This window comes from Diplotaxodon limnothrissa, linkage group LG13 (genome assembly GCF_057381915.1).
Source record: "Diplotaxodon limnothrissa isolate DT_005_m linkage group LG13, D_limnothrissa_male_GT1.1, whole genome shotgun sequence".
NCBI lineage: Eukaryota > Metazoa > Chordata > Actinopteri > Cichliformes > Cichlidae > Diplotaxodon > Diplotaxodon limnothrissa.
In genome coordinates this window covers 3,205,584-3,277,672 of record NC_140608.1, presented here as the reverse complement: position 1 = coordinate 3,277,672, position 72,089 = coordinate 3,205,584, and the positions used below count along the sequence as shown (strand labels likewise).

The window sequence follows — 72,089 nt, the reverse complement described above, 5'->3', positions numbered from 1 at the left end:
GATGGTCTCGCAAACTCTTTTGGAGGGGCAGCGTTGTTTTACCTTGGCCTCACTATGGTGAGTTGCACTCTTGTGTTTGTCTATCTTTTTTTCTTCTCCTAAGGATAACCTGTTTTACTTACCATGAAGGATATCATCAGCTGCCGTCTTATTTGGCAGGTTGGTCAGCTTAGAAAATTAACCAGAGACACTGGAGTTGCCTTGATATTGCTCATCACAGCCAAACTGTAAGTGAAGCCTGAATGGAATAGTGTGAGCGTAATTGGTTTAAGGTGGCCTGAGCTAGTGGGTTTTTGTATTTGACCATATTTTGCATGGTACATATTTTTGTGTTAGTTGCCATTATTTTGTATATAATATGTAATGCAAGATACACTCTGTCTTCAAAAATACGGAAATGCATCTTTCTAAAATGGCAACAAGCCTTTAAGCTTCACCAAGAACTCTTAAAGAAAATGAACAAAATATGAAGTACAGAAGTGTTTTTAATAGTCAGTTTGGTTTTTGGTTGATTACACAGCTCCATGAGTATATTTTTGTCTGTCTCTCTCAATGTCATCCTTTCAGCTTGATAATGCCGCTGGTCTGTAAAGACATGGTGGATATTCTGGACACTGGAGTGAACAGCACGAGTGCCAATCACACAAGTTTGTCCAACTTTGCTTTCTTATATGGAGTTTTCCCAACAGCCCCCAGTGTGGCCATCTATGCTGGACACTATAACATGGAGTTAGAAGTGGTATGTTCTCTTAATGTAACAATCATACTTTAAAAAGCTGTATGAAAGGAATATTACTTTTTGTTGTTGTTGTTGAAACACAAAGAGAAGAGGACTCCCTTGTGACTAAAATGTTCCATCTTTCATGCTACTGGTAATGATGGCATGGAAACCCACATGGTCGACACTTAGCCAGGTATTTTAAACTTGGTTTTTACATTCTCTCACCCCCAAATCCTGTTTGTTTGGGTTTTTTTAGGTAACGTCAGGGATGGTAATCAGTACATTCTTGTCGGCACCAATCATGTATGTGTCCGCCTGGCTATTAACAATCCCTTTAATGGACCCAACCCCCTTGGTTACAGAGCTTGAAAATGTAAGCTTCAACATCAGCATTGTCAGCCTTATAGCTCTGGTAAGTGCCTTTGAATTCACCCCAGTGCTCTGGTTGTATCAGTGGGACAGGGAAGAATTTTAAAATGATAAAGAAGAAGCACAGAAATGCTTTAACAACACCTAGAGCTTAAGCACAGGAAGTTGTGGATGATAGCTGGTGTCATGATTGATTTTCCAAATATAGACATATCAAATGATCGAGTATGATTATCTTCATTCAGGTGTGGACCATAGCGGTGATGCTGCTCAGCAGGAAATTTAACAAACTCCCTCACCTATTTGCGCTAAATCTATTCCTGGCCCAGGTCAGTCTTATTTCGAAAACATTTTTTAAAATGAGATTTCAGTGTTTAATTCAATTGATTCATTCATGAAATGTTAATTGAGAACCTTGTATAGGTACATGTTGTACCTTAAACTCTGTACTTTTCTCTATAGTTCCTAGTGTGTGTCAGTATGATCCTGTGGAATTTCTTGGTGAAACAAGAGGACAACCTGCTCGGCAAAATTCTCACCTTCACTTTGCTCTATGGGTCTCTTTACAGTACATACATTTGGACAGGTAAGTGAATACCTGTAAGTGGTTACACCTGTTTTATGAATGAAATACCCCAAAAGTCAAATGATTTGTGTTTAGCTGGTAGATGTTGGTGATTGTATTTGAATGTTTTGTTCTCTTTTTCAGGTTTAATCCCTCTCTGTCTGGCTCTGACTAACAGAGATGATCTGCTGAGACTCCGACCAGGAGTATTCATGATTTTGGGTTGGGGGTAGGCCACCACAGAGAAATGAATAAGGATATTTTAATTGACAATAGAATAAGAGAATGAAACATTTTAAAACTTTTACTGATTGAAATGTGACTTTCTTTTTCTTTGTGGAGACAATAAAAGAAGATCATATCAGAGAATATGATCTAAAGTCTAAGTAATAACAAAATTATTCAACCTTTCTCCACGCACAGGGTTCCTTTCCTAATGGTTGGTGGTCTTCTCATATCAGGAGAGAGGAGTGATACGATAGACTCTGCCTTCTTCTATGGCAGAGCCCAGGTTGGAACAATACCTGCTGTAACTCTACATTACACTTTCTAAAGAGTCGTTCTGAACTCTTTGTTTATTTTTGTCCAGTCTTTTTCCTTTTTTTTTTCAGCTCAAGACTTTTTATTTTAAGTTCAGGTTTAATGCTGTATGTGGAGAAAACGCACTGAAATTCTTTTACCAAATTAAAGTAATATTTATAAAAAGCACACTTCAGGAATTCTAGAACAAGGTTTGTTTGGGAAGTTTAATTCATAATCTCATCAATTCTCCTCCAGATAATCAGCACTGCAGTAATTCTTGCGGTCAGCCTGGTTCTCGGTGCAATATCTTTGATGGGTCTCAGCCAGGGAGACTGGGAGCAGAGCGGCTACCAAGCCCTGAGCAGAGCTACTGTAACTGGTATCAATGATGAGGTGAGGGTCCCTGGTGGCCTGGAGGATTCACACCAACAGCAAGAGCAGACACAGATGTCAAATTCACCTGCCTGTGGTATCAACTCGGGTAACTCCATTCTTTCACTTTGTCTTTAGTTTATTCTAACTTAAACATAATCTGAGTCTGAATCTCTGTTATCTGTTGTCATTGAGTTTGTAACCAGATGATGTGCAGTAAATATGTTCATTCATTCTGTTCTGTTGCTGTGCAGACCTCCACGGTTTCTCTCCTCTCCAGCCCATACCTGATATGATAGCCAGTACACAGAGGGACCACACGAACAGCACAGGTAATAAACATACATTTCACCTCACCATTCACCGTTCAGAGTAAATTGTGACGTTTCATTAGTTTTATTATGAATTCTGTTATTTTAATTCTAACAATAAGTAAATGACACAAATTTAAATGTTTGTCTTCTGTGGTTGATTATTATGCATTTTTATAACTAAACCAAGTGTATAGCCAACAGTAGTCTGTATAATCCAATAAAGATGGTTTACAACCATAAAGTTGGCTTTGTCATCTTTACTTGGAATTCTCTTCCTCTCTAGGCCACATTGGGGCGCTGTGTGATGGGCATCAGCAAAGTACTTCCTCCTCTGAGCAGCCGCTGAATCTTCCACCACCCGGGCTTCAAACCACAGACGATAAACAGACTGTGAGACATGTTCTGCTCTGTCTGCTGCTCATAGTCAGCCTGCTAGCAGTAAGGATGAAACACTCTTTATGATTATGTGTGAGAAAATGTGTGAATGGACTGATGCTGTTGTCATCCACATTTAAATCACCATTTATATGGACATTACAAGTGTATGAAAATTGCCTTCAAACAGTGTTATCAGTTAGATGAATGAGACCTTTAAATATAATAAATCCTTTGTAGTGTTGTCTTTATCTACTTATCTATCTTGTTTATGATATAAACATCTGGATTAATATAAAAGCTGTTAATAATTAGTAACCTTATGCTACGTTGGATTACCTGTTTGTAAAAATGGAAAGTTGTAATGCATGCCATAACAATGTCCTGGTGCCTGATTGGTGAATGTTTCTGCCTAAATGAAGAACCTGTCCAGCTGTCTGTGGTGGTTGTTCAACAAAGATCCAGGAAGGCTCTACCTTGAACTACAGTTCTTCTGTGCTGTGGCTAACTATGGACAGGTATCTCATACATCAGCTTATTGTATATATGAAGTGTTGCGAGTAAAAAAAAATACTATGTTCAGTTGTATCTACTACATTTTGTTTTCTTTTTTCCCCCAGGGCTTTTTGTCCTTTGGGATTTTTGGTCTGGACAGACACCTAATCATCTTGCCTTTTAAGAAGAGGTGATCTGAGACTTCATTGTGGTTTCTAAATTAATTTGTGATCAAATAAATAAAACAATACTAGAACAAGTTTTTTTTGTCTGCATTTTCTTTAGATTGCTTAGCCTGTGGCAGGGCAGGGACATTGATGATTTGAGTCCCTCGGGTGTACCAGAGGAGGTCAGGCTCACCTGTACTCAGTTTGTCCGCTACCACAAAGACCAGTGTGTACAAGACATAGTACACACACGCAGGTATGAGTACTTGTTTGCATGTATTTGTGTGGGGTTTTCTTTAAGGACATTTGTGTGTGTTACATAGTACAGTTTGTGTATATGATTTGTTTTTAAATCACCCCTCACATCATCTTATAGAATTTATTCCCTCTAAGCAAAATATTTTTGAAGTAAACACGGAAAAAAAATTATTAGAGATCTCCGTTTTTGAGTTTGAATTCTCTCTCTCTCTTTTTTTTTTTAAATCGTGTTCTTGTTCAATTCTGAGCATGTCCAAATAATTACTTCTGATTTTCCAGTTTGTCTCTGAATCCTCTTTGCATGTTGCATCAGTTTATGGGTTTCCCTCTACATAAGAATGTTATTTTTCTTAAAATCAAGTCTAACCATTTTAATTTTATACTCTGCCGTGCCTGTTTTAAAATACTGAAGATCAAATTTAGTCACCCTACTACAAAACTAAAACTTTTTTTTTTTTTACAAGTCCTGGGTGCTATCGTTCTAACACAAAATAATTTATATTATCTCTATACCTTCTTTATGCCTTATAATCCTTCCTTTGCTTTCTCTTTTATTCCTTTCATGTACCCTTCCTTTCTTTTGCCTGCCCATTCCCTCTTCTTTTCTTCACCATCACCATCATCATCATAGTGGCTCAGGGGAGAGTGTGAACACTTCGACAGGTGAATCCTTCCTCTGATACTAACAGGTTTGGAGGAGGACTGGAGGATGAAAATGAAGTTCTGAGACATTCCTCAGCCCATGAACCCCTTTACCTAAACACAAATTCTAGTGATCAGGGTCAGCTAAACGATCACTCACAGATTCTTAACCGAAACCACAATCCAGATAAATCCAGCAGCCAGTGTTTGCTTCCGAGTCAACCCCACCTAGAGCCCGAGAATGAATTGCAAGCGCATATTTCCAACCCTGATGCACCAGGAACCTCCCTTGACCACGAACCCACCAATTCTCAGCATGGTAATGCTTCAAGCCCTCCCCAGTTTCATCAGTATCCCCAGTCCCATCTTGAAAATGTGTTCCGAGGCAGTGACTTAGTAGATTGGCTGGTGGAACGAGGCCTCAGCGCTGGACGAGCCGAGGCACAGCTGTATGGTGCCCGTCTTCAGCGGGGAGGAGTGTTGACAGGTCAGCACAGCTTCAAGGATGAACCCAACTTTCTTTATCACTTCACGCAGCCAAGACGGGAGGAAGAGTAGGAGGGATCAAGATGATGAAAGTGATGAACAAAGCTTTCGGCATACCAAGCGACGGCCACCATAGCTGAGTGCCAAAGCAGAAGTGCCTTATGGTGCAGCTGCTTCAAAGGCCACTTAAGGTTGAATCTGGATCATATGAGACACTCATTTGCCCACCAGAATTGGGTTATTTGTCCTTGTATATTCAGGGTGGTTCCCAGTTGAATATCAACTTATTAGCTAATCGGGAGAGAGGTTGCGCTTGCAGTTGCTTTAGAACAGGGGTGGGGAACTCCAGACCTCAAGGGCCTGGAGGTTTCAGATGTGTCCTTGATCCAACACAGCTGACTCAAATGGCTAAATTACCTCTTCAACATGTCTTGAAGTTCTCCAGAGGCCTGATAAGGAACTAATAATTTGATTCAGGTATGTTGACCCAGGGTGAGATCTAAAAGCTGCAGGACATCGTCCCCTGAGGTCTGGATTCCCCACCCCTGTATTAGAAGGAACTTAAACAAGGAAATTGATGGTTGGGGTTAAAAAGTTAAAAAGGCGAAACGATCACTTCCGACTGTTACTTGCCTCCTTTTGGTTGTGGAAAGAGCCCTTTGGAATTTTATTATGGCTATTATATTATTCTATTTTATTTTCATCGATTATTTTGCTCTCAGTTTTCTCACTGGAATCACTCTGAGATGTAAACAGTACAGAATCAGTCCCAATTGTAGCAGGTAAAAGTTTTATTTCCTTGATTGCTTTCTGGATATATTTTTCAAAGAAATTAACTTAAATGACCATGCTTAAATAAATAATATTTAAGATAAGCATGCACGTGGTGAGAAGACCAGAAAAGCCGTCAGTAAACTACTCAGTGACAGCCTGTGACATTTCTATCAAAGAACAATGTCATATTTTCTTTCAGGGGATATCAAAGCGTCCAGAATCTGCCTGTTAGTTCAGTTATCATTTTGCACGCTGTGTCTTTTTTAAAAGCTCCAGTCTATGCTGACTGCTTGCATGACTCAGCAGTATGGACTTCTCCTCAGCAATGAGCTGTTTGCACTAACTGAATAAATACATTCTTCCCTTTTTGTTTTTTTTTTTTTTTTTTTAAATTATGCAACTCACTGGATAGCTGTCTCTTGGTGATGCTGCAGAGGAAGTTTGTTTTCTTTGCAACTGTAATTGTGTTGCAGCTGTTTAGTTTTAAATATTTGTTCAGGACTGATTTTGAATTCACTCATCCATGGTGGAGCACCACCTCATACGGGCTTAATTTGAGAATTCAGCCAAAATTCCTCTCATGTTCTTTGCCTTTGAGCCCAACCTACACAACAGAAGACAAAAGCACGTACAGTAGTTATTGGAATGACAAATCTGTCCATTTGAATGAAAGACAGGTAAAGCCAGAGGGCTCACGTTGTCACAGATACAGTCCTGTTTTTGTTTCAAATGGCTTATCTTTCTTTACAAACCACTGCTAAACTGTTTACATCTGTAAGAAAGTTCTACTACTCTGTCCATTTAAAAAGATCCTGTTCAAAATGTGTCGAGTCTACGGTAGCAAAGTCTGCGGTCACTGTAGACGGTTACGTCTTTTCATTGGCCCGGAGTCTACGGTGAACGTAGACACTCTACGCTCTGGTCCAATAGGAGTGCTGAATCCCACTGTAGACTAGCCAACATCTAATGTATTACCCCCATTTCTAGTCTTTTCAGTGGCGACACTAGAAATTTGTGTTATAAATCCAGATGCCCCTGCATGTCGTCAGCAGGCCGGGTGTTGTGAGCACAAGAAAACGATTAGAATAAAATGTGGTGAAGTTTGTTTAGATGATAGGGTCCAGCTGTAAATCAGAGGAATAAGAAAGGATTTGTGAATGTGTGTGCGTGTTTTAGGCTGGTTTAGCTATAAGCCTGAGTGTGTGTGTGTAATTTGTAACTGTAATGTAAAAGTGGGGGTCTGCCTGTCATAAAAGGAAATAGGAAGCCACAGTTGGGAGATGCTAGGAATGTATGGAACAGAAACAGGAAAGAGAGAAGAAGTTTGTTACCCTTCTTCCCGAGGTGCAGAGAGGGTACGGCATACCTCCACACATCCTGTTTTATAGGGGCCTGAGCATTTGTGTCACACACACACACATCAGCTATGTGTATCCATATATGGTAAATTAGGAAAGTTGTATTGGATGCTGTAAATGACCATTAGGGGTGCGGCTACCAAGTATAAATGTAAGGATCTGCATGACTGCCCCTAATTAATGTCTAATTATTGGGGGGGTCATACCCCCCTATCCCCCCCTGGAAATTGCGGCCCTGATGGTCACCGTAGACCTTGCGCTACCCTAGACTTGACTTCTCTGTGAATAGTGAATACAATCCCAGTAGTGCTCCAGACCTAGTGTGTTTCCTTTGCGTTTGGAAATCGAAGATGTGCAATTGAAAGTGGTCAAACTGGGATGTTCAAGGAGTGTCATCCTCAGGTGACATTAAAGCAGGCTTGAGCCGAATTGAAAAAAAAAAAAATTAAATGGTTGTTGGATGCAATTTTATTATTATTACTTTTTAAGTGGGCAGAGTTACAAAACTGTGTGGTTGCACTTTCGTAAATGCCTGTTACGTTGTTGCTGTTTTACACTATTGCTACTATGAAGTTTACAGTGTGTTGGCGAAGTTATAAAAGGTGGATGGAAATATATGCATGTTTAAAAAATGTCAGGGACACAGATCATGTTAATGTCAAACTAATGTTTGCTGTGATTTATTTTTTTTTGTTGACCTACTAATGTATTTGGTCCCCATGCATATATTTCCATCTTTTGATCCTCTGCCAACAAACACCATACTGGTTCATGCAATCAACATCAGGTCCTTGTGTTTATGATGTTTGATAAAAATGTGATTCACCTTTTTTTAAAGAGTGCCTGCCTCAGTTAACATGAAGGTGTGTGTGTGTCTTTGTGTTTGCATGAACAAAAATGTCTGAGTGTGTATGCGCGTGTTGCAAAGCACTGAGATAAAGTAAGACATTTTAATGTCGGTCAGCAGGTTCAGTGTAACAGTGGATGTTTTTAGTGTGTTGCTTTAAGTTAGTCGGGGTCAGTGACTGTAACAGAAGGCATAAATAAAAAATGTTTGCATCTAAATTCGTTTTTACTTCATCACTAAACTCGATTATTGATTCTAATTGGAAATTCACAAGTAAAACAAAGTAAAAAACATTTTAGATTTTTATTACATTACATACAACCATAGAATATAAAATGATGGATAACTCCACCATGATGTCCCATTTTGAAGCGTGTAGATGAGCCTGTAATTTCATCACTAGGCCACTTCCCATAGGCTCCCACAGTACTGAAAATCTTTTTTGCCCCATGATGGGCATTAAATAGAAGGTTTAAGTCAAAAACATTGGCTTCACTTTTCAGATTTGTAAGCTAAATCCATCATTTCTGCTGTCTATGGCTAAAACATGATGGAGGGGGGAAGAAAAGATTTTTGATCAAACAAGAGGAAAATAAAAATCCTCTTCCACCCACACAAAAAGCCCTTTAAAAATAAAGGCAGCATACTTAGCAACTCCCCAGCCCCCCATAAATGTGTAATTTCACGCTGCTGATAAAAAAACAAACAAACTTGAATTTATTTATTTATATCATGTAGCTTTGACAAAATTACAGATAAAAATAAGTTAGGCACTTTGGGTGTTTTTCACATTCACAAATCAGGGAAAGCAGGAAAAGTTCACACACTGGGAGGCTACATTATAAAATGTGATACTCTAAATCCTAAACTGTAGTATATTGTTGAATATCAAAAAACAGTACATATACATATACTCAAACAATTATCCTGAAATGAGGTTGATCATGAAATGCCTCTAAAATACACACCAGACAATTCAGATTTCTGTAAGTAAGGTTTGTCATTTTCTCAGTTAAGGTTATTTGTTGCCCCTCTGTTGCACCTAACATTTGTTTTTGTGTGTTTTCTTTCATGATATAAATAAAAAGCTAGATTTTAAGACTCCTTTCTAAAGACTTTCTTCTCTCAAACATTGACTTAATAAATAAAGAACAATTCCAGTCAAATGTAAAGTGCAACACCACACGTGTTAATAGGAGCACATTATACGATTTTCTCATGTCTGTAGTTTAAATATTTAAAAATGACACAATAAAAGGCTGGAAAGCTGATTTTAACTCTTCACTGAATGAATTGAGTGATTTAAGTGTTTTTCTACAAGTGATTATAATGTCTCTCTTAAAAAACAACAACAAAAAAAACAAGCTAGTTCATTACTGTAAATGAGTCCAGAAAAGCTCCACATTTCTGCAACATTTAGAGCATGTTGCTCTAAATTATCTTTGTTGAAACCACCATGAAACCTCACACCTCTCATGTCAGTGAAAAACAGCTTCATTAAGACACATGTGTAAATGCTTCAGGAAATACAGGTACAAAACATTTTAAAGTCCAAATATATTTTCTCCATGAAGCTTCTTTAACAGCAATGACTACCAAATTAGTTACTAAATAAACATATGTAAGAGAAATGTTAGTCTAGCTGCTCTCTTCTTTATGAATAAAATAAAGAACATTGTTAAACTAATATCTGTAAAGAGATCCAGTCCAGTGTCCATGTAATATGTTAAAGTTATTAGAAAAATAGTTACGTAGGACTTTCAGTCTAAATCTACCTTACATATTTTGTGTGTATTTTCCACCATGACAGATCCAGATCAGAGAGACAAACCCTGAATAGCAGCCAATGGAAACTTAGGGGGAAAAAAAGTCATTTTAAGGCACTAAATTTGATTATATTTTTGAAAGAACACCAAAATGTTGTATATCAGACACCCTTCAGTTTGCCCAGAAATGAAACTCACAGTATGACAAACATACTCATAATCATCATAAAAGCCATATCCATAAGAACTACTGAGACTGCACGGTCCGTTTCAATTATGTTTTGTTTGTTTTAGGATTTAGATTGGGATCTGTAGATGGGGAAGTTCAAAAAGTTTCTCAGGGTCATTACGCAGGGTTAAAGAAAATGACATGAAACAAGGCACTGTCGAAAAAATAAAAACCTGCAACTATTTTTAAGGTAAAATATTTTGTAAATAGATTGTTTTACCTTCTCACATGCTCTAATGTGCAGCTTTTCTTCATAATATCTGATTAATAATCTGAACATTTCTAGATTTTGGACTGCTTAGCCTTATAAAAATGCCAGTCCTGTCCTGTTTAATTAAGACAATAGGTGCAGATCATTACAGCGTATGTATTTAAACAATACGTTTATTGTTTTAGGGCATTTAATTGCCTCTGTATTGCTGTAACAAAGGAGCCCAAGACATTTCCAGCCCCATCTCAGAAAACTTACCCCAAACCTTTAGGGAACCTTCAGTATTAAAACTTGGTGTAACATGATCAGAAGCCAAGTTCAGAACAGATCGTACTGTAGGTATGATAACTCTCTGGCGTGACCTTACAGAAATCTGGAGTCACCAAAAGGTCACATGCCAACCAGCGGTCAGTTTTTCCTCACCTCACTTCTTCTCACATTAAGTTACATTTAGGTCTTCTTTTACCTCACACTCCGTCATCGCCTCTTCCGTTCCTGCTTGATATCAGTCTCACTGATTCCGTTGCTATCCATGCCATCCACTGTGAGGCGACCTTTGCTGTAGTGTTTAATCAGTGCTCCGGGTAAGAGGGCCACGAGGGCGATGGCGAGGAGCTGAGCCAGCGTCCCCCAGGAGAATATGTCATCCAGTGAGGAGATCTCTGAGAGGATGGCTCCGGTGCGAACACATATGAAGTTGTAGGGGATCAAACCTGAAAGCGAGAGAGTGGTGGCTGACTGATCAGTACTTGTTTTGTAGGTTTTTTTAGTCTGCATGTTTCATGTTTGAAACTATGGTCTCACCTATGAACACGGAGAAAAAGAAAATATGCATAGGGATGTTGAGAACAGGACAGGTGATGTTAAGGAACCAGTTAGGAGTCATAGGGAAGAAACGAAGGAAAAGGAGGAAAAAGAACAAACTGCTGCGGTTTTCCTCCACCTGACGGAGGGAGGAGAATGGGTGAGGAGAGAAGAAGATAAAAGGAAATGTGAGAAAATTAAAACCTAGACAGCAAATGATAAAAAAGACATAGAGAGGAAACTGTAATTGGTTTGTCCTTCACTGAATAAATGATTTGCTGCGTAGTATAAAGTGAGAGAATAGGTGAGAAGGGGATTTAAAACATGCCTACCTTCCTCTGCAGCAGGGCCACCTTCTCAGGGAAGAGGTACACCACATACTGCTTTCCAAATGCTGCAGATAGCAGGAAGCAGAACGTGGAGCCTGTGGTGGCGAGCATGCAGGCCAATACCAGACCCTCCCAGGGCCCGAATATTGCACCAGCTAACATGTTCTGAGGAAGAAAAGCAGTCTCTGTTTAAAAGAAATTTGCACGTAGGAATAAGATATTTATCGGAAATCAACAAGACACAGGATTAGTTCGGATCATTGGTTTGCATTACTGTGTGTCTCACCAGAAAGGAGGAGCCAGGTATGGCAAAAGACTGTTTGTACAGGTATGCGCTACAGAAGAGCAACAGAACATAGGCGTAGTGTTGTCTTTTGTAAAACTTGAGCATCTCTGCGAGCTCCTGTAGCTCGACCAGGTCAGATGGGAACTTTAGCCTAGATGGAACAAACACAAGAATGCTGTGTGCATGGAAATACAGTATAAAAGGCAAAAACAGAGTATGTACTATTCTAACAAGTTGTGAGCTTTTTTTTGGTTTGACTACCTTTATTTTTTCAAAATGATTAAAAAAATAAATTGGTATTGATTTTTACCATTGTCTGCTCACATGTGATGCTACTTCGCTACCTGAGTACTGTGAACAATAAATGATCTGATACGTTTTAAATCACCTTCATCATCTTATTTTCTGCTTTGTGGTAATTAAAAATAAATGGAAAAATACAGTGACAGACAGCACGTACATGGCAGTATATAAGTAATCTGGATTTTATATGAGAGCCTGAAATTAAACCCCATTTACTTCTACTGCATTGGTTCAGTGGTTGAACTACAGCACCCATAGGCAAAAATGTCAGCATGACTATGATGCAATTGTTTTTTTGAGTTGTATATATAGTATTTTTTAAATTTGATAAAAAAAAAAAACACACACACACACAAAGTGTAAGAGAAGTGTGTCTATCTGTGCGCATGTGTGCACCAAAGCGAATCAGAGGGTAACAGGATATATCTGATTGAAGGACAGAAATAGTGTTGCTGCCTGTAGACTTGCGCAGAGGGTAGGAAGACACTTCTCAAAGCTCACATGCACACACAATAAAATCCCCCCAGTTGAAACTCAAGATGCCGGCTTCCTCTGCCAGCTGCTCTGGCATTCAGTGTTCCTTGTTCCCACTGGTCAGTGGACGAATATTCTGTTCTGTCATTGGTCCACAAGTTGATGATGCATGAGGGTTCAGATACATGAAACTGCATGAGTGTATGTACTGTATTCAAGCAGCTACAAGTGTCATCATGGGCACTTTTAAATTTTGCTAATACACAACCTTATGCAAAACACTCTGTATCTGCGCACACACACAACATTCATATATAGCTTTCCACTAGCTTGATATTAATATGAAGCCGGACTGTATTAGGCTGACTGTAATCTCCAGCATTAGAAGATGTGACTGGGGCTGATATATAACTATTAATTAATTTCTTGTTTCTTTCAGTGATAAATTTGGTTACAGGTTCTCACTTATTCTCATTATTCAGCCTGAACCTCTGATACAAGGAAGGATGGATCCACGCTTTCATGTTGATCACTCCAAATTCGGACCACAGCAGAAATTGAGATTTATCAGACCAATTAACATTTTCTTCAGTGTTTTTCGAGTCACTTTTGGTGAGCTTATGTGAAGTCTATCCTCCGTTTCTTGTTCTTAGCTGAGAGCAGTGCCACCCGGTGTGGTCTTCTGCTGCTGTAGCCCATGTACTTTAAAGTTTGATGTTTTGTTCATTCAGAGATGCTATTCTGCATACCTTGGTTGTAATGAGTAGTTACTTGCTTACCTATCAGCTCAATGCAGTCTGTTCATTCTCGCCTGACCGCAACAGGACATTTTCATCTAGAGAGCTGTCACTGGATATTATCTCTTGTGAGGGTGGTCAGGTGGAAAAACCCCAGTGGATCGGCAGTTTTTGAAATACTTATATCAGCCCATCTGGCACCAGCAACCATACCAACCATGTCAAAGTCACTTAAACCACCTTTCTACCCCATTGTGATGCTCAGTTTGTTCAGATTAAAGTCATTTGTAATAAAAACAATAACTCAGAAATTCTAAGATTAAAGTTACAGACTCAGAAGAAAGCAACTAAGATTTTGTAAGGAATGGCATAACCTTCCTGTGCAAGCATCTGATCACATCTCCATCTTCCATGTATCGTACCTGCAGTGGATGACCCTGAAGTTAAAATGATACTTTACAACACAAAAAAGTAAGTGCGTCTGGACTTTCAAAATCCACTGCTGTATACTGGAGCTAAACAAAATGGGGAAAAAATTATGTACTGATGTTGATGGGGTGATAGTTTGTTTAGCTGCACATCCTCACTAATGTCTTTATGGAGCATTCTCTGTGTATGTAGAGTAGTGGAGTAGATATAACATTGCAGAGGCTGTGCGATATGACCAAAATCTCATATCCCGATATAAGAATTCTATCGTCCCGATAATGATATAAATCACAAAAATTTAACATTTTCTGTAAATTCTGTGAATCTCGTGCAGCTCGACTTGCGGGAAGTGTTTCCTGCTGCGCGTCATGTAGCTGGAGTCGAGTGTTTTAACAGAGGCATGAAACTATACATTTTTAGACATAAGTTGTAACGGCCACCGTTTTCTTTGTGAGTATTTATTACACGGCGTGCTGCGGGGAAAAGCCTGTTCTAACGTTTGAGTCTAAGGTTTATTTTTTAGCACCTGGCGGCTCTTTTTTACTTCTCATCAGACAACACTACTTCTCATCCGTAAATAAAAATAGAAATTTTTATTGAAAACGTCACCTCACCAGATCCACTCACGCTATGCTTTTACTTTATAAGTAACAAAATATGGGTAATATCATTTTACTGGGAGTGCACCCTTTCTCTCTCCAACACACACACATACACACTCAAGGATCCTACTCTTGGCTTCAGAGTGCATTGGTCTGCGTTATTCTATCATCTCTAGACAACCTCACACTTGACCGTCTGGCACATTACAACATATCAGTTTCATAACTCTCTCTCTCTCGCTCTCTCTCTCACACACACACACACACACACACACACACACACACACACACACACTGAGACACACATATAGAAAATAAATCACTTCAAAACACTAATACACACACACATACACACTTAGAAGTGAGTTAATCGGTCCAGTATAGCTTGGGTCCAGTATGTACTTGAGGAGACATGATGTAAATATCAAGCAGATAATATTTTAGTGCAACAATAACAATAATAATAATAAATTATTAATGTGATACTTATTGTAGATGTGATACTTTAAAAACAAATATCCTTTATTTTAGGCATATATAATTTTAGACCTTCATATCTTTAGATGAGTTCACATCATGTTCCAACTAATTCAATGATGGGAAGGTTATATGTCACTACTGCTTTGGTTTCCAAGATGGGGGGAGGCCAGGGAATCCCCAAGGAATTTTAAGACAGACTTTAGGGGTGTCATAAAACAAATGTATCCAGGAATTATTTTATTTCACTTTCCTCCTGACTAAAAATGTCTCAGATAAAAGCGTGTAAGTAAAAAAAGAAAAAGATTTCTCTGCACTAAAGCCACAACTCACAACCTTCTCTCAACCAAGATTTTCTGCTTATGAAGAGTATTAGCACCGTGCTTTGGTGAAAAATGCCTGCAGTCCAAATTCAGATTATAGGCAGATAGATTTTAAAGAATGGAGTACCATAAGTACCAGCTTTGTCAAAGACACCCAATAATACTGATAATAAGGAACAGGTTAATGTAATACTGCTATGATAATTGACTTACCTGCATATCCATCAGTAACACCAAGTGGCTCTAATAACTGAAAGTAATATTTTTGCCCAAACTTGAATTCTGCATGTAAAGTATGTAAAGTTTCCTTACCTGTACTCCTGGACCTCCTCGTGCTCCCCCTGGGAGCCAGGCTGGAGCTGCTTGGGTCCCGGGGGAAGATGCGTGGACAGCAGGTAGAGGTAGACACTTGCCGCCCCGACAACTGCAGCCAGTCCCGTTAAGGAGCGCATGTTGCTCCCTACAGAAACTCCGTGATCACCGGATAAAACTCCGCTGACAACTCGGGCTGAATTTAAGCAAAGGGGAAAACCGCCGATGAGATAAAGTCGACGTGCTGCGGTTCAGTTGGACGGCAGCGAAAAAAGTGGGTGTCGCTTACCGAGAACCAGGCTACGGTGACGGCTGACATTCTGGCCGGTGTTCGGCACACGGATCACATGGCAGCCGGGCAAACTTTCTTTAGACTGATGGAAAAGAAGCTTTGTGCCCACAGTTTCTCCCCCAACACGTCTTATTTAAAATAACACCAAAAATTCATCCCAACAGGTCGTAATAATCAGGATGAGTTAATGGTCGGTATATATCTACAGTTGCACTTATGCGACCAGCCACCAGGGGGCGCTAAAGTCCACGATGAGTTCAGAGTAAGATGATACGATCTGATATTGTGCAATGGTAGTATTTATAGAGCAGGATCCTAACTGTGTATCATTCAGATTTAAACGCTAGGTTATAACAGTAATAATAATAATAGTTGTTATTCATACATATATAAATACAATAAAGACACTTAAAGCAGTCACACTGGCAACATTTTAAAGCATATATATATATATATATATATATATATAATATACCTTTTTTTCATCTTTACAATGCAAAAGTTTTGTTCTTGCAAGTCTCTGTTTAGTGGATTTATATTCTTCTGCAAGGTCCTATGCATTTTATATATTATAAAAGGTAGCAATACTGCAGGAAGGTTTGATCAACCTAATTAAGGTTAAAGTTCTTCATTTGTTTTCCATAGCATACATGTGAGTTCTCTGAGGTAAAGATCAAAAACAAAGTAACGTACCTTTTATTTTACTAATTATTTACCATATAAGAAAATGTATTCTTATAATAATCTAAATTAGAGCATTGTAAATTAGGAATTAAAGATATCAGATTATCCTTTTAAATCCAAGTTGAACTTTATTATTTTTCTGTATATAATATAACACAAAATATTTACATTAGCATTATTTGTATGATTGCCATGTTTGTTTATTCAGCATGCCTTGGGTGGGAGCCACATTTATAAGAAGCTTTTGAAAACCTCTCTTTTCTGTCATGGATCATCAGGTTTCCCTGCAATAAAAAAAACAAAAGATCATTAAGTCACAAACACTACTTCCACACCAAGTACAACCAACATATACTCTGAGAAAGGTTTAGTCTGTTATCCTGAACTCTACAACTTTCTGGTTTCATAGTTGTTCGAGGTCTAAGTAAATACATTTCTGGTAAGTTTATGTACAGCACACCTGTCAGTACTTTCAAAATTGTGCTGAGGTGCAACCCTGAGGTACTGCATGTACAGTTTTTTATGGCAACTTCATGGCCATAGTGGTAAAGACTTTAAACACAAACACACTTCTTTTCATATCTTAGTGAGGACATCTACTTGACTTTATGTTTTCCCTAGCCACTTACCATAACCATCACAAGTGAATGGCTAACTCTAACCCTTAGCCTAAACCTAACCATAGCCTAACTGTAACCCTGACACTAAACCACATTTTGAGCCTTAAACATGTCTCCAAACTCGTGGGGCTGGGCATTTTGTCCCCATAAGGGCTGTTGGTCCCCACAAGTATAGTAGCATTCCAATTTTTGGTCCTTACAAAGATATCTAAACATGGTACACACACACACACACACACACACACACACACACACACACACACACACACACACACACACACACACACACACACACAAATGTGAGCAAACACAAAACTATTCTTAGTCAACATACCTCCTGCGCAAGAAAAAAAAAAAAAAAACATACCTCCTGCGTTTTCTGGTATAAATGGCTTCAAAGTTCCATCTCTCTCTAGCTCGTGTAGGGCTATGTAATCTGGAATGACTGTAAGATTGAAACCATCATAAACAAACTTAGTGTTTAGTAAGGGCTGTTTGAGTATTCTCTAAGTCATACACACAGGTCTTACCTTTAGAGTCCTCATTGGGATAAGCAGGCATCACTGTAAGTCCGACCACAAGAACAAGGATCAGGAGCACAATATGAGCTTTCATTTTCTACAGGAGAAATGAGGTTTAGTGTAGTCCTTTGGCTTCAATTCCACATTAAGGGGAGAAAAACAGATTTTTAATAATAGCTCATCTTACCTTTTTATTCACGAGCAGTAGCCTCTCAATGGGTCTTTAAAGTTATAACTGCTGTTTACAGTGTCTCAGACTGACTTATAAACCAGTCCAGCAGGACTTAAGCTAGGTGTGCACATGTCAGAAGCATCTTAAAAATCTACCCAGGTCAGTTTGGGGAAATAAAGTGTTCTAAAAATAAATCACATGTTCCCTGTATTCAAAAGCACAGAGCTTGGCGAACTGAACTAAACTGCTCACACTGATATGAGGTATTTGACTGGGTTAGCAATAAAGAGCACTCAAAGCAAACATACTGACGCTAAATAAAAACAATGATTGTGAAATAAAAGACTTGAAACTAAGCTTCAATTTAAATTTGCACGTATAAGCAAGGCAAATAGGAGTTGAAACTATTCATCTACAGTCACTCTGTTTTAATGTTACAAAAAGTCAAACCCTTTTTAAAGTAATCACGAAAACCTGTGTTTTTGTTACAATGAGATCCACCAAAAGGGCTCCGTATAAACGACTCCTTCTGTAATTCCTAGTATTCTATGTTGCAACTTGTAAACAGTAGATGAACAGATATATCATGACTGCATATTTTTCAGCAGTGTAACTATGTAGCTCTAAAAAAAAAAAGAAATAGAAAAAGTGTGCCATTTGCATGTTGTTTTTCATTTCCCCAGATGACTGCAATTTAGAAACAGAGTAACTTCATATTTATCAAAGATTTTGTTTTGTCAAAGAGCTTGTTTTTCTTAGAGTAAAATGAGACTCCCCTCCTCCGCAGTTCTGTAAAAAAGTCAATACAAACTCAGAAAATCTCCCTGTGACTCTTCAGCTAACCTCTCCAAATATCTTATTGTCAATACTATTATTATCACTTTTGTAACTGCTATTGTTTTTGCAGAATAACATACCAGACAAAAACAAAATGTAGAAGAGAATAGTATGAAGTTAGAAGATGTCAAGGTGTGTGGAGTGTAAGGCTGAGGATTCAAATGCAGAACACAAGAGGTCGACTTCAGCAAAAAGTGAGCCTTTAATATGGTTTATAAGAGAAAGTCTAAAATAGCAGAGAAAAGTCCAGAAAGTAAAGAAACAATAATCCAATAACCACAATGAGTGAGGCTAACAGTATGCTGAGCACAGGGAACAAACACGGGAAATGGAGTAGATGCTGTGAAAAAGTATAAAGGCTGATTAGGGAATGTCCAACAGCAGAGTAAGGACTGGCAAGGACAATCAGGCAGATGAGAGCAACACTACACAGGGCATGAGAGAAACAAATCTTCACTGTAAAATAGGAAAAAATACAATGGGTACTAACACTTAACATGTATGAAAGAACATGAAGACTAACACTTAACACAAAAAGATGTGACAGAGAGAGGAGCAGATAGGGAAATGCTCAGGGAACTTAAACATCTACCAAAAACACGGAAAATAATAACACAAAATCCACAGAATCACAACAGCCACACCGAGGAAAATGTCAGGTTAAAATAACCCATAATTAGCCAACTTTTAAAAATCTGTTTAGAAAAAAATGGATAAATCTAATCACAAGTTTGAATTTGCAAATGTCACACTGATGCAATATTTCAACATTGTAGAGCCTCTAATGTGGGCCTTGCTAGTGTTTGCTCAAAAAACAATTTATTTAGATTATGATTGGTTACACATGTAAACCATCAAAATTGTATTTACTTACAGAGAATGCACCTGCAAAGTAATGCAATCCTAGCTGAACAATTAAGTTAAAGACTGAGACACTTTAACTAAGAAAGAATTCACACAGTTCCTATTAACTGCATTAAATCAGACAAATTTAATGATCTTTCCATTTTACCTTTTGTTTAATCTTATAAAGGTGTGACACATTCCTCCTCTGATACAGAACGTTGTGTAGTTCAGTGTTTCCCAACCGTTCCACCTGATTAGTACTCTAAGCAATCGGCATGAGTAACGGGCAGGATAATTACCTTCTCTTCCTGCTCTAATTAAATGGTTTGCCAACTGCCAGTGAAACAAAGACAAAGAAGCAATTGCGTAATAGTCATGCTGTGAGACGCGTAATAGCAATAGATAAAAATTTTTTTTTTTTTTTAAAAGTAGTCAATCTGACCTGGGTCCTGGAGAAAATTCTGACCCAGATGAAGGCCCTAGCATGAGTAGCGATCAGAAGAAAGCAAAAAAGGTATACTGGGGACAAACCAAGCCAATTCCGCTATACCTAATGCACGGGAAAAAAATATAATATGCTTTTTGTGACATTTTTGTTTGGTGGTGTGCTGTTTTCTAATGTAAAATAAGTGCCGTGGCTCCAAAAGGTCGGGAAACACTGCTGTAGTTAGATAAATGTTCTCACCATTCTGTGTAGACTATTTTGTTCTGCAGCGCCCCCTAGTGGATAAATGTAAAACTGGCTTATCATAATGTCTGATTTTTAAATATTCTTCCGAGACCCAGCATATTCATTCATGGTCATTTGTCATTTTGGTCTTTATAACTTTTGACTTATTGGAGCTACCCTACTAAGTCCTGATGTGCCTAATTGTGGAATTTCCTGGTCTTTCTGATGATATCTCATGTGTTTGGGTGGTCTCTTTCAGTTCCGAAGAGACAGGAAATCACAAAAAAGTTCAACAGGAAGATACTTTTTTCCTCAGTTCTCAGGAGAATATGGTCAAAATACATAATTGGTTTAAATGTGCCTGTCTGAATCTTTGCTAGCCTGGGTGATTCTATCACGTTTGTTATGTGGCTTATACATCTTCTCATAAAACCCATCATTTTTATTTCATATTATTTTTACAAATGATTTTACTCTATACTTTTTCTATAGTATATAGAAGTCAGAAAAATGAAAGAGAGGAAAATAAGTAAACATGAATAGTGCAGAAACTTTGAAATGGCAGACAAAAACGTTTTATTACAACATATGGTAATCCATCAGAGAAAATTACTCTTGACTGAATGCTTAAAATCTTAAAAGCAGTACTGAGATTCTAACGTAATGAAGTAAATGTTGTGAGTGGCTCGTTTCCAGGTGCTAATTTGAGCCAAAAGACAACCAGTGATTAACTAGAACCCTTAAGAACAGCTTGAAACAGTCAAGAAAATGGTATCCTTTAGTAAAATCTGTCATCACAAGGCATTTAACAGGGATTCAGTTACAATAGCATGCTTTTACCTACATCACAAAATCAGTACATCACCAGAGATTTAGCTCAAAGCAGCAGATTGGTTGCCTTGAGATAATTATGGCTACAATGTTCAAGCTAACAGTCTGGGGGCTAATAGGCACATCTTTAACTAAAACACTATGTCACACGTAAAGATAATTTTAAAAAAATTGTCAATTTCTCAAATTAAACTAACATTGAAAAAAAATGTTATTAAAGCTCAGCCTTTAGTGGCTTCCTGCTTCAATAACTGGTGAATGATGATGTTGTCTACAGGTCTTAGTGTCTCCAGGATAGCCCCAATTTTAACTCTAAACACTTCATTCAAACATTTTGTGTATTTGTGACACATATAGTAAATTATATAACATATGTACACAGACACCTGAGGTGATAGATCAGGTTGCCTGGTGACCATAATGCAGGTATATTCATATTTTGTGCACCAACAGTGGCTGTCTGGGTTTTTGTTCCGTTTTGGTTAAGTTAGAAAAGTTTGTGATTTGTTCTGCTTTTATCCAACCGGGCTGTTCAGAGATAACACCCACATTGTAAAAATCCCCCTCTGAACATGTCTATGTCATGGTAACTGTACCATGTTTGTTGTACTTTAAAGAATTTCCCAACTTATTATGTTTCAAACTCAAACACAAAATAAATAATGAACAATTTAGATTTCTTTGGAAACTAATTGCCCTGATGTTTCCCCACATCTCATTAACAGAATGGAGTGTGTAATGATTGCATGGTCCATTTGAAAGAATGGCTGCAGATATATATTAAAATAACAACATTATCTCTCCGTTATTAACTTATTTACCGTTTTAATGCTGACTAATTATTAATTGGCAAAATTGTTCACTACAGATGCTTCCGACTGGCTTTACTTCCCCTTTGCTCAACTCAATTTATGTACAGCTGATGCATTTTAGCTCATATCTATTGCTTTGTTTCTGATTAGGAAATGATGCATAAATGGTGAAACATCGAAAACATTTGTATCTGGATTTACTTTGTTTACACTTTAAGCAGTTTGCTCAGCAACAGTCAGCTCTGATGCATATTAGTGTAAATGACCACCAATACACAGCATTACCAGATCACCCAAACCACCTGCTAATGGGATGCATTTGACCACATATCTGCTGTTGTATAAACTAATTTCCCCTGATGCATCTACAGCAAAATAACAAGGAAATACTGTATCAAGGACACAATGATAATTTTCTTTTGTCTTGTCTTGAACCATTTTGCAATTCTAACACTTGGAACAGTCCATACATGTTTATCACCTTAAACATTTTTAAATAATGCCTGTAAAAGAAGTCTGGTGCCTGTCAGGCAGAATGATGTAATAACCTTTCAAGGGGACCCTTTGATTTACAAGTACCAGCAGAAACTTTGCAGCTGACAGTTACATGTTTAAATGTTGAGATACTGTAGCGGAAACATTTTTTTAGAATCAAATGCGAAAGGCTTTGCATATTACAAAAAATCTTACTGGGTCACTCTGTCTCAAATCATCGTTGTCCTTCAGCTCAGCCATCTTTGACTTTCCTAAAAATATTCATGGTTTGCATATATGCCATGATTGCTATGACATTTTGCTTTCATGCTATGACATTTTGCCCCCAAAACCATCTCACGTTGTCAAAGACCACTATTGACAAAGTAATTTAAATGTTCAAAATTTAATGTAAAATGAAACACACAGAATGCTTTTTGACCTAAAAATGCTATTTTCACTAAACTTCCATGCTGTTTTAAATTTTTCATTGCGTTTAGGATACGTGCCTGAATATTACACTAATGTGTAAATTAATGTTGTTGTTTTTAAAATCTAGAAAGGTATTTAATATCTTAAGGTAAAATTTCACAACAATTATCATACAGAATATATCCAAACTTTGAACATTTCGTCGAAAACAAAGGTGGCTGAAAAGAGAAGTTACTAGAAATTTAATGAGTTAAGATGGAATGACCCAAAAAGTTTCCACATCAGTTTATTTTGTTCATTAGTAATTAGTTTAGTGGCTATCGCAAGCCATGTGTTGCTCACCTGTGTGCAATACAGAGAACATTTGTAACGGTTTAAGCCAAGTGAATTATTTTATGAGAGCAGAACAAGAACAACAACGCAGAAGCATCCCTTATGAGTGAATAATGTAATAAAGTCTACAGTTTACTGTGTTTCTTCTCCGTTGCATCAACCCAACCTCGACAAGAGGAGAGCTCCAAGCTACATTTTGCTGCTGGGATCCAGTTACAGCATTGACATTAAAACCAGAGCCCTTGATTGGAAGAATTATGACAACTTATACAGCTGGACAAGTTGAACTCCTCTCTGGTGATGACAGATTCAAATGACATGCTAGCAATGTTTTCTATAGCATCATCATGGTGCTAAAAGGTAATACAAATATACCTGGAAAAATGGCATGTTGATAATTCCTTGTCCAGGTAGTTCCCCTGTTATACACAGCCATTTCATCACAAACTCCTTCTAATCAAACTACCACAACCAACAAACTAACACTGGGGGTTGCCATAAACCACGCTACTGTCTGCACACACTATAGAGATTGTAAATCAGCAGTGGTGTGCTGGTAGTTGACATGTTCTATATAACATCAGAGCTAAGTACAGTTTTTTCCCAAAACATTTCTAAATACGAAGATATGTGACATCACAGCAAAATAAACTCAGGGATGGTACTGAGTGTGCTTGTGTATACCTTAAACTAGACTACTAAAACCCACATCTATACTGTTCATACTCTTTCTTGTAAAGACAAACTCAATTTCCTGTTGTCTATGACATGATGGATAAATGTAAATGCATTTGTTTGGAAGCGATTCAGACTAAACTCCACACAAGACACACAACTCTTGTATCAGTCCTACTTCAAGGAGACGATAACAGTCAACACATGGCAAAACTAAACTAAACAACATAGAGGAGAGCCATTGAGAGAAGTTGCCATTCCAGGAACTTTGCAGTATAATGCAGTTCTTGAGTTTTATTTTGTCCATAGTCAAACAACAGTAAAATGGTTGAAAGCTGGAGTTTTGACTGCACTGCAGTCAAGCTTCAGCCTCTTCAGGTCTTTGCAACCGTGTGGAAGAAATGCACATCTTTTGGACCATCGTTTGGTGTCACGGCTGCTAATGAAAGCTATTTTCCACACATCCCAAGTGTTTGTTTAATTCACCAAGCCCACAGGTGAGAGAAACAAATTAACTGTCCTATGAGATCTGGTTCGCAGGGAGTTGCTGGGAGTTGCCATCATCCCCCCTCTCTGATTGGTGTTTATAAAGGTCACATGGCATGAGAGGGAGGGGCTGTCCCTGCTCTGGCAGCATTGACTCATAAGGTGGTGCTGCCTCCAGTGGGAAGGAGATGGATGCAAGATGTTGATGCTCCTGCTCTTGCAGTCCCAGTGGGTAGTGGGAGGGAGAAAACCAGGCAGCACTGGCTGAGGTCTCTCCGCAGTGTGGGGAAGGATCTGTAAGGGAGTAGCAAGGCCGTTCATCCTGCTCTGCTCCCCCCTGACAGGGGTCCACCAATGAGTAAGGAGGTGGGTCATCTGTAGGGATGTAGATCTGAGTCGAACCTGGACCGACACACTCATCATAGCTACAGGCAAAAGGACAAAAATGAAAAAGTTAGATAAATTACAGAACATTGATTTTATATCATAACATCAGTTACTAAGTTATGTTCTTCTTTGCCATTTGTGCATGTGGGTGTCTGGAGGTGGTTTTCTTTTCTCTTTATTATTTTTTTAGCTTACTCCAAGTGCAGGCACATAAAATGTATCCTTCCCAACACAGGAAAAATGATAGCAACTGCAAAATAACTCATACTTAAAGGGAGTAATCTGCTCAAACTCTTAATGGGCATTTTGTAAAGAAACATGTCTTTAGCAAATTTACAGTTGTGCTGACAAATGGTTCATGTCAGGTAGTGCGCTTGCTGAACTCTCCCAATGCTTATCTTTTTAATAAGCCGGCTTTTAATCTGCTATTTCATGATAGCTTGATGCCATTGCCTTATTTTCTATGTTCAAATACATCCATCCATAATAGAAATTCACAGGAGAATACCATAGGAGACAAGATGGACCCCTCCCACCATCAGACATGAGCTGTTGCACTGAGACATTCAGTTTCAAATATAAAGACAGTTTTAACTATGCACAATCAAGCAATATCTACAATGTGCTCTATATAAAACCATCTAAAACATACATTTGGAAGATAAATAGGCAAGACACAAAAAAATATAAACCTGCAGAATTCAGCTGTAGTCTAGAAAAGGTTTATGTATCTTTAATGCAAATTTTAAATACAGTTGTTCAGTGTTCTGGTAGGGAAAACCAAAGATGCACACTGTTGGCACTCAGGACTGAGCTGTTAATGAAGCCATAATATTGTTTTGCTTGACTAGTGACTCTATACATGCATAGCTGCAGTTATTAAGTCTTAATGAAAAGTGAGATTAAAGTTCCATGGCTTTTGTCAAAATATTCACTTAAGGTTTATAAGTGGGCTTAATCCATGTAAAGAAAACTGGAAATTCAACCTTAAAATTATGAAAGATTTCTGCAGGTTAGATGGATTATAACTGAATAAAAGACAAACAAAATACAAGCCAATGTAAAACGTTTCTTGTTTGACAGCAACTGCGTCATGTTGATGCTGGAAAGATGCAAAGCATGGGCACAATGACATGACTGGTTCAGCTGCTGTTGTTCTGATCATTGCTCTGCCACTGCAAACCATGAGGAGCCCTAGAATTTTTATTTTATAAAATAGCCCTGTGGAAGTAATGGTAGATGAGAATGGGCCGTAGGAAGAGGTAAATCAGCGTAACTTAATCAGCACAGTGGTTAACAACATCAATACACAGCAGTGCCACACATGTGTGTATGAGTTTCTTTCTTTCTTTTTCAATTTCATTTTAGTTCAATTCAATTTTATTTATACAATACCAAATCACAACAGCAGTTGCCTCAAGGCGCTTCATATTCTACAATAATAGAAAGAAAACGGAGAAAACCCCAACAATCACATGACCTCCTATAAGTAAGCGCTTAAGCGATAGTTTCTTTCACGTTAAATTTGTGTCTTTCTGTGTATAGAAAAAGTGAGTGAGAGCTACTTCCGCCATGATGTGAAGATAACAGCTAATGTTCACTCCAGTTGAACATTAGCTGACGTCATTAGCTGTTTCCGGGTCAAAACTCTTCAGGTCTCAAAGTCAAACAAACACTGCGGCATCACTAAGAGTTAGAAAACTTTTCAAATAATGTAAATATGTAAGAAAATTGTGTATGTTTCTGTTCCGTGTCCTGTGTACTGTTTGTTTGTATATTTGTCTTTTTGGCTGCTGTTACAACCAAATTTCCCCTTGTGGGACAATTAAAGGATTATTCTATTCTATTCTATTCTATTCTATTCTAAATTCTTTCATCTTTAATGACATGATCAGTGTTGCTGCTTTACCAGGTGTAACAATTAAGTTTGACATCCAGGCATCCATAAAAACAGGATTTATTAAGTTTAACAGAATTTGAAGTTAGCAGGGAGTTAGCTTGCTAGTTTCCATCTAAGGTCTATATACCATGCTCTGACTGAGAGATTTCTGAAAAATTAAAACGTACAGCTCTGCTATCTCTTCCGACATAAATGAAGATAGAAAACTAAACAGTGATGTTTGTAGGGTTACTGAAGTTGGGCTTGCTGGTATATAATGATGTGCTACATGGTGGCTAGCTACATGGCTATGGTTAGCATAATATAAACACATGAAGCTGGAAGATGAACACAATCACTTTTTTCCACTTGATAAAAGTTAACATGAGGAGAAATATAATACAAAAAACATAATATAGAAAAATAAAGTTTTCTGCGATGGCTTTAGTTATAATTATTTATTATTAAATATTGTTTATCATTTATCATTTATCATTTATCGTCTTTCTCTTCTCTTTCTCACACCCCCATATAACTCAGGGTTTCAATAAATATATTCATGTGGATTATTTTCACTTGCCTCATGCTAAGAAATCTGACTGTAAACATCAGTGGCATGACAGCACGTTGAGGTGAAAATTGAAGACAGAGGGAAAGTGAGCGCTAGGCACGATGAGGTGTTGTAACACACTCTAAATCCCTGTGTCTCTTGTCTCTGAGGAGCTATATGCTGCTCTGTTCCCACTGTGTCTGTTTCTGCAAACACCTCACACTAGATAATGAATGAGGTGTTTTACACCTTTGTGTGTTCACTAGCATGTGTGTTAGCAGGGTGTGGCAGAATAAATAATAATTCGCCCCCTCTGGGAGACTTGCTGGGAGCTGCACAACTGCTTTTCTGTTTGTTGTTTTGTTTGTTTTTATCTGCTGCTTGTTTCTATTTAAAGTCCAGACATATCATGTAAATGAAATTCAATATCAAGGTATTAATTTATTAATAACTTAAGGATGCTGTTGCTTGGTGGCAAACAAACACATTGACACAATCCTCATGCTACAGTTTGGGAAATCCATGTTTCAACGTTTTTCCTGCATAGGCTGGCTGCTTCTGTCAATTAAGGCTAGGTTTATCTACTAGTTATTTTGCTATTTTATGCAGCTGTATGGAGGTTTGCTTTACAACAAAGCAACCCCCCCAAACTTTCACATGCAACCAATAAGTGAAGCCTGTCAAAAGCAATGGATGAAGTAGTTTGCCACTGATACAAGTGTGAAGAATGTTGCTTTTTCATTTTTCCTATTAACAGTCATGGTTTATTTAAACCCAGATATTTCCCAGACTTCTAACCTTGACCTAAAAGATTTTGTCTTAACATTTGTCACAGTAGAAAAAGAAGTCAAATGCACACGCATGTCAGCAGAAAGGGAGGACCTCTGGCATGTATTCATGCAATGATTATGACGCTCTACAGAGCTGAACACCACACAGCTCTTGCTTACAGCATATGGTCTCTGTGTGTCAGTGCAAGTGTGTGTATTTGTGTGTGTAAAGCCAGCATGTTTCTGCTCTTTACCACTGTGAGAGGTTCTTGCCTGTGGAGTTAAACTGTAGATGGTGCTGCTACTGTGTGTGAATCATACCCAAAACTGATTTGATTTTTACAGCATAAAGCAGAAACAATATGAAACCTCTATATGACATTCAACAAATCAGTTTTCATCATATCAAATTACTCTTAGTGCCAGAAAACAATAATCAGGTGTCTACTTTCATTTTCCTGCTTTTCATCTCTTTACATTACCAGTTTGTGCACAGTGGGAAGATTAGTTTCCTCCTATGAGATGACAAGTGACACTGTGCAGAAATTGCTTTACAGCTTAATAACATGAAAAAACGCTTCCTGTATTTGTCAAACACTTGCAGTTAGTGTCACGCAGCCTGACACAGCAACGGGCAAATTATTGCAAATGCCTCAGCTGCTCCTAAACATGTCATTATTGAATGTTACGTGAAAAGTCACAGATGCAGGCTACTGTTGCTCCATTGTGGTTTACTGCTGTACAACTGGTAAAACACAGGTAACATCTCTGACTGCCTGCCTTTGCAACATGTAATTTACAGTTAATTACATATTATATATCAACAAAGAAGCAAATGTGATTCTAAATTCTCTATAATTCCAAGCTTAAAATACAAATGGATAAACTGTAGTTTTCCATCCATAGGTCATAGTATCCATAAACTGCTGACCAGAAACTAAGATGTTTCCACTGTTGTAGGCAGAACTCTGGATCAGAATCGGCAATCAGACCAGCAGCATATGCTGTGACACTCGAGACCAGACATAATAATGGGCAAACCTCAGCCTAAATTTGAGCAACATGACATAAATATTCCTTTTCACATGCTCACCATAACAGAATTGAAAAAATTATATTAATAGATCAGTGTCTGGACACATGTAAGTGGCAAACACAAAACAAATCAAAAGGAAACAAAGCTGTGACGTTAATGCTTATTTAAATCTTCTCAATACACGATGAGAATGTCACACGTGCCTTCCTACACTATGTGCTCACCAATGCTATTATGCAAATCAAATCAGAAAGAAAGGAATCTGTGTCCATGCGTGTGTGTGTGTGCTTGCTGAGCTTCTCCCTGAGAGGAAGCAGAAGCTTTCAGTCTCCACAGGTGAGGCGCTGATCCGCAAGCGTGACTTTTTTTCTCTACCAGACTTTGTGTGTGTACGTGTGTGTCGGAAGTGTAGCGTTCACAGTCGCAGCAGGTGAGCTGTTGATCTGAGTTCTCTGAGTTTTCCTCAACCATCTGTGGCCTACACACGCAAAAATATGCACGCCCACACACGCTCTGATCATATGACTGCAACTACCTGCTTCTTCACAGGGTACCAAACAATAATTTGCCAGCACTATGGTTACAAAAAAAAGTGTGATTCGAATGTATGGATGTGAGTGTATGTGAGTTTATGCATATGCGTTGGTTGGCTGCTGTCCTGTAGTCCAAGCCAAAAAGTACGTCTCACACGCAGGCGGTCCAGAACATTCTGGTTTCCTGCCAGAGTACTGACGTAGCGCTCTAGCTCCCCTTCCTTTTCCCTGCTCTCCTCTTTGCTTTCTTTCCTTATTCTTGATAGAAAGCTGAGGAGTTCTTCACAGTTATTCTCACATTTCCGCTGTTCAAACTGAAATTCTCTAACTGCGTATGGGCACAATTTGTCGCCCACATTAGGCTCAAGCATCATTTAACACCACCAAACCCTGCTGCTACCAGGTGCATCCCTTCACATATGAGGTTTGACCAAAAACAATAGCAAACTTTACAATTGAAGTCCATATGGGGCATTTTAAACACTGCACAGAGAATAAACTAAAAGGAAAAAAAAAAACCCCAATAACTTAAAAATAACAAGGTCATGTCTTAATTTCTTTTTTATTTCTATTGTCATATGTAACAAAAAAATGCATTTTTGCAAACAGTGTTTGTCAGGGAGACAAAAGGTTAACTCACTTAAAACAATGTGGTTTGTAGTTGTAATACTCTGATAAATATCAGTGGTATTTATTTTGTTTTCATGAGAATAAGTTAAAGAGAAAATAATTGTTCATGGTGAGGTTAAGAGTGGTATAGATATGTGATATAAATGTTTGTATTAAAATGCATAAATGGTGTGTGAAAAAATCAGTTACGTTAAAAAACCATAATTTCATGGAATGTGAATGTCTGTTAAAAGAGAAGAAGTGTAACTTGTTTTGTATGCTACGTCACGAGAGGTCATGACTTGCAGATGACTTCCGGGGGAAAGAGACTCGGGAGGAAGAGAGGAGAAAAAGAAGGATTACTAAAATGGCATAGACGAAGCATGGACTTCGGGACTGCTTATGTCACCAAAGTTGTTCGGCAACAACATATCACCCGTCTGCGGACTTCCCGGTAATCATTCGGAGCGTTTGAGCCGGGCTTCCCGTATCTTTTGGTGCTTGGCTAAGCACGAGGCATGTTTGGCTATGTTGGCTAGCTGGAGCTAGGCTAACGCCATGGTCCTGGCTAACGGAGATTCCGCCAGAGCGGAGAGACGGAGTTGGAGAGTTGTCTCGGGAGAGAGTCGCTAACCGTGGATGATTCGCTGCTATCTAAGGAACCGGAGATTCGTTGCTCGCTGCCGCGAGTGGAGACGGTTGCTACCACAACGAGCGAGTTATTCATCGGAGGAGGTGGAGACATCACGGATACTCGGAGGTATTGTTGTTATTATTAAGAGCTCCAACTAAAGCGCGCCAACAACAAAAATAAACGAAGAGTGCACTCTGGGAAAAGAATAACATTGGACAGGTTAAGGGAAAAAAATACTGAAATCTATCCCCCGGGGGTTTATTGTATGTTTTGTATATGTGTTTTTTTTCATGAAGAAAAAAGGGTTGGATGTGAATTTCCTGCAATTGTTTAATACATTTTCTAACCCTGAGATCCTGTGTTGGGTTTATTGCATGGTGTCTTATCATTTGAGTATTCACATGTATTAGCCTTCATCGGTTAAGTGTATTTCCTTAGCCTCCGCTTGTCTGTGTAGACACGAGAATCATATGAACCCTAGATCTCGTCCCAGTGGCCCCCAGGATTACAGGCCCGTGGCACTGACCTCCCACATCATGAAGACCCTGGAAAGGCTCATCCTGGACCAGCTGCGACCCATAGTAAGACCACATCTGGATCCCCTTCAGTTCGCTTATCAGCCTCGTCTCGGAACAGAGGACGCCATCATCTACCTGCTCAATCGTGTCTACACACATCTGGACCAGCCGGCGAGCACTGTGAGGGTCATGTTTTTTGACTTTTCCAGTGCTTTCAACACCATCAGGCCGACCCTCCTGGGTGATAAGTTAGCAGCGATGCAGGTGGATGCTTCTCTGGTGTCCTGGATTGTTGATTACCTGACAGGAAGACCACAATATGTACGTCTCCCACAGTGTGTGTCTGACAAGGTGATTAGCAACACAGGGGCACCACAGGGGACTGTCCTCTCCCCCTTCCTCTTCACCCTCTACACCACAGACTTCAGCCACTGCACAGAGACCTGCCATCTTCAGAAGTTTTCTGATGACTCTGCGGTGGTTGGATGCATCAGCAGGGATGATGAGACAGAGTACCGGGCTGTGGTCGACTCCTTTGTCACGTGGTGTGAGCAGAATCATCTGCAGCTCAACGTGGCAAAGACCAAGGAACTGATCGTGGACTTCAGGAAGACCAGGAAACACTTGACCCCTGTTTCAATCCAGGGGGTCAGTGTGGACATTGTGGAGGACTATAAATACCTTGGAGTACACATTGACAATAAACTGGACTGGGCTAAAAACACCACAGCACTTTACAGGAAGGGCCAGAGTCGTCTCTATTTTTTGAGGCGACTGAGGTCCTTCAACATCTGCCAGAAAATGCTGAGGATTTTCTATGAGTCTGTGGTGGCCAGTGCGATCCTCTATGCTGTTGCATGCTGGGGGAGCAGGCTGAGGGTCGCAGATGCCAACAGACTTAATAAACTGATCCGTAAGGCCAGCAATGTTGTGGGGATGGAGCTGGACTCCCTCAAGGTGGTGTCGGAGAGGCGGATGCTGTCCAAGATAAAGACAATGTTGGATAACACCTCCCACCCACTCCATGACATGTTGGTCAGTCACAGGAGCACGTTCAGTGAGAGACTGAGATTACCGAAAAGCACCACTGAACGACACAGGAAATCATTCCTGCCTGTGGCCATCTCCCTGTACAACGCATCCACTTAACACACTGTTTGCTGCTACAACTACACATGTTTCTTTTCCAAATATTTATTTATAAGTGACTTATGTATGTATGTATGTATATATATGTATATATTGTACTATTCTTAGTTAGCGTATTGTCTGTCTTGTCTTAATGTTGGTTTAAAATGGAGCACTGTAACAAAAAATAATTTCCCCCAGGGATCAATAAAGTATTCTGATTCTGATTCTGATTCTGATTATTTTTCGAGATGCATCTTTTATCACAGAATGTTTAAGTAGAGTCAAGACTGCACCCGAGGGCATAAGGGGGGAGTCTTGTCACACGAGCCGGTGGTAAAAGTGTTACATTTTTGGGGGCTCGTCCGGGATTGTATGTAATTTGTGTTATGACTGACCTGGTTTTCCGTTATTCACCAAAGAGAGGGAACTAATTTTTTTTTTGAGATTGCTAAGGAAATTATTTTCATTGTCAAGTGTGGTTACATTTATTGTGAGATCTCTTACTGTTTGAGCTAAAAAAGAAAAAAAAGAAAAATGGAAGCTGTTGAAATTGAAGCTTGGTGCAAAAGGAAGCAGTTAGCTTATGGACATGCAGTTGTTTTGAGTGATGTGGACCCCGATGTCACAGATGCAGTTCTGCTATCGGCCTTGAGCCAGGTCAAAGTATTTGGAAAATCCGAGATAGTTGACCGTTGTCTTGATGTAGCTTCTAAGACACAGTTGGTACTGATCAAGACTTCAACTGACTTAAAAAATCAAACCGTACCGGATGTTGTTGGACTTCCTGGGGAGGCGGGTCCATGGCCAGCTCATGTGCTCACTGCTCCTGCAGAAAATGATGAGTTTCAATCTAAGCTAATGTCATTCCTGAATGCGGAAGGTAAAACTCTTACTGACGTTGGTGGCTTACTTCAGCCTTCACCCCTTGATGTGAACACGGCTTTGATACATGCTATCAGTTCCTTAGTGGATAAATGTAACGCCACATCTGTTGATTCTCAGAGCTATCGTAAGCTGCGCATGTTCTCTGGTGTGAAACCTACGCCCAATGGGGAGGAAGAGTATGATGCCTGGGCAGAACAGACAACACATCTGCTAGATGAGTGGCAGTGCAGTGACAACATAAAGAAACAGCGAATAGTGGAAAGTCTGAAAGGTCCAGCTGCAGACATTGTAAGGTTCTTGAGAGTGCAGCAGCCCACTGCAACTTCATATGACTACATGCAGGTTTTGGAGACGGCTTTTGGAACAACTGAGAGTGCGTCCGATCTTCTGGTGAAGTTCAGACATACCTACCAAAATGTGGGCGAAAAGTTGTCTACTTACTTGTTGAGGTTGGATAAACTGCTGCACTGTATTTTCAGAAAAGGAGGCGTGGCACTGTCTGACATGAATTGATTACGGATGGAGCAGGTTGTGAGGGGAGCACTGCAACAAGACATGATTGCACTCCGTCTTCGTATGACTCACAAGCTGCGAGAACCCCCTTCTTTCAGTGAGTTGCTAAAAGAAGTAAGGGAGGAAGAGGACATGCTCCAAAGCAGAAATGATAGCAAGAACCCAGTAATGTCACAGTCTGTAACTCCTGTTTCTAAGTCGGCACCTGAACAAGAAGTTGATCCTGAAGTGGCAAAGCTGAAAAAAGAGATAAGTGTCATGAAAGCTGAGATGCTTAGTCTTAAAGCTGCTACGGTTGCATCACATCCAGACACCCAGATTTCACAACCAGAAGTCCCTGCCAAGCCACCTTATAAAAGAAATGCTACCCCACAAAGGTCTGGCTATCAAGAGGATAAACCTGGAATATTTTGCTACAGATGTGGGGAGGATGGACATTTTAAGAGAGAATGTGAAGGTGAAGAAAACCTACTCAAAGTCAACAAGCGCCTCATTAAACTGACAAAGAAATCGGGAAACTACCGCGGGGTCCAGTAGAGGAACGGCCTGGCATCCCGGTGGTTGTAACACGTTCCACCAAGTGCAGCACCTTAGAGGGAAAAGTGAAAGACACTGTACCTGCAGGCTTAGTGGGCCCTAGCTCTGTAGTGTCGGTACAGATTGAAGGCATCTACTCTAAAGCCATACTCGATTCTGGTTCTCAAGTAACCCTGCTGTACAGATCCTTCTACGACAGATATTTGACACACCTGCCATTGACGTCTATCGACACGTTGGCGATATGGGGTCTCAGTTCCGCCGAGTACCCTTATGATGGCTATTTGTCACTTAGGCTGGAGTTTTTGGAAGCAGATGTAGGTGTGAGTGAGACCATTGATGCACTTGTGTTGGTATGTCCCGACCCAGTTGTGAGAGGTGAAGTTTCCCTGCTTGTTGGCACTAACACACCCACTGTGAGTTGATTGCTTAGCCACTGCAGGGAAAAGGGAGGAGAAAACTTTGTGAGATCCATGCACATTCACCCAGTCTTCAGAAAAGTTTTCAGTGAGATCTCAGTGTTACCACCTGATGCTGACAGTAACCAGAGGGGAACGGTGTGGTTCACCCAAGCCAAACCTGTCACCATACGGCCTGGGGGAGTCGCCCAAGTGGCTGGGGCACCAAAGTTTCATGGAGTGCTGAGCACTCAGACAATCCTTGTAGACTCACCTGATGACCCTGAGAATGAGTCACGGTTTCCCGATGGACTTCTGGTGAGACCAGAGTTGCAGACCTCCACTGGTGTGACGGCCAAAAGAATTACTGTTCTGGTTAGAAACGTGTCAGCACGGGAAATTACCTTGACCAGAGGGACACCAATAGCTCATCTGTTTCCAGTCGACGTCATGTCATCTCTACCTGGGAGGGAAGAGTCTGAAGTCGAGTTCCCTGGGAAGCTGAGCCCCTCTTCTTTCAACTTTGGAGACTCACCAGTTCCTAAGGAGTGGAAGGAAAGGTTGGTGACAGAAATGATGGAGCGGAGTGAAGTTTTCTCTCTGCATGAGTTTGATGTCGGATGCAGTAAGAGCACCCAGCACACTATCAAAACCACAGAGGACAAACCATTTCGGGAGAGGTCTCGTCGGTTGCCGCCTGCTGACGTGGAGGCACTGAGACAGCATCTAGCGCAGCTAAAAACTGCTGGTGTTATTACAGAGTCACGCAGTCCTTATGCCTCACCCATTGTGGTCGTGAGAAAGAAGAATGGGAAAATAAGGATGTGTGTGGATTTTCGGACTCTAAACCGCCGCACCACTCCCGACCAATACACGGTGCCAAGAATTGAAGATGCTTTGGCATGTCTCAGTGGAAGCAAGTGGTTCAGTGTGCTTGACCTTCGGAGTGGATACTATCAAGTGCCCATGGCAGACTCCGACAAGAAAAAGACAGCTTTCATTTTCCCGGCTGGATTCTTCCAATTTGAAAGAATGCCACAGGGAGTGACAGGGGCTCCCGCTACATTTCAGCGGGTAATGGAACAAACTGTTGGAGACATGAACTTGCTTGAGGTGTTGGTCTATCTCGACGATCTCATTGTGTTTGGAGCCACGCTTGAGGAGCATGAGATCCGGTTGCTGAAGGTGCTTGACCGTCTAAAGGACGAAGGACTGAAGCTGTCACTGGATAAATGTCAGTTTTGTCAGCCATCGGTGACTTACGTTGGGCACATATCTCATATCTCAAGACGGGGTGTCTACTGATCCAAAGAAGACTGAAGCTGTAACCGCATGGCCAAGACCCAACACTGTGACTGCGTTACGGTCGTTTCTTGGATTCTGTGGGTACTACCGGCGTTTCGTGAAAGATTACTCCAAGGTAGCTCACCCATTGAACCAACTGTTGTCTGGTTACCCTTCAACTGCAAAGAAGAAAGTAAAGGAGAGACAGGATGGTCCGTACCTTAACCCCGCAGAGCCCTTTGGTGGTCGATGGAGCGGAGAATATGAGGCAGCCTTCGAGGAGCTGAAGCGACGACTTATTCAAGCTCCTGTGTTGGCCTTTGCCGATCCTCAGCTACCTTATGTGCTGCATGTAGACGCTAGCCGGGAGGGGCTAGGAGGAGTGCTGTACCAGGATCAAGGCGAAGGATTGAGACCTGTGGCTTTCGTCAGTCGGAGTTTGACTCCTTCAGAAAAGAATTACCCAGCCCATAAATTGGAATTTTTGGCGCTGAAGTGGGCGGTAGTGGACAGACTGCATGACTATCTGTACGGGACCAAGTTCGAGGTGAGGACAGACAACAACCCTCTGACATATGTGCTAACGTCTGCCAAGCTAGACGCGACGGGTCACCGTTGGCTTGCTGCCCTGTCTACATATGACTTTAGTCTCAAGTACAGAGCAGGAGTCCAAAACATTGACGCTGACGCTCTCTCTCGCCGGCCACAATCGGGGTCGATATCCAAATCTGAGTGGGACGACGTTCCTGCAGCAGGAGTGAGAGCCTTGTGTCAAATGTCTGGGGTGATGAAACATAAAAACCCACGATCCAGAAGAGCCATTGACTCTTTTGGCACTTCTCCACAAGCTATCCCACAAGCTTATTGCAATCTGGCTTCTTTGAGTGTTAAGAATATGCCCTTTGTGAGTCTTGCTGAGTTGTCGACCGCTCAACGGGAAGACCCCGGCATAGGACAAGTGTGGACAGCTCTGAGTAATGGGAATAGTAACCAAGTTGACAAGACCAAGCAACCAACTTGCTCTTTGCTGTTGAGAGAGTGGGACAGGTTAAAGATGCAGAAAGGAGTGATGTATCGCATTGTAACTCCTCCAGGGAAATCCCGCTGTTCTCAGTTGGTACTACCAGAAAAGTATAGAGTCCCTGTACTGAAATCACTGCATGATGACTCAGGTCATTTGGGCCTCGACAAGACATACGGTTTGGTAAGAAACCGGTTCTACTGGCCTCGGATGAAGTCAGAGATTGAAGAGTATTGCAAGTCTTGTGAGAGGTGTATAAAAAGAAAGACTCTACCCAAGAGAGCTGCACCTTTGTCGCATTTGCAAAGTGAGGGACCGTTCGACCTCGTTTGTATGGACTTTTTGTCCATAGAGCCTGATTCGAGCAGCACAGAAAATGTTCTGGTCATTACCGATCACTACACTCGTTATGCTCAAGCTTTTCCAACAAGAGACCAGAGAGCCTCTACGGTTGCAAAGGTGTTGCTGGAGAAGTATTTCGTTCATTACGGACTGCCACGGAGGATGCACAGTGATCAGGGCAGAGATTTTGAAAGTCGCCTTGTCCATGAAGTGTTGAGTTCACTTGGAGTTGAAAAATTAAGAACGACGCCCTATCATCCTCAAGGAGACCCTCAACCCGAGAGGTTTAATAGGACGTTGTTGGACATGTTGGGGACCCTGGAACCGAACAGAAAGAAAAAATGGAGTCAGCACGTCGTTCATTTGGTTCATGCTTATAATTGCACTCCAAATGAAGCTACAGGTTTCTCTCCTTATTTCCTTATGTTTGGGCGTGAAGCTAGGTTACCTGTGGATTTGTGTTTCGAGACTTCTAGTGATGGCACACCACAGAAAACTTACCTCAAGTACGTTTCTGACCTGAGGAAGGAGTTAAAGGCTGCCTATGAACTAGCAGAGTCCGTCGCTGCCAAACAGAATGAGAACAATAAGCAGCGGTATGATAAAAGAATTAGGTTCGCACAGCTGCTACCGGGAGACAGAGTCTTGCTACGAAACCTCGGGTTGCAAGGGAAACATAAACTGGCCGACCGCTGGGCGTCAAAACCATATGTTGTGGAAAGTAAGATGCCGAACCTACCTGTGTTCCGGTTGAAACCCGAAGATGGTGATGGACCAATCAAGATCCTCCATCGGAATCACTTGTTGCCTCTTGGGGAGAGGATATGTCTAGACTCTGCATCCCATACGGATCTCACCCCTACAAGGAGAGTTTTGCAACGGAGGAAACAGAAAGAATGCACAGACAAGCCTGGAAAGGAAAAGACACTATCGCAGAGAACGGCAGATAAAGACTCTGAAAGGGAAGGAGTCACACCCTGGAGCTAGGCTAACGCCACGGTCCTGGCTAACGGAGATTCCGCCGGAGCGGAGAGACGGAGTTGGAGAGTTGTCTCGGGAGAGAGTCGCTAACCGTGGATGATTCGCTGCTATCTAAGGAACCGGAGATTCGTTGCTCGCTGCCGCGAGTGGAGACGGTTGCTACCACAACGAGCGAGTTATTCATCGGAGGAGGTGGAGACATCACGGATACTCGGAGGTATTGTTGTTATTATTAAGAGCTCCAACTAAAGCGCGCCAACAACAAAAATAAACTAAGAGTGCACTCTGGGAAAAGAATAACATTGGACAGGTTAAGGGAAAAAAATACTGAAATCTATCCCCCGGGGGTTTATTGTATGTTTTGTATATGTGTTTTTTTTCATGAAGAAAAAAGGGTTGGATGTGAATTTCCTGCAATTGTTTAATACATTTTCTAACCCTGAGATCCTGTGTTGGGTTTATTGCATGGTGTCTTATCATTTGAGTATTCACATGTATTAGCCTTAATCGGTTAAGTGTATTTCCTTAGCCTCCGCTTGTCTGTGTAGACACGAGAATCATATGAACCCTAGACTGATATTTATTTTTCGAGATGTATCTTTTATCACAGAATGTTTAAGTAGAGTCAAGACTGCACCCGAGGGCATAAGGGGGGAGTCTTGTCACACGAGCCGGTGGTAAAAGTGTTACATAGTGTTTTGATTTTTAAGTTCATATATGTAGATCAGTTCCAAAGAGCCCAAAAACAATCATAATCCAGGAAGCACTACATTTCTTATTTACCTTCTATGTGAACTGAGGAGATGAAGATGGGAATCCTTGATTATGTCACATGCAGCAGTTCTGTGATGCTCATTACATTGCACATGACAATTACTTTGTAACTACATAAGAAAAGAGCAAAAAGCTGGATTTCTTTCCGCAATGTGGTGCCACTGTGTCTAATTATTACTATTATTATTAAATTTCAGTGAGTCATTTCAGTAAATTATCTCTCTGATATCCTCGTTATCCCTGTTGTCTGACAATAATTGTGGAAGTGATAAGATGTAATGTCATCTCAATCACGTATGATACTCCCCGGATAATCATGAAATAGAGTGTACACTTGGTGCCAGCAGAAAGGGAGAACTGTAAGCAATATCCTCTGATAAACCATAAAATAAAATGATATGTTCAGTCGTATGACAATTATTCCCTCTGAGTTATAGACTACAGATCATCCACCCTTGAACAGAGTAAAATGTTTGAACGGTTCTAAAGAACTGTGATGAGAATGAAGCACACACATATGCACTGCAGGGGAGGGATTTATGTGAATTATTAAAGTTGCCAATTAGACCAGCTGACATTTAGATCAAAAACACCATGACACCAGCTTTTAGCAAGTCCATTCTCTCTCTCTCTCTCTCTCTCTCTCTCTCTCTCTCTCTCCCTCTTTCTCACACACATGCACATATTCACAGCCAACCTTGCAATGGGCACCAAAGTTAGCACTGCTCTCTAATAAATGAATTACCACAGAAAAAGGTCAAACCAAGTGGCCAAAGAACAGTGCATGATAGTGTATGAATGGTCACTTATATTTCATACTTGACATTTCACATATATGTCAAAGGAAAGGCTCTTCTTTCTTATTTTGTCAATAGAATGTAGTGTGTAGCTGAGGAAAGGCAAAAAATTCCATTTGACTTGTTTTTTCTTAATATTTTATTTTCAACTTTTGCCAGAAAAAAGGAATTTTCCAAAACCAGAGACCTTCCTGCGCCGTTAAATCTAAGTAATTATCAAATGGTATGCGTAAAAAAACCAAAGCGTCCTTCTGTTTCCAATTTTAACAGGTGTCTAGCAGTATTTTAGTTTCATATTTAGTATACAGACATCACTATGGTACATTTTCATTTACATTTTGTTGTAATAAAGCAATAGATGTATAGTAGAGAGATTGTGTGCAAGTGAGGTGAGATAAGTGACCAGCCTTTTATCTTTTTTTTTTTTTTTTTTTTTTTTTTTTGGCCTGTCCCGTTTGGCTCTTTTGCCATCAGAATTGTTGTCTAAAGGCAAAGAAAGATGCCCAACGGATTTACTTTACCAAACTGACCATCCCAGCCTTGCCGTAATGGTCCATTTGATTCACCTTTTATTGTTTATTTTATTTTCACTTACTGAATACGGGACAGACTTGACTGGGGGAAAGAAGGGGAGAAAGAAAGAGGGAAAGAGAAACAGCTGAGAAGAGGGACGGGGGAGAAGGGCAAAAGACAAAAACCAACAGAACGGGCAGAGAAAAAAAATGCATATATCGATCACCTGGATCACCTGCTGAGAAAGAAAAAAGAAAGCAAGCAGAAGAGAACAAGAGTAATAGAATAAACAACATCACAATGATATATGGGAATATGACAGTAAATACTAAATGTTAAACATTATTGTGCAGCACATAAGATCAACAGAACACAGTGTGCTTTGAGGTAGGAGCCAAAAAGGGTGTAGTTTGTGGGTGTGATCACCCGTGTGTACACCTGTGAGCATGGACGCGCTTGTTTTTTGTTTTTTAAAAGGTTCCTTCATGTAATAATCTGCTAGAGGGTGTGGGGGGGCCACAGCCCCGTCCTCCAGGGCGTGAAGCAGGTGTGGAGGAGATCAAAACTCCAGACATCCAGAGGCCCCCAGAACACAAGAGACCAAGGAAGACCAACAGAGGGGCAGCTGCGCCACTGTCCCGGAAAGAGCTGAGGAGAGTCCCAGATGAGGGCTCACTCAGCAGCCGCGGAGCAGAAGCCAGGGGGAGTTGCAGTGACGCGCCCGTGAGCTCCGCCGGCAGCCAGCTGCGCCTGAGTGACCGAGCCCCAGGCCGAGAGGCCGGGGGCACCCCACCTCCGAAGTGGCCCGAGCGAGCCCCAGGCTCCAGGCCCCGATAAGCGGCCGCCAAGGAGTGAGCCGGTGTGTACCTGGACGCCCATCCCCGGACACAAAGAACCACCAACGCACCGATGTCTGAGGGGGTCCGCCACTGGCAGGGGAAGTGGTGGTAGGGGGAGATAGGCCTCCAAACCTTGGAGGGCCTGAGATGTCCCCAGAGAGGTGGCGCCTGACACCCAACCTGACATATAGACACAGACATACAGGCACACACAGATACAAACATCCATTCCCACCCTCATGCTCTCATATGCACTTACTCCACACTCAACCAACGTGGAGACAGACATAAAGAGACGTTGTACACACGATCACACTCCCCAAGCGTACTCTACAAACCGGGTCTAGGTGCCCCCGCCCCTGGAGGGGGGAACTGCACCCAGACCCAGGTGGTGTTTCCCTTTTCCCTGCGGTGGGGGGAGGCAGACCGCCCCGACTCCGCAGCAGCAGGAAGGCTCCACACTCCAGACCGCAGTCAGACGGCCAACTCCTCCTCCTAGCCCCCCCTGCTCCAGCAGGTCGCAGAGAATGGGGGTGAGAGAAGACTCCAAACCTCCCTCCACCCGCTCATTGTAATGTTGATGCATGTGTGTTCTAAGGTGCATTTAAAACCCAGGAGGGCTTGGAGCTACCTGCCAGAGAGCAGCAGGTAAGCGCATGGTCCCTCCTGCTAGCCCTCAATGTCTACGTGTATTTAAAATTGAGAGGTGGGCAACGATGCCAGGGGTGGGGTGTACACCCTGATGGTACTTTGGACTCCGTGTATCGTGCCCACCCCCAAGATCCTATATGTATGTGTAATGAGAGTGTGAGTAATGTGAATGTCTAAGTTGTGGGATAAAATTGAGGCAGAGGCAGCCAGAAGGGGACAGAGGGGGGGGTAGCCTCCTCTGCACCCTGGTGACATACCCCTACTCCAAGGCCCTGCATGTGTGGGTGGTTGTGGTGGAGCGGGAAGAGGGAGGCAGCTGGAGATGGGGAGGGAAGGAAGGGAGGGGCAAGTGACCCCTCCCTGGGGCCAGCTCCCCCGCTGACCCCAGTAGGCACCCCCATACTCCGCGACCCGCCAGGGAAAGGGGGCCCAGGCCCATCCAGACCGGGCCCAGTGCAGCAGCGCCGCCCGGCCCCACAGAGCCCGGGACAGTCCACCCAACCCCACCACAGAGAAAACTGCACCCACCCCACCATCCACTCATCTTCCAGACTACATAAGACAATAAACACCCAGGCTGAGATCTTCCTCCACCTCTCCTGTATCTCCCCCTCCTGCAGAGGGAGCTCCTGAGGAGAGGAAAGCTCCTGCAAGATGTGACAATCTCCCCCACCAGTTGAAGAGCCCCCCAGGTGGCTCGACGCACCGGCGGCACCCTGCTCCAGGGCTGGGCCCCCATGCACCCACCCGCCCACAACCCCGGCAACACACCAACCAGGACCCAAGCCCCCGAGGCCCGGTCCGGGTCCCAGCCCAGAGACGGAGCGCCCCCAGAACCTCACGCCCATCCCGGACCCACCCAGGGGCAGCCAGGCTACCAGGTCAGTAACCCACGTCCGTCAGCACAGACCCTCCCCTAGCCCCGCTGCACGCAGCCGCGAGGAAACAGTCACCTGAGAGCCAACAGAGCCCCTAACCGGACATGACCGCTACCCCGGGTTGAGCCCCCCAAGGAAGATGCCTCCGGGGAAACTTTAACTCTGAAAAGAGGGTTTTTTATTTGAATACTGACATCTGTTACACAGGCTTTTTAAATTCAAAAAGCACTTACCGTGGTGGGGAGTCAGGATACACACTGTTTATCTGAGACTCTCTGTATGAGTCAAAGTCTAAACCAGGAGGAAAGTCTTCCAAGCAGCTAGACCTCAGTTCACCTGCTGAACCTCCATAAGAAAAACTGTCTTGTCCTGTGGAGACACAAAAATCAACTTCATGCTGTGCTAGAGTCAGACTTTTGTCATCTGGGGACATTCAGTTACTTCAGCGTGATGAACTAAGGTTTATTTGAACCTATTATGTGGTGCTCTTCTACATGGCATCTCATCTCATACTCCAGCTGTGCTTTACAGATCAGCACCGCACCACTGTATTTAGAGCCAACTTTTGCATATTTCAGTCTGGTATCATGTCCTGATCCTCACCGTAATTAACCCCAAACCTAACCAACCAATTTACGTCAATTTAAGCTCGTAGCATGACACTCAAAAAGATTTAAATGTATAGTCATACCTGAAGTCGTGGACATTGTATCAAGTTGCGTATTAACTTAATGTCTTACGATGCTGTATTTACATTCCAATGGGAGTCTGAAAAGCTACCAAAAAGGAAGTTCTAGAATATGTCAAGGTGTGTCACAGACTGACCATAGCTTGCTCGAAGGTGAGGGTTTCGGAGTCGACTGTCTTTGCGCAAGCTGCCGACGATGATGGTGATGCATGAGAGGAAGAGGACTAGACCTATAACGATCCCCGCCACCACCAGCGGAGACACCAGGAGAGATGCCTCCCCTCCTGACTCCCTCTCACTCCGGCAGTCTGGGTACTCCCCATGGCTCTGGTTGGAGCTCACTGTAGGGAAACAGAGAGAGATGGAGATCAGGGTGGAGTGTGTATTTGTGTGATTCAGTGTGTTTAACTACTTTAAAAAATAACTGAGGTTTGAGGGAGTGCACCCTTAAAGTTAAATATTAAACTGTTTGCAAAAAGCCAACAAAAAAAATGAAAAAATGAAAAAAAAAAAAAAACAATAAAACTTGATAGTCAACACTAAAGAAAATGTAAAAAGCAAATTTCCAAGAATTATGAAATGTGGGCTTAATAGTTTTCCATTTCTGTTTTATTAATAAATACTCATAGACATGCAGCAAATGGTACAATTTCCCCACATCTACAAAGACAGTCTTCTAGTGCTATCTGTCCATCTGTACATTAAACATGTATCCAACTTGGTGTTGTGAAGCTGGAGTTGTGAAGCCAGTGTAACCCAATGACACATTTCTCAAAATCAGTCATCACAAGCTGCACTGCTGAAGCACTTTCAGCTGTCATCTCTTGCACTATCCGCCTCCTGAACCGTCAGAAATAGCATCCATCTATTTTGTGAATCAGTGAATCAGTTCAGGGTCAAAGGAACTGGAGCTAATCCCAAATGTCGTGGGGTGAAAAGCAGGGTACACCTTAAACGTGTCACTAGAACATTACAAGGCTAACACTGAAAAAGACATCTACGTATTTATGGCACAGAATCGCCAAGAATCACCAATTAATCCAACATTCATGTCTTTCCATTGTGGGTAGAATCCATAGTTTCCAGATGAAACCATTGTCCTGTACCTATAGGTGTAATGAGCTGCAGCACAGCTGGATGTTACAGTCATGTCAAACATCCCATGGCTTGTAGAACCACCTTAAGCAGCAATCATTTTCCCTATGACTTTATCAGTTTCTCACGTCGCTGTGGAAGAATTTTGACCCACTCTCTTTTACAGTGATGCACTGGTTTATTGAAGTTTTTGACATTCGTTTGTACACAGCTCTCTTAATGTCCTACCAGACCATTTCAATCAGATTGAGGTCTGAACTTTAACTCGACCATTACAACACCTTCTTTTTCAGCCATTTCGTTGTAGATTTGCTGCTTTGCTTGGAGTCATTGTCCTGTTGCCTGATCCAATTTTAGCCAAGCTTTATCTGTCTGACAAATTGCCTCACATTTGACTCCAGAATACTTTGGTATAAAGAGAAGTTCATGGTTGACTCAATGCCCAGGTCCAGCGGCTGAAAAATCAAGGTTTTTACTAAAGTGATGCTGTGCATTACTTTTCGCAAAAGGTCGGCATTAAGTTCTGTGAAACCTCTCTTTGTCACATGACTGTGGGGGCATTTGTTTCTCAGTAACATGTGAGTGCTTTAAATTAGTATAGTCATGTCCTTCCTGCGAAAAGCCCTGATATTACATTATGGAGCATTATCATACATCATCAGCTGTGCATTTATCTGTCTCTTGTGGTAGGCAAAGCATGCTTTACCTACTACATATATGGAAGGCAGAAGCATTTGTAGTTATTCTCCACCACCAGATGACACCATAAGTTAACATACAGTGTTGTTTTCTGAAATTTTGTTCCTCTACATATTTGGATTTACTTGTCCATAAATAAATGAAAAATTGGTCAAAGTTAAGTTTTCTACCCATCATCCATCTGTTGATCAGATATCTGGTTTTATGACCACAACAGTATGCCAGGGGGTCATGTTATGCAACTGTTGTCTTGCCCTGTACACATAGTACTGCCTCCTCATTCTTTCTCCTTCCCTTCGTCTTCCCCCCTCTTTTCCAGCTCTCTCTCCCCGAGGACTTATTCCATTTCAGTGTGTGACAGATAATTAGACCTAGAGTCTAGGCACACAGTCCCTCTCTCTCTCAGTCATCATCATCATTAGATTACAGACCGATCCTGTTCCTCTCCATTTCTGTTTAATGTCTCATCTGTCTGTTTGTTCTGCTTCTCCAGCATCAGCCTGTTTCTCTGTCTGCCTTCTTATCTGTCTTCCTGCCAATCACTTGGAATCAGTCTGTCTACATTCACAATGCAGGTGAAAGAGAAGACTTCTTTATTCTTTTCCTTTATTTTTCTGTTGCAGTTGTTTTGTTCACTCTGCACCAAAAGTGTTCCGATATTGTCAAGCTATTTATTTTGTTGTGGATAATTAATGCCATTTAGATTTATTATTTATGTATCACTGTGTAGTTTAGATGTTATTTCTCCATATTATCGGAGGATGAGCTCATTGATGCTTCTATTAAAGGACCATTGTGCAATTCTATAGCTCACCCACTGTGTGTACTATACCAGTTCCTCAAAATAAAGTATGCATTCTCTGATTTGACCTTAATTATCTTCTTAAATGATGCAATGCTGTTTTTATGTATTGTTAAACATGCTGTAAATGTACTGTATTTATTTATTTAACTGTAGCAACACAGTGGAGATGAATATTTATAGAATCAAAACCTTAAAATTCAATTTACTTTTCATGACTAAATTCATGCTAACACATTCATCATGTTTCTTTTTGTTTCTTTTTGTCTTTAAAAAGGCAGTGATTTAAACAGAAACTGTATTTAATCCATATATTGAAGTTAAATATCAATAGAAAAAAATGGTCCCATGATCCAGTCACGTTTTGTCTAGTTTTTTGTTTTGTTTTGTTTTTTGTGTTGCTGATGATAATGGTTTTAAATAAAAGCAGTCATCCTAATAATCAGTTTCACAGTTTAACAGGCAGGGTAGAAATCCCTGCCTGTAGAAATCCGTGGGATAGAGGCAATTCGAACTGGGCAAGTCCCTTCACCCATCTGCTCCATTTGAGCTCTGCACTGCCTCCTGGGTACGACTCATCGGATCAGAGACTGGACTATTTAAACAGACAACCGATCCAAACTTCCTGTATTGGGGTGTTGGTTCCACAGATCGACACAATATAACAAAAGTTAGAAAATAATGATGATAAATGAATGAAAGTGCCTATCAATTATTTATTCACATAACATGCACATGCAAGAGACAATGTGGATACTGTGCCCAGTAAATCACTTCCTTAAAATTGTTTGTCTGCTTGCCAATCAATTCCACTTGAACTTGCGGTACAATCAGCTGATTTCAGGAAAATAGTGACGCAGTCTACAGCACGGCTATGGACATCACTTTTACTTTTTTTTTTGCACAAAAGGACAAGAGCATGATGGTAAAGTGCAAACTGTGTCCAAGACAGAACTTTGAAACACGCAGACAGCATCCTAACACTAAGCTAGCCAAAACCAGAGTGATGTTAAAGCTGAGTGAACCGATCTTGAACTTCAACAGGTAACAAAAGCAGTGATGAAGAGTCAGGCTACAGCCTCCATTTATACCTGTTCATGTTTCTCAGGAACCCAATGGGAATCAGTAAGAGCACTGATAAGGAGTCAAGTCGATAAGTGATGCTGACAATGGAAATGGAATTGCTAAATTCTTAATTTCAATTAATGCTTGATTTCCATCCTTTGTGCACATATTAATCACAAATTCCTTCTGGAGTTCAATGAGGGACTAAAATATTATTATTATTAATTTAGGTTTGTGTCTTGCTTGTATGTGCATTTGTGTATTTTAAAACATGTTTAAAACAATTTAACTATTATCTGGACTCAGTATTCAACAAATACTGAGGTTATGGAGGTGCATTTGCATGCAATCCTCCTTCAAGCCCACAACTCAAAGGCTGTGTGTGTTGTGCTAAATGAAACAAAGATGAAGGAAGAAAGGATGGAAATCTTGGTTTATATTTATCCACAGCAGAGGCAAAGCTAAAAAACAAACACTAACACAAATCAGAACTACAGCAGCCCACGTTACCAGTTGCCAAATATTTTTGGCAATGCAGCCAAGTAGCCGTGGAGAGATACAACATATAGAACTGCGCATTTAAAGCTTTGCATAGCATTTACACCAAAACAACACAGGAATATTTTGGAGTCACTAGAACTGGAGTCTGGAGACACAGATGGAGACATCCATCTGATGTTTCCTTGCTGTTTCCTTTTAAAAAAATATTTCTGTCTTCAGCTGCAATGAATGTAAAGCAGGAGGAACAATCAAAGTCTCTAAATGATTTACAATCACAATATTATTTTCATTTCAGTCTCTGGGCTTCTCCATTGCTTTTTTCTTTTCTCTTTCTCCCTTGTATGTCTACGTCTATAATTCTGTTGTCAACAGTAATTTGGTTTAACACATTTCCCCGAGAACAGGAAAATGTTCTCTCACCCCAAATGATTCTCAGCGGACCTCTTTACTCTCTTGGTAATGTTTCCTCTCTCTCACACTTCTTTGTCTCCTCTTTCTCTCTCCCCTAACATGATTTTCTCTTCAATTCTCTTCTCATCTCTTCCTCAAAAACTCCATTTTCTCTCATTCTCTCTAGATAGAACTCACAAGGAAATCTATAATTGTATAGATTTAAATTTGCATAACCCTTGCTTCCTTCCTTCCACACATATGCACATAAACATCTACCTTTGTGAGGAGATTCACTGACATAGCCATCACAGCTGAACACCTAACCCTAGTCCTAACCTATAAAATACACTGCACAAAAACACTGCCTTAAGGGGACACTAAATCACAACAAAACAAAAACAAAAAAGTCAGTTAAACTTCAGGAATATCAGTCTCTGCAGTTAGGAACCATAAACAATTGTGAATCCAGTTCACCTGCTTTGACGTATATGAAAGTGACAACGGGTGCACTGGAAAGGCAGCAACAAGCCAATACACCCCACAGGGAATAGTTTTGCAGGTGGTCCATTCAAGTTGCACAGGCAGTCTAGCTCATGGCACATCAGTAGGTGCTGTCACAAGAAAATTCATCTCCCAGCACAGTGTCAAGAATGTGGAGGAGATACCAACAGATAGCCCTTTATACAAGCAGAACTGGGCAGGGCCATAATAGGACATCAATCAAGCAGCAAGACCAGCATTTGCTCCTTTTAAGGAACATGAACAATGCTTACACAATGATCTCTGGCAATCTATTCATGTGCATGTTTCTGACCAAGCTATCAGGAACACACTCCATGATGGTGGTGGTAGACCCCAGGATAACTTAGTGGGACCTGTGCTCGCAGCCCAGCGTCATGCAACTGGCATTCACCAAAGAACACCAGAAATGTCCACTGACGCGCCGTTCTCCTCACTTAGATTGCAAACATCCTAAATTTTGCAACTGTGTCTCTAGAATCTTTCAAACCTGTCACATGTGAACCTTCTCATGTTTGATTCTGACAGGTTGGTCAGAAACATGGACATGAGCCAGTACTCTGCTGAACGTTATTTTGTAGAGCCCTGGCAGTGCTCCTCCTGTTCCTCCTTACACAAAGGAACAGATACCAGTACTGCAAAGGTTGATGCCCTTCAGTGGTCCTGTCCAGTGCTCCTTGTGTGTCTTGATATCGCCTTCATGCTCGAGACTATGCTGGAGGACATGGCAGATCTTCAGCATGTAAGAATTTGTCATCCTGTTTGAGCTGGACTAACTATTGGTTTAAAACTATTTAGACTATTTACAATGTTATCTTTAATGTCAAATATATAAAATAATAATCTAACACATCTGTTCATTTGCATACTTAAATTTCTAATCTGTTTCCACTCACAGTGGCAATCACTTTTGCTTACGCTTCAATAAAATAAAGTTTTATTAATGACAAATAAAGTGTGACTGGTGCACATGTGGGACATATTTGTCGGGGGTCTCCTAAACGTCTCCCGAACAAATGCAGGAGTAGTCAGGAACCATTCAGTGTGTATAGTTTATTCCTCCCAGGTGCACAAAAGATTATTTACAAAGAAAATAAACAACTGACTTAATTCAAAACAAAACAAAAATCTGTATACAAAACACAAGCGGCTGAGCCAGTCTGCATGTTACCCTCAATGTAACATCTCACAGAATGCCCAGGTAGGCCCTGACGGCCCCACTGCCCCTCCCACTAGGCATAATAGTCATCCCTTTATCATTTCTTTCCCCCAAACACTCTTTTTTCCTCAGCATATTTCCAGCTGTATTCCTACAATACATATATATATATATGTATACACACATTTATGGCCACTTCCAGGCAGCCTACAGTGTTTCACAATAACAAAAAACAAAACAAAAACAAAACAAACCAAAATAATGCAGTTCACGTGACCTTTCCAAGGGCGCGCAAACCCACTATTTGAACCCCGGAACACCATACCATCGGCTTGCATAACCACTCGTATGATCGGCGATCACGGAGAGTCTACGCGACCGGCTTTATTAAAGGTGAGTAAAAAAAAAAATATGTTGGCCACCCTCTGTGCCGCTCAAAATATACCTCTTACCCCTTCCTGTTATCTGCCCGGTCGACTAAAAGACGCGCAGCCATGGTAACCCAGCGCTACAAGTGTAGAAACTAACGGTGGTGGTGCGTGTATGCGCTCAGGTCAGCTGTCTGCGGCCCGGGACGGTGTAACTCCGTCACATATTTAACAGCTGGTTCTCTCAATTGGTCTGCAGCTGACATTATTTACAATTCTGTGTATCTTCACAATTAGAGATTATCGTGCTAATTTAAAGACCTCATAATGTACCTGCTGAGTGATAAAAGCTATGTTGTTAAATCCCTGCTATAAGGAAAAATTGCTCTTGGACATTCACGATGCATAGTCATTCATTTGAGCTTGCTCACTGGGATTGGTCAATGCTCTCTTACAATATCTTAGATCATCATATAGCTTCTTACTTCTTATTGAGGAAGAATTTGCTTCATACAGCACCATGGATTTTATTGTCCTATAAGGCAGCTGGGCAAGGCTTTTGTTCTTTCCACTTCCAATATGATTTAAGACAGAAGGAGAACTTAAGTGATACATAGAGTAAAGTAAGAGCGCAGGGAGAAGGCAAGCACAATAATTTTGGAGTGAGGGCGCAGGAAAAGGAAGAGGGAGGGAACCCTTGTAATAAAAGATGATAGTGTTATATTTCACAAAACCCTAAGGGGACTGGATGCACCTGCAGAGATAAGGTACAGAAGGATGAGAGAAATTTTGCTTGTATGTTTGTGTTGGTGATTCTGGGTTAGATGAGCCTTAAAGTGTAAATACTATTTTAAAAAATTACATTTAGATAAATAGGTTATGAAGCTTTGACAACACAAACTTCCACCAAAGCTCACAGGGAGAAGTTTAGTTCATAAACTCAAACTTTGTTAAGAGAAGCTATAAACTTACTATGGTATGGAAAACATGTGGTTTTGTGTTAGAAGGTTTATGCCTATTATCCCCAAAACAAAACATTTGGATGTATTTATTTGTATTTAATCGGATGTATTTATTGGAAGTAAATTAATGCAGACTTTAATTCTAAGAATTTCAAATATACACCAAAAATTATCATAGTAAAATAAAAGCCATGCAAATTCTGACACAATAACCTGAAAAAAGAGAAAATGCAGATTAAAAATATACACTAAAGGTACCGACTCACTCAAGACAAAGCATAAAAGTAAAAACACTTGAGCACCTGTCATTTAACATAAAACATGAAGTAGCACAAAGGACCACTGTGGCGGGGCGTGGTCTGCGATGCCGCTGCAGGCGAGATGGACACGCCTGCGTGGCATCTGCAGTCATGCCTCACCTGCATAAAAAGCTGGTCCTGACTGCCATGATTGTTGTTGTTGGTATGTTGGTAGTTGAACTGGCAGCGGGAGAGCTGCAGCTGTGTGTTTGAACAGCAACCATACGTGTGAAAACTGGTGTTAATAAAGATGGTGAAGAGCACAGGAATGTCATCGGGTCTGCCGTGGTTTGTTACAAGGACTAATAATAAAAATTCCAGACAATTTAAAACAGACAGAGGGAATGAAAAATAAGTAGGAGTCATCACAAAGAACACTTTTCATACAACAGCCACTAAAATTATCTTGAAATTCATTCTGAAGCAGACATGAAGTCAATGCAGAGACTTCATAACTGGTGTAGCCATGTAAACCAGGGTGTCATCAGCATAACTATAGAAAAAAAATGCAAACAATTGTGATGAAATATTGCAGTTAATTTTAAATTGGTTGAGATGTTCAGTGTGATGACTTGCAAGATAATCTGGAGATTAGTACATCACAGTCATAATGGATTTATGACCTCAAAGTTTGACTGGACAGGAGCCAGGCTGACCCACCAATAAAGGGCCTGCTGAACCTCACAACCAAAGAACAACTGAGTATCCAGTATCCAGTTCTTTTTCTTACCCGTGTTATTATTTTATTATTTAATTTGAGTTTTTGATAAAGAAAAAAAATGTTTCTTTCTTTCTTAAATATACACATCCCAAACATGCTTTTCCTGAAAAAAAGCTCTCTGAGCTGTACTTCATTATTGTTTCAACTCTTACCTGGGAGCATAACTGCAAGAAGTAATATTAGTGCCACATTAAAAAGAAATATATTCATAATTCTGAGAATAATCTAGAAAGTTTGAGGTTGAAATCAAAATACTATTCCAGGAAAAAAGAAAAAGAAAAAAGAGAATAAAGTCAAAATGTGGAGATTAAAGTTGTCGTTTTAAGCCAAACAACTGCCTCGACTTCTGTGTGATCTATACCTTGTGTTGATGTATTAGTGAAACAGCTGGATCAGCTGTTATATTATCTCTTGTGATACAACGTACATCCTCTTTATTGCACTGGGGTGTAGCCATTAGTATCATGCCATGCCTCCTGATAACATTTCCTATGGGTAGCATTAGATTTTTCCCATTTCCCATTGTTATTATTTTAAGCTTTTCATTTTCTTACTTTTTGCACTGTACTGTATATATCTACTTTTGTATTGTTTTGACTTTTTTTCAAACTGTTATTTTGATTTTAATGTCAAAATTTTGACTTTAATTTCAAAATGAACTATTTTTTTCCTGAATGTGGCCCTAATGCCCCGTTGTAGTCTGTGTTTATGTATGTGGAAAAACTTGGAATAAACATAGCATTTTAATCAGAAAACAAACAAACAACAAATAAATAAAAGAAAGGTCTGGCATGTACTTTAGAGGTTTTATTAAAGCTGTATTTTAATGGTTATTGGAATTTTTTTTCCAATAAGAATTGTGCTTTGTACATATATGCACACATTCCTGTTTCATATGTCTCATTACTGAAAAAAAACCCAAAACGGATCCTCCAAACAAGCTGTCTAGGGCTTTTGTGCCCGGGCTTCTGTACGTTGATGATTCGGGCATGAATATAAGCATGTATCTAATTTCACAATTAATCCTTGGATATTTATCTGGTGTTAAAGGTCAAACTGCATCTAATAAATGCATGTGTACCTATCCAGACTGGTGACTCACTAAGGGTGTCATAAACTATAAAGGTTAGAAGCTTCTCATATTGACTGCTGTTGTGCATGCTGCATCACTTTATACATTAGCTGCACAAATTATACAGAAGCATCAAGCAGCTGCTCGAATTCAATCTGACAGCTTGTCATTATGTGTTACAGCCACCTTCTCTTCAATATAAAGTATACCATAGCACTGACTCAGTGTACATCCATTGACACTGAGGCAGAAAGAGTTTCTCCTGGAGAAGGGTTTAATAGGAAAAAAGAAAAAACTTAAGAAAAAGAAATCAGCTCAAGCCAATAGTGACAACTCTGTCAGACAACGAGGATCAAAGAAAATATCTTAAGGTATATGACACTGAACTCAAAGTGTAGAAAAAGTTATTTGTGCCTTATTTTACAATAAAGTTTCATTGTGAGGAAGCATGACTGATTCTCAAAAAACTGCTATAGGGCTTATTTGTTGACTCCAAACGACTTAGGAAAATCATGAAAACCTAAAATGGTATTTTATCAACTCAAATCATAAATAAATTACCTTTTATCTTTTCTCTCATCCATCTAAAAAGTTAACATTTTCTTAGTACATCTCAACTGAAAGCATAAATTCATCCTTTATTGTGGGTAGGGTTTTTTTTTTCTTGAGCGACATTGTGTTTTTTACTTGTATTGCTATGTATCACTTTTATTTTATTTATCTCTTTAGTTTCAAATAGTTTTACAGCACTTTGTTTGAAAGCTCTTTATAAATAAAGTTATTATTATTATTATTATTATTATTACTACTACTAATGGAAAAAGTGCTAAAGTGTGCCTCATACGCCAACAGGGAGTGGGTTTTTAAAACTAACAGGGACACCAGTAAGAACACAAAACATAAACATTGCAGAACCGAGAGACGGCGTGCCATGACCCCCGGTGCCATCTTGAACACATACTCGGATCGACTCATCATGGGTTGCCACGACTCTATTCGGATCGACTGGTTTTCCATTACAATCCAGTACTACCTAATGTGCGTGATTTCGTCATAGCAACACTGCAAAGCGGGGTGGGACACTCTCACGACTCATCGAGTGACGCTACTGAACAGCCAACCGGTGGCATGAAGTCTGATGACTTCACATTTTAGTACCTGCTCAGATCACTTGGAACCCCGGCCGAGCAGGTACTAAAAAAGTACCTGGTACCACGTACTATGACCTACTGGAAAACCCTGAAAACCATGGTGAACCGCTGTGACTCAATCCGAGTAGGTACTAATGGAAAAGGGGCTTTTGTGCTCCTTAGTAACCATCTTCTGATGGCTGCTGACAGAAGGATAACATGCCAAATCAGAAAACTCACACTGATGGTCAACCAGATCTCAAGACAATAGAGCACATTTGGAATGTGTTAGAAAAGGAAGCTGGCATCGTGGATGTTCAGCCAACAAATTTGCAGCAACTGTTTGATGCTCTCATGTCAAAAGAGACCACAGTTTCTGGGAAATGGTTCCAAAACCTTTCTGAATCGTTGCCATGAAAAATTTAGGGAATTAGGTATAAGTGGGTCAAATCAAGTGCTAGCAATCTCTAGCTAGTGCTGGATTAGTGATTAGTTATATTGTTATGAAAACAATTATTATATATACAATATTATGACATTTTGTTTTTTTTGTAGGTGTACTGCGATATACATTAACATAACAGCTCTGATGAAATATGATTTGCCCTGTAAAGCCTTAACCATTAAATAATTGCCAGGAAATTATATTTTTTGAAACTATAATATTTACTGAACATTCCAACAAATTTAATTAAAAGAAATAAAATATCAATTTTCATAATTTTGTATCACTTTTACTACATTTGTGCAATTTTTGCTCACAGTCACACTGTGTGTGTCTGATTGGTTAGCTACAATGGTAGATAAAGTTGTGTCGAATAGCAGATGTGTATGTTGTGACTTGAAGAAATGTTTATTCTATGTGAGTAATAGCAGAAACAAAATCTCATCTTCAAAAGAGTATTAAAGTTTGACCACCCTTTGTAATAATTATTTAGAAAAAAAGATTAATCAAGACGCACTATACAGTAAGTCATTAGGAGATGTTTCTCATAACATAGCATGGAGGATTGCTGTAGGCAGTAGAAAGATGAATTGGTTTTGGTGATTTTTCTCTTACCTTTAGTAACATACCAAGTTAGTCCTGTTCATCTAAATATTTGCCTAATTTATATAAATAAATGCATTTCTTGCATATAGTTTTTTTTTTCTTAAATAGGATCAAAGGAAGAGTTTTTTCCAAGGTAACAACACACGATCAAAAAATTGCATAGGAAGTAAGTGAGTTGTTTTTAGGTGACTGATTTTTTTCAAAATCTCTGTATGTCTAGAAAATGTGTTTTAAGTGAGCTCATTCATTAGCTAATGGACAACATTTAGCACATTTGACACTGAGGGGCAATTAAGGCAGTTACACATAACAATCAGTATCAATGCAATTCGTTCAGGATGCTCATTAGGGTGCATTATCATCATTGCAAGTGTCTGACTACACAGCAGGGGTTTCAAGCCAATCAGCCTAAGTGATATTGAAGACATCTCAACCACAATATACGGCCATTTACCTTGTTAGCATGCAGTCAATTAATTAAATGTGCTTTTCAATTTGAAATGGGGACATTTTGACAGCAGTATTATGGATACATTTACAGTTGCACATCTTTTGATTTAAATACTATGACTGATTTTGTGTCATTCAGTATTCTTTAATAGCTGTATGTCTGTTTCTTTTTGACCTCTCCAGTCTTCAGCGTTAAAATAAAATCTTCCATTAGTTTTTTTTTTATGAACCTTTAAAAAAAATCAAAAAACTCTTTGGCATCCAAAAAGGGTTTAATAAATTAAGCGTTTTCTATCATTGAGGAACACATACATCCTTTCCCTCCAATTTTTATGTACATTTCCTGTTCAGGATTCTGTAGTTACAGGCAAATATGCTTTAAATGTTCCTGTTGTTGCTTTTTTGTGGATGGCTATAGCAGAGGTGCTAGAGTGGGGCATCTACAAATCAAAAGGTCAGTGGCTTAATCCCTGACTCCTACAGTCTATGTGTCAAAGCATCTTTGGGCAAGATCCTCAGCAAATTCATCAGTGTGTGTGTCAATGTTTGATAAAAGTAGTTAGGTATAGGTAAGCTGAATGAAAGTGTGTGAATGGGTTAATAGATAGTAGAAGAACTATGAGTGCTCAAATTGAGTAGAAAGATGCAGTACCAGTATACCATTTGACAATATTTTGACTAATTCTATTCTAGAATTTGGGCCTAAGAGCCGGCATTGTTGTGCATCGATCATAGGTAGAGCCTAAGCGCAGCTTAGCGGACCAACATCTAGATGTTGCTGCTCATTATCACCAAGGTCCAGTTTCAAAAATATGTGGAACAATATTTCTGTTGGATATTCTTGCTTGTGCTCTTTTGGGTCTTTCATCCAGCTGCCAAGATAACCAAAGTTGTACCATACAATGAGTTGATGTGAAACTCAGTGTTAAAAACAATGGAAATTACCACTGTCTGTGTTTCTTAAGCTGCTTTTTTGAAAAATGTTTATTCTTTTTTTTCTTTCCCCCTTTGTAGTAAATGACACAGTTGCTTCCTTTTCATGGTCAGGCCAAATTTTTTGCCAATCAGTATTCAACCTGCACAAAGCTTCATCTGTGTCACGCTAAACCCATCTCACTTTTTTGAAGAGTGCATACAAGCACATCTGGTTATGTACGTGCAATTCTTACCTCTCCACAGCTAAACGGACACAAATGCACTACTTTTCCAACCAGACAGCACAGACATACAGGGAGTGCAGCATTATTAGGCAAATGAGTATTTTGTCCACATCATCCTCTTCATGCATGTTGTCTTACTCCAAGCTGTATAGGCTCGAAAGCCTACTACCAATTAAGCATATTAGGTGATGTGCATCTCTGTAATGAGAAGGGGTGTGGTCTAATGATGCACACCCTATATCAGGTGTGCATAATTATTAGGCAACGTCCTTTCCTTTGGCAAAATGGGTCAAAAGAAGGACTTGACAGGCTCAGAAAAGTCAAAAATAGTGAGATATCTTGCAGAGGGATGCAGCAGTCTCAAAATTGCAAAGCTTCTGAAGCGTGATCATCGAACAATCAAGCGTTTCATTCAAAATAGTCAACAGGGTCGCAAGAAGCGTGTGGAAAAACCAAGGCGCAAAATAACTGCCCATGAACTGAGAAAAGTCAAGCGTGCAGCTGCCAAGATGCCACTTGCCACCAGTTTGGCCATATTTCAGAGCTGCAACATCACTGGAGTGCCCAAAAGCACAAGGTGTGCAATACTCAGAGACATGGCCAAGGTAAGAAAGGCTGAAAGACGACCACCACTGAACAAGACACACAAGCTGAAACGTCAAGACTGGGCCAAGAAATATCTCAAGACTGATTTTTCTAAGGTTTTATGGACTGATGAAATGAGAGTGAGTCTTGATGGGCCAGATGGATGGGCCCGTGGCTGGATTGGTAAAGGGCAGAGAGCTCCAGTCCGACTCAGACGCCAGCAAGGTGGAGGTGGAGTACTGGTTTGGGCTGGTATCATCAAAGATGAGCTCGTGGGGCCTTTTCGGGTTGAGGATGGAGTCAAGTTCAACTCCCAGTCCTACTGCCAGTTTCTGGAAGACACCTTCTTCAAGCAGTGGTACAGGAAGAAGTCTGCATCCTTCAAGAAAAACATGATTTTCATGCAGGACAATGCTCCATCACACGCGTCCAAGTACTCCACAGAGTGGCTGGCAAGAAAGGGTATAAAAGAAGTAAAACTAATGACATGGCCACCTTGTTCACCTGATCTGAACCCCACTGAGAACCTGTGGTCCATCATCAAATGTGAGATTTACAAGGAGGGAAAACAGTACACCTCTCTGAACAGTGTCTGGGAGGCTGTGGTTGCTGCTGCACGCAACGTTGATGGTGAACAGATCAAAACACTGACAGAATCCATGGATGGCAGGCTTTTGAGTGTCCTTGCAAAGAAAGGTGGCTATATTGGTCGCTGATTTGTTTTTGTTTTGTTTTTGAATGTCAGAAATGTATATTTGTGAATGTGGAGATGTTATATTGGTGTCACTGGTAAAAATAAATAATTGAAATGGGTATATATTTGTTTTTTGTTAAGTTGCCTAATAATTATGCACAGTAATAGTCACCTGCACACACAGATATCCCCCTAAAATAGCTAAAACTAAAAACAAACTAAAAACTACTTCCTAAAACATTCAGCTTTGATATTAATGAGTTTTTTGGGTTCATTGAGAACATGGTTGTTGTTCAATAATAAAATTATTCCTCAAAAATACAACTTGCCTAATAATTCTGCACTCCCTGTATTGCTGTGGTTATCCACTGTGTCGGTACCGGAAAGCATGAAGACATGTGTTTACTTATTAGGAAGAGGTAGTTCCTCCACTGTTTATTGCTGCTTTATTATGAAACATCTCTCTCTGCACCATCCACACAGAGGGATATTATGGTGTTAATGTAGTTCTCAGTCACAAGACATTGAGGTAACGTTACTTACCTTTGCTTTACGGATAGTCTTTCTCTGAAAAGATGAAAAATTGCCTTTTTCTTTTCAGTAGAGCTCCAACGATTTAATGCCAAGGCACAGTGAACCTGTGTGTGCTAGCTCACAACCTCACAGCTAGTTTTAATTGGTTTCTCTTTGACTCGTTACCTGACTGTGTCTTTAAAACAGCTAGTGCTCAGCAGGACGCTAATGAAACTAAGAACATGTCACTTTGTGCACATATTCTGAATCAGCATGTTTATAATTGTTTTTCTTTCCTTGGCACTGAATCATTGGTGTCATTTAAACATGATACAATCACATTCTTGTAAATTTCTTCTTCACAATGACTGACATTTTGACACATTCTGTAGTGGGTTCATTATTGTATCTAAAGGTATACAAGGGAGACTACTGAGGGTTTATTAGTCTATTAGTTGTATTTTTCATAACCACATTTTTTAAATAATTGCTGGCAGTGTCTGGTCGGGTGATTTGTTTTGTTTGACATGAAGCCAAAAGTGTTTGTGCTCCACACATTATTGTTTAGCTAATTAAAAAAGACTAGAAAGAATAGAAAGTTGGCACTTTACTTCAATATGTCTAACTTACCACTGCTAGGAGAGTCTTGACATGATTTAATGCGCCTTTGTACAGAGTTTTCATGCTTAGCAGGGACTGCGGAGATTTGAGTGTATTTGAAAACCCCTCTGTGTGCATCTAACCCATGCTGGATTTGCATCAGCTAGCACAGACACTAATTAACCTCTCAGCTGGTGTTTTTTTCAAATGCAATGTTACATTTATTTGTTTATCATTACAAAATAAGGAACATTTCCAACCTAATTGTTTTTGGTAGAAGCCTTCAGGGTCTCTCTTACTTTGGCTATGAGCTTTTTTTTTGATGGTTTCTTTCAGTAAGACACTCTTCCAAAGTATTTCATGAAGCTTAAAAACCCCCCAAAACTAGTGACATACACTCACGCAACTACACATCTGCTTGTTAATGCAAGTATTTAATTAGCGCCATGATGTATTTAAGAATGAAGACCTGCTAGATGGGCTTTTCTGAATATTTCACAAACTGGAAATTTGCAAACAACCATCTCTAGGGTTTACATAATTTTATTAGGGATTATTAAAGCATTCTGATTCTGATACAGAGAATGTTCTGAAGAAGAGAAAATACGTCCTTATTACCCATTGAGAAGCGGCTTTATGGGCCAATATGTCTTGTTAAAGTCAGAGGCCAGAGGAGAATAGCCAGAGTGCTTTCAGCAAAAGGATAGGATAGCAAAATTAATTCAAATAACCACTTGTTACAACTAGAGCACAATAGCAACTCTGACTTCATAAAACCTTGAACCTTGAAGCAAATGGGATAAAACAGGACAGGACCTCACCAGAAGTCACACAAGTTAGCTAAGAACAGGAAACTAAAGGTACAATTTACACATGCTCACTAAGTTAGACAATAAAACATTGGAAAAATGATGCTATGTCCGATGAATCTTAATTTCTGATGTGACAATTTCAATGGTAGTGTCAGAATTCAACATAAACAAAGTGAAAGCATGGATCCATCCCGCTTTCACATTTCCTCAGGCTGCTGGTTGTGGTGTAATGTTTTAGGTACACTTGGTCCTCTTAGTATGAACTGAGTATCATTTAAACTCCACAGCTTACATGAGTAGTGTTGCTAACCATGCCCATACCGTCATGATCACAGTGTACCAATCTTCAGGTGGCTGCTTCCAGCAGGATAACACACTGTGCCATCTCGAATGGTTTCTTGAACATGAGAATGACTTCACTGTACTCAAATGGCCTCCAGTCAGCAGATCTTAATCCAATAGAACTCCTTTGGGATGTGTTGGAAATCTGCAAATCAACTGTATGATGCCATCATGTCAATATGGACCAGAATATTTGAGGAATGTTTCCAGCCTCTTGTTGAATGTATGCCACAAACAATTAAGGTACTTCTGGAGGCAAAAGGGGCCCAACCAATAATTGCAAAGTATAACTAATGAAATAGCCATTTTTACACAAAGCTTATGTGTCACACTGTGAAGTTAACCTGCTGCTTCTGATGCTGAACACTTGTGTTCAGCATCAGAAGCAGCAGGTTAACATCCAGTCTGTGAACTTGTCTGGGTGGCAGAAATATTGCACTGCTTGCAGAAACAATATTTTTCCTCCTTTTCTAACATGTGATCAGTCTTGACACTAAAACTATTGCTTTCAGAATGAATCAAGCCAAACATGGCTATTTTATATGGGATATTCAGGAAAAAGAAAAACCTGTACCTGTGAGGTACTGAAAGTAAAGAAAGAGGCTTGCAATGAAAAAATAAAACAAAAGGTAGTTCTATGTTGTCAATGTCCTTCATTTAACTAATTTGCAGATAATAATAATAATAACAATAATAATAATAGTAATAATAATAGTAGTAGTAATAATAATAACATTTACAGTCTTATGAAAAAATGTTGATCCTCTAAATGCAACAGAATTTTTTCAAACAGTGTCAATTTGTGAGTGCTGCAGTCATGACATTAAATGACAGATGTTATCTCTTCACTTGTGCAGTGACTGGAAAAGTTTTAAGCTTCCTACTGCCAGGTCAAAGGACAACAGGAAGCACAAAGAGAACATCTCTCACTCAACCTCCTCTCTTCCTCTCTCTTTCAATGCTGTCTTGCTCTTCTCCTTCCCTTTCGGTCTTTAATCCTTCCTGTTGTTGTATTGAATGAATGCCAGGAAGACTGGCATTGGACGAGGGAGAACATTGTCCATTAAACCATCATGTTCCATTACCAATGGAGCAGGGAATGGAGGAGGAGTTGGAGAAGGAAAAACATTCGCACTGGAAGAAAACAACAGCAAAGTGCCTCGCATGTGCCGAAATATTTTCTTCTAGTTTCGGGTTCGGAGTAACTTCACACCTCACAAAGAAAAGCTAAAGCACTCCTCTTCTCTCTGGATGAGAGTGTCAAGTGTGTTTGGGTGTTGTACTTTCTGCTACATCCAAAGTGATGCTGCTGAGTCCTGGAGTACATCCACTATACCACGGGCAGAATGTCAGCCATGGGTCACAGAAGCTGTTAGTAAAGCTTTCTAATGTTACCAAACTGTATACTGTTATTTCTGAACACAATACTTCAGTGTGTGTCCAAATTAGAGTTCCACTTCAACAATTTGTCATTTTTTTCTGCTTATGCTCAGCCGACCTTGGTTTAAAACACAATTTTCATAAATTATATAACTGTGGATTTTATGTTAGAAGCAGGGTTGGCTGTTCCTCGTGTTTAGTGATCCTTGCTCAAAGGTTTAAAGTATTAAAATACAGCACTACAAAATCATAACAGCCATTAATAAATACTGAAGATTACATAGGGTACACCATTACTTCAGCTTTTTCTGATCGATTGGACAATATAATTAAAAAGCAGTACATTAGGTGAACTATTTGTATTACATAACTATCCCCTGTGTATAAGCTTATTTATTGTGGGCTGGCTGGTTATGTCTGTATTCACAGGTGCAAGAAAGTGAAAAATAATGGTAAAAGTAAGAAAAGAGTAAAAAAGAAAAAACATAAATGCATGCTTTAAGCGACTCAGCAAGATGGATGAGGGTGATGCCTGTTTAAGGCATTTTTCATTTATCATATACTGAGGATTTGTTTCTTTTCACAAAGCTTTATGCAAGCTTTACACACGTCATCCTGATGAACGTCATCAAGATGATGGACAACTACAGTAGTATAAACTGAGTGATGACTTGGCTACACAACGCTGATTCAGCAAAGATGTAAAACAGGCCAATGTCCAATGTCTTATGAACAAGAAACAAGCACAAACAACTCGGCAGGGCTTATTCCTGCAGTGTGAGGAATAGTGATGTTTTAAATCACTTGCCCATGGGCCTGTGATCTATTCATATTAAGCTATTGCCATGCTTATTAGGGTCTATACAACTACTACAACTATTCCCAAGAAAGGTTGTGCAATCATTGGTAAGTATAGATGATCAGATTGCTCTCTGATGTTATCATGTAATATAAATGTAAAACTTCTGAAGTGCAACATTGAAATGTAATAAAATAAAATATATTGTCCACTATCAAGTGAGCTGCCAGGATCTTTTGAAAGCAAACCACAGAACATAACAGAATGTAGGTTAACCAGCTTTAAAAGCTTCATATTCTAGGTACAACTGTGCGTTCATTCTTGATAACGCACAGAAAGCAGTTAGTCACACACATGTTAGTATAACATTTAGATGTGTAATTGGACGAGGTAGTATGTGGGTCACAAAACATGCTGTGTGTGAGAATATGGGTCAGAATACATCATACATCCCCTTAATCGCTCTCTGTCTCTCGCCCTCCCATGTGAGATAGATGACAGAGAGACATATTATCACACCCTGCTGGCCCATATTCCTGCTTTCCCCTCATTTAATCATCAACCTCTTTTCTAATTCATTCATCTGCTACCATCCTTTATTGTTGTGTTAATCGCTTGTTTGGATTGCTTATCTCCATAAACAACTGCTGGCACACTAACCAGATAATTTAGATGATATTATCAATCATGAATTGTAAAAAATAATCTGTCAGAGGATTTAGGTTATCAGTGTAGCATTGTCAAACTAGCCTAAATACTATATCTGCTTTGTTAGCATTTACATGATGAAGAATGAGTCTGAAGCATACCGAGGTTCACACTTGGCATCAAATTAGAATTTTTAATTCTTATTGTATTCTGGCTTACCTATTATTTAATCTAGGAGGAAATAAATACTTACAGCTGTCAAATTAGGTCAATTCCATGCTAATGACGTAAGACTGGTGCCACTCTCTATATTGGTGATAGGCAATTAGCAAAGATTATCCAAACTCCGAAACATAATTTAATTAGCTAATTAATACAGATTATAGCCAAACATAGTTTCTGAAAACAAGGTCATAGTCATGGTGACATCAGCCAGTGGTTTCTAGGCTTCATAACCCTCAAATTTAGTTTTTTGCCTGCTATGTTGTTGGTTTTTAGAGCTAGAAGTTACTGTCTTGGACACAAGAGCAGAATTAGTTAATGTCAGGGTGCAGGTGCTAAAAGACTAATAGAATACTAGTATGTCACTAAGCAAAACTAGAGCACAAACTATAGCTACACACACCGAACTTTAAACCTGATAAAACTTGCAGTTGTTATGAATTGGGGACCATAAGCATACGACAGGTTTTTATAGCTAAAATTAGGGATTTCAACATAAGTGTCTGTGGGGATCTGTGGTTTCTGGTGCTTTCACATTGGCTTCATTTTTCAGTCCTAGAACATGCTGATTGGTTATAACATGCAAATGTGAGTGCTCAAAGGGTTGTTACAAGGTAACTATAGCCAACTATTTGTGTCCATTGGTTGTAGAAGCAAATAGGCTGCCATCGTGCTGAACACAAGCATAATAAGACAGGTGATCTTACACGGCTCCAAACAAATTCCTTCACTGGTCCACTTAGTTAGTTAGTTCAAAGTAAAATGTACTTGCAGCTGTTGGCGGTGTTGATTTGGCAAGAACCAGGAAGGGAAAGTTTTTAATGAGCAGGTGCATCAGAGACCTGGGAGGTTTACGGGGTGTCCTGTGAACTAGTTGTGTCAATGTGCAGAGGAACAGAAATATGTATTAATATTCTTTCATGCACATATGAACCACATAGTCAGACTGTGGTATCTCAGTGGTGTGCACAACACTGAATAAATCCTACCACTGATTGCAGTATATACTTTTTGTGATTGGTCAGTCATCCCTGGAAATCCAGTTTTGATTTATAATAACTGGAAATTATGATTGCTCAGTGAGCAGGATGGAGCCAGTACAGACTGGAAAATGAGCCATAGGAATTCAGGGAGCACTTTATATCCAGCTATGATTGGTACTGTAAATCAAGACAGCAAAAAATAGCATGTTTGTACACACACACACACACACACACACACACACACACACACACACACACACACACACACACACACACACACACACACACACAGACAGTAAACACACCATACTGTCTGCTGTGTGTTCCCATGTGCACCCTTGACCATTTTCACTAAAGTCTTGTGGGAAAATTCACTAAAATAAAGTGTTTTCTCACAAGAGATTGTGAAGCTCAGATGCATTTGTAGATTAAGTGACTAATTTCCTGTCGCTGAGTCCTTCCACAAGTCACAACATAACACCTCCAGTCCCCTTTGCCAAGTGGAAAAAAGCCTTGAGCATAAAGGATAAAGGATAACATTTTACTGTTACCCTTTTTACATTTTAGAGCACTGTCACTTCACACAAAACACCTCAGTTGAACTGGTTAGAGTTTCTGCATGGCTGTTTCTTCTTGAGTGACAGGTGCCTTACCCTATCACACTTGACTGTGAGGTGACAGCTGCACCTGCTTACCCCACTTCTGTTCTCTTGTGGTTCCACATTGTTGCTCTAAGCAGCTGACAAGATGGCAGTACACCCTTACTCGCTTGAGAGTGTCCATCACTGTCTGCTTTCATCCATTTCTGCTGTGTCTCTGAAAAGGCACCCTGGGATGCATGCTGGGGCGAACACCAGCATCACTAAACCTCTTTAGTAAGTAGACCAACTGAAAAAGAAACTTCAGATTTTGAAAGCTGCTGGTGATAAAAACTGAACAAAGAGACATTTTAAGACTGAATACTTTGTGGAACTGTTTCACTACAACTTACTTTTTTTTTTTTAACTTGAAAAGACGCTACATTTCTTTTGTGCATTGCATTTTGGGAGCATTTGTGCTTCAGTAGCACACTCAAAAATGACTCAAAATAACTCTTCTAACAGGAACACATTACAAACTAAAAACCTGTTTAAAGCAAGCGTGTAGTACAGCTAAGATACAAGGTGCAAGAAAGTCAGGTCACGTGGACTAAAACAATTACTTTTTAAAACTCCTGTTCTGCTTATATTACCAGTCATCCATCAGACTTCATGACTTGTATGAAAGCCAAAACACCATGAAGTCAAAAACAACAGCTGTGGCTCAGGAGGCAGAGCCAGTTGGAAGGTCGGTAGTTCGATCTCCAGCTCCTCCAGTCCACATGTCAGTGTCCTTGGGCAACATACCGATCGCCCAAATTGCTCCCAATCCGATTAAACCCCCATGCAGAGTTTGAAACTGTGCATGATAGGCAGAGAATACTTATAAAGCTCTGTCAATGTCTGAATGTGATCAGAGTAGAAATGTACTATGTATATAATAGTTAATGTATCTATGTTTTATTCTTCTTCTTATTTTTATTTGATAAGTTTATCTGATAGAGTAGATTTGAAAATTTGATGTAAGAATTTTGTTATAAAACTTCCAGTTGATATTTTACCTTCATTAGTAACACTGTTGAAACCTGCCAATAATAAACTCTTCGGTTGACTGAAAAAAAGAGGTCATCATTGCGAGTTCCAAAAAATGACTTTTTAACAGTTTTGTGATGACTTTCTTGTTACACAATTATCTCCATAACAACATTATCGCCTTTAAAGCCTGACTGAACAGACAAAAGCTGAGAAATTGTTCTGACATTTTAAAAAGAAAGAAGCAGAGGCAGAAGTGTCCACTGAGAGTTTGACAGGCGGCCACATGCCCAGCTGGGCAATTTTTAGCCTCTGCGAACAACACTCATAAGGTTAGGTGAAAATTCAACTTGGAGTTGTTTGGAAATGGTGTTGAAATCTATAATGTTTTTTCTTTTGCAACTGTATACTATCTATTACATCTAAATCTGTCTGCTTCTCGCAACTTGTACTGTATCTGATATCCTTCACTTATATTGAATTGCAGTAAATGCGTTTCTGTCTTTCTGTCAGGTCACTAAAGTACGATTATACCAAGTCCAGCAAGTGCTGAGTGCACAGGGCCAACTGGAGCAGTCTGATAAATAAAAAACCAAAAAATCTGTAACATCATATCACAGAATTCCATTTCAGACAGACACCTCCCCTTTGAATTAGAAGACTGATGTCTTTCTTTCCCTGACCCTTTTCCCCTCACATGCTGTCTCACTCTCTCTTTGGGTTTCAGTGTGTAAATCCTTGTGTTGCTTTGCCCTTTTAGGTCTTTCTCTTTTTTCCTTCTTTGTCAGAAGTGCTGTGCAGGGGATATAAGCCAGAAAAGGGTGGAGAGGGATAAGATGATAAAAAAAATTTAAGGGAGGGGATGAAAAGCAATGTTTTAAATTGTGTTAAAACAGCACCTGCACCCCCTTTCCTGTCTGGACTCAGTCATAGACTGATACTAACATTTCCATGGATCAAGATGTTACATAACATGATGGTGTGCTATGAAATTGTATTATGAACCACCAATCATTAATTCCATTAATCGATACAACTGACTGTTGTGAGAAATTAGATGAGTAACATCCTCTGCCTTTGACTATCTAAGTAATCTTTACACATCTAGCTAATTTTACATGTGACACTGTTAACCATTTTTGAATGTATTCTAATGTTTGTCTTGATTATCTACCTCTATCTTTCAGAAGATGGAAGCTGAAAGTTGAATGGATGGATTTTTTTTTCTTAACTGTCCCACCTGTTCCAAATTTGGTTAATTGACATTTCACTGTTACACAGTCCACCCTGTCAGGAAGTAGCCTTGAAAAAATAATTAGTTCTCACTGAACATTGACACTGAATTTAAATCTCAGAAGCTCATATTTCCATTAAGAAAATGTGATGTTTGGCCATCCATCTGTCCGTCTGGCCATCCGTCCGTACAGCCGTCCATCCATCCATCCAATGTGATGACAATGAACAACTGAGCCAACAGGTCCATTTTCTAATGACAGAGCTAACGATCTGAAGAGGATGCAGTAAGTGTACTAAAGTCAGAGGGAGCCAGTGTTAGTCAATATTGGCACCAAAGACATTAGCAAAGACATTTACCCTTCACTTCTCCTTCCTCTCCCCTCCCTTGCACTTTCTGTTTTTTCTTATTCTTTAAACTGTTCCAAGACACCTCATCCAGTTTGGCCTTTTAATCTTAGAAGAGAAGCAGTTGTTTCACTCCTTTTAATTTCAGCCATGATTCATCACTTCTGTCGCTCATTTCTTCAGGTGGTGATAGATAGATAGATAGATAGATAGATAGATAGATAGATAGATAGATAGATAGATAGATAGATAGATAGATATAATTATTTCTCATACACAATCACTTATAGACATAACTTTGACCACCTGTGGTATGTACTAAATGTCTATGGGCCCTGAGATCAGGGGTTAGTGAGCTGGAACAGCTTTGATATTTGCTGACCTGCCGGGCCGTGAAATATCCCTGTATATGCCCATGCCTCATATCCATTTAAATAGATTTAAATAAACAACCTCATACTGTGTCTGGATTGGATGAGAGCTCAGACAGATGGATGGATGGAGGGACAAAGAGAGATAGGTAGGTGAGGTAGAAGGTAAAATGCCGTTAAATGCAGTTTTTCCTCCTATTACCATAAAGCATGGGAATGTGATGATTGATGGTTTGGTGGAGGGATATGGCAAGCGCGGATAGACGATGTGTGCAGTGAGGAGGAACGGAAGAAGATTCTATTTCAGATCTGCCTTCATCTGACACACACGCATGCCATTGATCTTATATGTAGATTATGTTTAGCTTTTATCTCCTGCACAGACTTTTTCACTTAATACTTAGACAATATAAGTGTTCACTAGAACATAAATTCTCTTAATTGTTCAAATAACCTTTATGACATTGTTACATCTTTACAGTTCAAGACCATTAACTATTTCATTATTATACCTTATGATACATTTCAATAGATGCCGTTTATTATATGATCATTAGCAGTTAATGTTCTTAACATTTATCATTTTGAATACTTTCAGCTCATTGAATAGCCATTTTCAGTTGCTTTCAATTTGGTGTCATCCTCTTCCTACAAGGAGTCATTTATTACCTAATCTTAGTTGAAATTTGGTTGTTTTACTGCATTGAATGGAAGTTAGAGTTGGTGTTCAGTTTAATATAGCAACAAAACTCCACCTTTGGAGACTGGTGACAGTGAGTCAGTGACTTAAATAATAATAATAATGGATACTTTATTGATCCCCATGGGGAAATTACTTGTTTTTCTCTGCATTTGACCCATTCACTCAGTGAAGCAGTGGGCAGCCCACTAAGCAGGCGCCCGGGGAGCAGTGTGTAGGGACGGTACCTTGCTCAGGGGTACCTCAGGGTAGCCGTTAAGTGGATTCGAACCGCCGACCTGCCGATCATGGGGCGACCACTTTACCTACTGAGCTATCCCTGCCCCTGCCCCAAAGCACTCAGTTGTAACATTAGTTTGAGTGTCAGCATTCAGCTTCAGTACTCATTCTGTACTTGGTTTTGGTTTGGGTTAAAATACACCCATTAACACCTTATTATGACATCTACACAATGAATTTATGGACATGCTGAAGGCGGAAGAGTGTCTGAATAAATCATATATTTACTCCATGAATATCTTCACTGACTGCATTTTCCTGTCTTCAAGAAAAAGAAGACAGATGTGGATGTTTTTACTGGCAGCTGGGAAATGCATGCCCTTCTCAGGGGCACAGCTGCAATGAAGCTCAGGGATAAACTGCTGCCACGTGTCATCCTCAAAACAACCAAATGCAGTGACACTAAGAGCTCAATGAAAAAAATTCACAACATGCTTTGAAATTCGGTCAAATATTGAAAAACACTGCAGTTAATACTGCATTTAAGCTCACTAATGCTGGATACTACGCTTCAGTAATGAGCAAAAAAAGAAAAAAAAACATTTTTGGCAACAGTTCTGTGTTGAAAAACTGCAGCAACATTGCAAATGCTCTCCTTTTCAGCTCTGTCTGAATGCTACCAGCTCAGCCTGGAAGAAATACCTTGGCATATCGATAGAGCCACCCATACCAAAGCTTTTTATCTATCTCTTCACTCTGTTCTTTTATTCATCATTCTATTTCTTTTCCTGGGAGGGAAGCACTGTCGGTGGAGGCCTAAACACCCTGAAGGGGATGGAGAGATTTCAGGTGTCAAGGGAGAAAGAGAAGAGTCAGAGAGGGATGTGAATAATAGATCAGAGAGGAGAACGAGAAAGTGGGAGAGAGTCAAAAGGAGAGAATGATGGCGATATTAAAGGTGTGAGCAACAGAGTGGTGAATAGAGGGAAAGAGAAACTGATAAAGAAACCGAGTCATATTCTAGAGGAAACTAGAGAAATTTACAGGAGTGAAGAAGGATGGATCCTTTTCTCGAAGGGCAACCTTGACAGAAAAAAACACATCTGCAAGAGTCATGCATCTGTCCATGCATCCAGCAATCCATCTGCTTCTCCATCTATCTATCCATCTGTTCCTCTGTCCTTCCATCTCCATCCTGTCTTCATTGTGGTCAGGAGTTGTTGCATAAGACAGCGATTCATCTTTTATTGAGATGGGGAGCTTCTATAAATATGTCTAACTCGTTCTCTGGGGTTTAAAAGCTCAACCTGTAATCCAACTAAAAATAAACAAAGGATTACCTCAATAACAAAAACAAATCTCATTATGTCTGGTACCAGCACGACATAATAACTTTTGCCTTTTTCTTGATTAATTTAGAGTAAAACTGATCAATAGCATTGTTAAAGACAATTTATGTTATATGTGTTTTTTTTCACACACTGTGCTCCAGACTGCATGTGACCAGGTTTGGGTTAGGCTATGTTTTAGCTGCATGCTAAACAAGACATTTTCTAGAAAATATTCCATAAAAGAATAAATTTTCACCTTTTGAATGAAGTCCCATAGATGCAGTTTGACATTACAATTGTTCATTTACAGGCTTTTGAATATCAATATGTCATACTTGTTCCTTACCTGAGCAGATCAATTTCATCAGCATGAACCCCTGTTCAAAGTGTTTCCTATTGGCACATCTCAGCAGGCAGGAAGCCAACTTCTACTGGTCTGTATGACACAGTGCTGCTATACATGTAACTACAAAGACAGACAGAGAACAATGGGAAGGTCAGCACATTAGTGAGAAAAAAATGTGTGGTGTGAGCCTAAAGAGGGCAGGGAAAGAAAACAAACAGCAGGCGGGTGGATGGCCAATGAGAAATAAATGAAAGAACGTGAGAGATGCTGTGTTGCTTTACTGAGAGATGGAGGAAGAGAGGGAGGTAGCAAAGAGTGATGTGCGAATTGCAACCTCCGAGCTTGGCTGTTTAGAAAGCCCCAGGCCACATGTGTGTGTGTGTCTGTGTGTGTGTGCAGGTGTATTTGTCTGTCTGTGAGGCAGTCAAGTGGCCACCCACACCATCCTTTGAGTGTATCTATGTGTACATTTGAATGTGTGTGTGTGTGTCTTTATTGCTCTTTCAGGAACATGGCCAAAGGGTTGAAGCGTTCCAATCAATAGCTGAACCACACACACATATAAAGGCAAATACTAGTAATTTACTACAAGGATCTAATACTTGTAATACTGTATACTGAAGGCTTTAACTCTTCTACTGTAGTTGTGCAACAGCTATGCAAAATAACAATGATGCCAGGAAAACACGTTAGCATCAAAAGGATAATTTTTGTAAGTACGACTTTGAAAAATCTGAAAGCAAGAAGAAACCTGTGGATAAAACTTTCTCTGATTTGCTTAACTTTAGAGCAGTCTCTCTGTAAAATGATTATGCTTATTCCTCCTCATAAAGGCTTGTATTGCTAATTTATTTTCAGGAACAAACACCAAGATGCCAGCTTGAAGCTTTCTTTGTTATATTTACTTTTTCCATTTATTTTCACCACAACTAAGCTAATGTTTTTCACATTTCAGAAAATGTATTAGTGTTGCTTAGGCTGCTTTTACCTCAGGCATAAATTTTGCATTAATCAATAGAGGCACTTCCTCCGTTTCATTACATGTCGACTTCTCTTATTCATCACATCGCTCCACTGACTCACTATTGACATTAATGACACAGCCATTTTTAAAACCTTTTATTCATCAAGAAAAGTATTATTGAGGGTCAGGCTTCTTGTTTTGGAACTCGGAGATGAATTGCATGCCATCCGATGTAGGAGGATCTCTATTTTTACACATCCAACAGGCTTGTTTAATTGTGAACATCTTTTTTCTTCTCAAAAATCATGAACAGCTGCTGTGAACCAGTGGAGACGTAGGTCTGTATCCCGCATTCAGATACAGAAATTGGAAAAGGTCATTACAGACAGAGTTGAGTTTGGTAAACACATCCCGTGCTGTCAAACACATTGTCTTTGTCAAGTCAAAGCGATAATATGTCACGCTACAATTTGTTCTGATTCTGATAAATCGTGAACACGTGGAAGATTGTAATGCCTCACTTCCTGTTCGCAGTGAGAGTGTTAGGAGCCTGCATGTGTGTG

The 72,089-nt window shown here is 40.0% G+C and overlaps 3 protein-coding genes across 3 annotated transcripts in view; 1 reads left to right on the top strand and 2 right to left on the bottom strand.

Moving 5' to 3' along the window:
- Positions 1-6,455, top strand: part of gpr155b (G protein-coupled receptor 155b) — an 8,907-nt gene extending 2,452 nt beyond the window's left edge. Inside the window, exons 6-20 of the mRNA XM_085369642.1 lie at positions 1-57; positions 160-227; positions 568-739; positions 978-1,133; positions 1,336-1,419; positions 1,553-1,676; positions 1,800-1,884; positions 2,079-2,166; positions 2,433-2,658; positions 2,804-2,881; positions 3,147-3,301; positions 3,661-3,756; positions 3,859-3,923; positions 4,019-4,156; positions 4,848-6,455. The exon at positions 1-57 is cut by the window's left edge and continues 96 nt beyond it. Of these exons, the coding sequence (XP_085225768.1) occupies positions 1-57; positions 160-227; positions 568-739; positions 978-1,133; positions 1,336-1,419; positions 1,553-1,676; positions 1,800-1,884; positions 2,079-2,166; positions 2,433-2,658; positions 2,804-2,881; positions 3,147-3,301; positions 3,661-3,756; positions 3,859-3,923; positions 4,019-4,156; positions 4,848-5,358 (2,103 nt within the window). The 3' untranslated portion in view covers positions 5,359-6,455. The remainder of the gene's footprint in view (positions 58-159; positions 228-567; positions 740-977; positions 1,134-1,335; positions 1,420-1,552; positions 1,677-1,799; positions 1,885-2,078; positions 2,167-2,432; positions 2,659-2,803; positions 2,882-3,146; positions 3,302-3,660; positions 3,757-3,858; positions 3,924-4,018; positions 4,157-4,847) is intronic.
- A 2,134-nt stretch (positions 6,456-8,589) lies between these two features.
- On the bottom strand, positions 8,590-16,047 carry LOC146619679 (transmembrane protein 41A-B-like). Its single transcript, XM_085369643.1, has 6 exons — positions 15,837-16,047; positions 15,548-15,743; positions 11,891-12,041; positions 11,608-11,769; positions 11,276-11,414; positions 8,590-11,184 (listed from the first exon to the last, which is right to left on the bottom strand). The coding sequence occupies exons 2-6, from the start codon at positions 15,685-15,687 to the stop codon at positions 10,949-10,951; spliced, it is 828 nt and encodes a 275-aa protein (XP_085225769.1). The 5' UTR covers positions 15,688-15,743; positions 15,837-16,047; the 3' UTR covers positions 8,590-10,948.
- Positions 16,048-24,266: 8,219 nt separating this feature from the next.
- bean1 (brain expressed, associated with NEDD4, 1) lies at positions 24,267-44,201 on the bottom strand. The gene is made up of 4 exons (XM_085369834.1): positions 44,099-44,201; positions 43,518-43,721; positions 42,926-43,061; positions 24,267-24,657 (listed from the first exon to the last, which is right to left on the bottom strand). Exons 1-4 carry the CDS (start codon positions 44,199-44,201, stop codon positions 24,267-24,269), a joined length of 834 nt encoding a protein of 277 aa, XP_085225960.1.
- Positions 44,202-72,089: the final 27,888 nt, after the last annotated feature.

Excerpts from the sequence above, each read along its gene's own strand:
- LOC146619679 (XM_085369643.1), bottom strand. The coding sequence starts at position 15,687 with ATGCGCTCCTTAACGGGACTGGCTGCAGTTGTCGGGGCGGCAAGTGTC. Across the intron at positions 12,042-15,547 it reads GAGGAGGTCCAGGAGTACAG|GCTAAAGTTCCCATCTGACC; the intron begins GTAAGGAAACTT and ends TGTTCCATCTAG. Across the intron at positions 11,770-11,890 it reads TACCTGGCTCCTCCTTTCTG|AACATGTTAGCTGGTGCAAT; the intron begins GTGAGACACACA and ends TTTCTTCCTCAG.
- bean1 (XM_085369834.1), bottom strand. The coding sequence starts at position 44,201 with ATGACAGCTGAAAGTGCTTCAGCAGTGCAGCTTGTGATGACTGATTTT. Across the intron at positions 43,722-44,098 it reads CTCCAGCTTCACAACACCAA|TGAGCTCCAACCAGAGCCAT; the intron begins GTTGGATACATG and ends GTTTCCCTACAG. Across the intron at positions 24,658-42,925 it reads TATCCTGACTCCCCACCACG|CTATGATGAGTGTGTCGGTC; the intron begins GTAAGTGCTTTT and ends TTTTGCCTGTAG.